General features: G+C 39.1%; 1 protein-coding gene and 1 long non-coding RNA gene across 2 annotated transcripts in view; both read left to right on the top strand.

Moving 5' to 3' along the window:
• The first annotated feature begins 1,461 nt into the window (after positions 1–1,461).
• Positions 1,462–54,730, top strand: LOC140598729 (rho GTPase-activating protein 20-like). Its single transcript, XM_072757257.1, has 17 exons — positions 1,462–1,843; positions 5,163–5,283; positions 12,687–12,793; positions 16,034–16,180; positions 18,286–18,400; positions 29,017–29,326; positions 30,264–30,431; positions 37,399–37,548; positions 39,307–39,348; positions 39,986–40,070; positions 43,724–43,801; positions 45,961–46,021; positions 48,658–48,846; positions 50,454–50,626; positions 51,942–52,103; positions 53,876–53,985; positions 54,502–54,730. The coding sequence occupies exons 6-17, from the start codon at positions 29,262–29,264 to the stop codon at positions 54,728–54,730; spliced, it is 1,512 nt and encodes a 503-aa protein (XP_072613358.1). The 5' UTR covers positions 1,462–1,843; positions 5,163–5,283; positions 12,687–12,793; positions 16,034–16,180; positions 18,286–18,400; positions 29,017–29,261.
• Positions 54,731–58,078: 3,348 nt separating this feature from the next.
• Positions 58,079–60,948, top strand: part of LOC140598548 (uncharacterized) — a 4,694-nt gene continuing 1,824 nt past the window's right edge. Inside the window, exons 1-2 of the long non-coding RNA XR_012000986.1 lie at positions 58,079–58,254; positions 59,586–60,948. The exon at positions 59,586–60,948 is cut by the window's right edge and continues 726 nt beyond it. This is a non-coding gene — a long non-coding RNA (uncharacterized lncRNA). The remainder of the gene's footprint in view (positions 58,255–59,585) is intronic.

Genomic DNA, 60,948 nt, shown 5'->3' with positions numbered 1-60,948 from the left:
GCGCCTCAACCGCTGGGCCACCCCGGCCGCCCCCAATTTCTTAAAAGCTGTGCCCGCATCCAGTCACCAGGACCTCTCAAGCTGCGGCTGGGCAGCCACGCAGGCGGGTTCTTCACTGACTCCGGAAGCATCTAAGCAGAAGTATGGGGAGGTGGCAGGGGTCCCTGGGGCACGTTAAGATGCAACCCGCGCGGTTCACATCACTTTGAAAATAGCTTTGAAAAAAAAAAAAAAAAAAGAGGGATGCCTGGGTGGTACAGCGGTTTAGAGCCTGTCTTTGGCCCAGGGCGCGATCCTGGAGACCCGGGATCGAATCCCACATCGGGCTCCCGGTGCATGGAGCCTGCTACTCCCTCTGCCTGTGTCTCTGCTTCTCTCTCTCTCTCTCTGTGACTGTCATAAATAAATAAAAATTAAAAAAAAAAGAAAAAAAAAAGAAACAATCGCTTTGGCACTGACGAGCTGGGATCCTGGGCCGCTCAGTCCGCAGGCCTCGGGAGCGGGCGTCAAAGCAGGTTTTGCAGTCCTCTCGCCTCAGCTGCTGCCCGCGACCACAATTACAGGGGCCCGCCAGGACCCTTCGGAGCCCCACAACCCGGAAGTGCCTGACCACGCCTACCCACTGCGCCTGCGCGAGGCGCCCCCTCCAGCGATCAGGGAGACTGGCGCTGGGCGGGCTGAGAGGCTCGTCGCGCCTGCGCGGAAGGCCCCGGGGAGCAGCGTCATTACTTTCCAAACGAGTGGCGGGAACCGTTGGAGGCTGTGCGGTCGCCGCCTGCCGGGTAGCAGCGCGCTCCCTCGTCCCTAGGCCTGGCCATGGCGCTGCAGCTGTCCCGCGAGCAAGGCATCGCCCTGCGCGGGAGCGCGGACATCGTGGCCGAGTTCTTCTGCAAGTGCCGCTCCCGCAGGCCAGAGGGCGGGGAGAGCTGAGGCCCGGCGGCCCTGGAGGCCCGGGGCCACGGGGGCGGGGGTGGCGGTGGGGCAGCTCTGCTCCAGCGCCCGCCTGGCTGGAGAATCTAATCTAGGCGCCTTGCTCCTGGGGCAGCGGGAAGCCCAGGTGCTGCCCAGGCCTGCCTCGCGCCGGCCCCTCCCAGCAGCCTTGCTTTAAACTGCGGATCCCACAGGCTTCCCAGCCTGGCTGGCCGGCACCGCCCTGAGCGGGTGGAGCCCCAGTACATTTTGCACAGCCCATCCACCAAGCTTTGATTCCGGCACTGAGGGCGATGGACTAGATTTAGGAAACTCTGTCCTGGACCAGGCCATGTTTGCACCCTCTGATAGACTCTGGCAGGAGAAGAGGAGGGAAAAGTGAGGGAGAGGCTTGCTCTGGAGCATTGGACCGGTTAATCAGTCAATTGCTAATCCAGACACAAAAGCCTATTTGGACACCCTGTGATCACATAACCTGAATTGGGGCTTGCATTACCGTGAGCTTGTAGTTCAACTTTGACGCTAGGTTAATGCAGTTTGGCATTTTTCTTTCCGCATAAAAGCACGTATCGTGTTCTTTTGATTTAGAAGCAACATTTGTAAGGATTTTCAGTGGCACTTTTCACCTACTCTGCTTTCAGCGAGACACCCACAAACGCACATTTAGGCTTTTTCAGTTTGATGCCATGAATGAAACCGAAGCCACATCTAAATAGGTTTTATTTTCCAGAGTTACAAAGTGGAAATAACTTTGACATTCCTTTTGTTTTCAGCATTTGGCATCAACAGCATTTTATATCAGCGTGGCCACCTGAAACCTCTACCAGAGTGCAGAAATACGGATTCACCTTGCTTATAACAACAGATCCTGAGCTCATAAAATAACTCAGTAATGTAGTGGAACAAGTGAAAGGTATTTAATTGTTGAAAACCAATTTGAGTTTCGCAGGCCTTCTTGGACCCTACTTTCTGGCATCTTGGTGTTCATTTTTCAGCTCTATACAAAGAGGTGTAAAACACTGCAATCTCAAATATAGCGATTCTCCTTCGGAAGGAAGGAAATAATAAAGTGAAAGAAACTCCACTCTTCCCTACCACATTTTGAGTGGGTTAAATACGTTGATGTTAGGAATCTGATCTGGCTTCACAAAACAATCTCTATCAACTCTTTTTGAAGTGATTTTTGCAGTTCGTGTAGCCAGGTGGAACAAGTTGGAATTTTACATAACTATGATGATGTTTATTATTGGAGAGAAATCCACTATATATTTTTACATGACATATTTTCTATAGCTGCCTAGAGTTTAAAACCGTCATTATTTTAAGATAAAAGAAAATGAAATTGGATCCAGCCTGGGAACTAAACTTAAAAAAATACTACTAATAGAGTACCCAATAAAGTATTTTAATGTCTTACTTTCTTCATTTGTCTTTGTTAAAATCCTGCCTGTAAGTTAGCCGTTTCTATCTGAACACTCCTTGTTTTTCCGTAGCTCAAGAAATTCCTGAATACTTGTTCTCCATCTATTCTGTCTCTTTTTCCCCCATGTTTTTCTCTACTTAGGATTCTCACTTCTAATTTTTCTGTGTTATAGGATGTTTCTCCCTGGCTCCTCATTTGACCTTCCAAAGCTAGTTCCAAAAAACAAAAACAAAAAAAACATTATAGTATTTTTTTATTCCTAAGTCATATATATATATATATATATATATATATATATATATATATATAGTTTCAAGAGGCTTTATTTTTAAAATTCTATTAATTATATTTTTATCATCTTCAGGGCTAAATCACCCAGGGCGATACTCAGATTACTTAGCCTGCAACATAGAAGTAACTAAGAATCTATGTCACCTTAATTTGATGAAGAAGCAAACCCTGCCTAAGTTACTGGCTTTTAGGTTGTCTCCTTTAAGACTACACTGATGACATTTCACCTCGGTTGTATGTACACCTTCCTATTTAATTTGTCCCTTTTATTTTAGTTAGAATGGAGGAATTGCTCTTCTTAGAGGCAAATTGTTCAATCTCTTTGAATCCCCATCCCTCTAGCCTTCTTAAGGACTCTACCCTAGTTCTTCTCTGGTATTTCTGACTTCTTTCTTTTGAGATATTTTCATTGGTTTCATTTGTCTTCAGTTTTAAAAGAAAAAAATGTCCACCCACCCCAGATCTTTAAGTGACTCCCCAATCTCTTCCTTTTCAGAGCAAAATTGAGAAAAGGTTGTTTTTTGTCGAGGGGTTGGCAAGCCTGAGGGCACATATCCAACAAGTGGCCTATTTTTGTACTACCTGCAAACTGAGTGTTTTCAGATTTTGAAAGGCTAGTTTTTAAAAGACTACGCAAGAGACCTAGGGGGCCCACAAGTCCTAAATATTACAAGATTGTTTGTGCCTCTTGAAAGAAAACAACAACTGTGTATTCTTGAGTATATTATCCCAAGTTCCAAGATTAATTCAGGGCTCATTATGAGGCCCCCTTATTATAATCTCTAAGATGACTTCTGACACACACATAACTTTACTAACAATCTTTGTGTAGTTGATTCACAAACATACATCCAACCCAAGTCTTCTCTTTGCTCATATAGTAAGTGGCTCCCTTGATATCCACATGTGGCTATCCTAGTGATACTTGAAAACTAAATTTAAGGGGGTCCTGGCTGGCTCAGTCAGTAGAGCATGCAACTCTTGATCTTGGGTTGTAAGTTCCAGCCCCACATTGGGTGTGGAGATTACTTAGAAATAAAACCTTAGGGCAGCCTGGATGGCTCAGCAGTTTAGCACTGCCTTCAGCCCAGGGCATGATCCTGGAGACCTGGGATCGAGTCCCACATCAGGCTCCCTGCATGGAGCCTGCTTCTCCCTCTGCCTGTGTCTCTGCCTCTCTCTCTATGCCTCTCTCTCTCTCTGTCATGAATAAATAAATAAAATCTTTAAAAAAGAAGAAAAATAGAACCTTATAAAATTGTAAGCATCATGTCTCATTCCCATTCTCTTTCTCTCAATGAATGGATCAACCTTCCAACCAGTGGTATAAACCAGAAAGTTGGGAACTATCCCTGAGTATTTCCTCTTCCTTAGTCTCATAAGTATCCAATAAATCTTAACAATTTTAACCACGAAATCTCTTCACTCTACCTATACTGATCCATCTCTCCCAATTTATCCTTCTATAAGCCTTCAGTACCTCTTGCTTGAATTACTAATCAATTAGCATCCCTAGATCCTCTCTTTACTTCCACTCTACTTTCCACACATCACAGCCAAAAGGATAGTTCTGAAATATAAGTTTAATCACATCACACCCTGCTTCAGACACAGTAATGACTTCCCTGGTTCTTGAAGTATAAGTTCTTTAATTTAGCCCATGTGACCTTGTGTGGTCTGACCCCTATGTATCTTGCACAAACCGACCTTGTTCATTCTCCCTTTCTTTTTTTTTTTTAAAGTTATTAATTTTGATGAAATCCAAATGATTTTTTTTCTGTTTTGGCTTTTTGTGGCATATCTAATAATTCTTAAATTTTTTATTTATTTATTTTTTATTTATGATAGTCACACAGAGAGAGAGAGGCAGAGACACAGGCAGAGGGAGAAGCAGGCTCCATGCACGGGGAGCCTGATGTGGGATCTGATCCCGGGTCTCCAGGATCGCGCCCCGGACCAAAGGCAGGCGCCAAACTGCTGCGCCACCCAGGGATCCCCCATTCTCCCTTTCTTAACTGTATCTGTATTACCCTTTCATTCCTCTGGTCAGATACTTTTTGCTTTCCAGTATTTTAGACCTGTACCCTTTTCTGTAACCTTTTGCATATTTAATGGTATTTACTAGTAGAACTGAAGTCAAGTGAGAATTCCCTGAGTCAAATTTTCCTATATTCTCTCATTGGATCACATACTGCACCTTCTTAGCACTTATTACAATTAAAAATTTACATTCATTGCTGTAATGATTAGATTAATGCTCATCTTCTGCAATTTACCTTGGATTACAGTATACTGCATGTTCACTACTCTGTGCTTAGCATTCAGTAATAACTACATCTGCTATGGATACTGAGAATTGGAAAACGGGAGCTAGGTTATCGTGAGGCAAGTTTTCTGTACAGGTTGGAGGAGTTCCAAAATACCAGTGGTAGGATTTGCTAAGGGTAGAAAGTGAGACCTGGGAAGAGTTACTTTGTAATGCAGTGAATCAAAACAGATGCCTTGTTCTATATTGCAGATTGGTTATACAAGTGTTCAGTTCAGAAACTGGTGGTATTCATCTCAAATAATGAAAGCAGTGAAGTCCTTGAAAGGTGGCAGGTTGATATTGAGTGCGACAAGACTGCAAAAGATGACAGGTAAGTATGAATTAAACTGCTTCCATTTTCATGATTTTTTTCCCAAAACTTGTTTTCTTGACTAAATGAGTTCTAACTATATTGAACTAGCTTCGTATAAGGTAGTTTGTTTCTAATTATGTTAGATCTCCTGTGGAGAAGAATAAGACTCACAAACTGTGCTCACAAAAGAGTCATGCCTATTATGGACTTGTATAGTGTACTTTTAACATAACTGCCCTTAGTCTAAAATCCATGAATTTCAACCGTTAGTATTTATGGTGCTATATGTAAGCTATGTATTAGGTGTATTAGGATGTATTAGGTGGCCCATTTAATGGATTGTGTCAAGGTACTTTTAACCATGAAGTATTATCCTAGACGTTCTCCTAGCTTGATATGCAGCTCTACTGTATTTCATTTAATGCTATGAACTTCCTAAGACACTCTGAACTGAAGTTCTTAGATCCTCTGGATGGGAAATGCCCCCTCATTATATGCTAATTCTTAGCATTGTCCAAGGCATGCTTACCTGTAAACTCAGAACTCTCTCTCATAATGAAATGTACTTTGTTCCTGAAGCCTTTGGTCTATTTTAGAAAATGTTTATTTTATTATTTTAAATAATTTATTTTTATTGGTGTTCAATTTACCAACATACAGAATAACACCCAGTGCTCATACCGTCAAGTGCCCCCCTCAGTGCCCACCACCCAGTCACGCCCCCCCGCCCTCCTCCCATTCCACCGCCCCTAGTTCGTTTCCCAGAGTTAGGAGTAGGTAAGTTCTGTCTCCCTTTCTGATATTTCCCACACATTTATTGACCCTTCCCTTATATTCCCTTTCACTCTTATCTATATTCCCCAAATGAATGAGAACATATAATGTTTGTCCTTCTCCGATTGACTTACTTCACTCAGCATAATACCCTCCACTTCAATCCACGTTGAAGCAAATGGTGGGTGTTTGTCATTTCTATTGGCGGAGTAATATTCCATTGTATACATAAACCACATCTTTATCCATTCATCTTTCGATGGACACCAAGGCTCCTTCCACAGATTAGCTATTGTGGATATCGCTGCTAGAAACATTGGGGTGCAGGTGTCCCGGCATTTCATTGCATCTGAATTTTTGGGGTAAATCCCCAGCAGTGCAATTGCTGGGTCATAGGGCAGCTCTATTTTTAACTCTTTGAGGAACCTCCACACAGTTTTCCAGAGTGGCTGCACCAGTTCACATTCCCACCAACAGTGTAAGAGGGTTCCCTTTTCTCCACATCCTCTCCAATATTTGTGGATTCCTGCCTTGTTAATTTTCCCCATTCTCACTGGTGTGAGGTGGTATCTCATTGTGGTTTTGATTTGTACTTCCCTGATGGCAAGTGATACGGAGCATTTTCTCATGTGCATGTTGGCCATGTCCAGGTCTTCCTCTGTGAGATTTCTGTTCATGTATTTTGCCCATTTCATGATTGGATTGTTTGTTTCTTTGGTGTTGAGTTTAAGAAGTTCTTTACAGATCTTGGATGCTAGCCCTTTATCTGATACGTCATTTGCAAATATCTTCTCCCATCTGTAGCTTGTCTTTTAGTTTTGTTGACTGTATCCTTTGCTGTGCAAAAGCTTCTTATCTTGATGAAGTCCCAATAGTTCACTTTTGCTTTTGTTTCTTTTGCCTTCGTGGATGTATCTTGCAAGGAGTTACCGTGGCTGAGTTAAAAAAAAGGGTGTTGCCTATGTTGTCCTCTAGGATTTTGAAGGAATCTTGCCTCACATTTAGATCTTTCATCCATTTTGAGTTTATCTTTGTGTGTGGTGCAAGAGAGTGGTCTAGTTTCATTCTTCTGCATGTGGATGTCCAATTTTCCCAACACCATTTATTGAAGAGACTGGCTTTCTTCCAATGGATAGTCTTTCCTCCTTTATCGAATATTAGTTGACCATAACGTTCAGGGTCCACTTCTGGGTTCTCTATTCTGTTCCATTGATCTATGTGTCTGTTTTTGTGCCGGGACCACACTGTCCTGATGACCACAGCTTTGTAGTACAAACTGAAATCTGGCATTGTGATGCCCCCCGCTATGGTTTTCTTTTTTAAAATTCCCCTGGCTATATGAGGTCTTTTCTGATTCCACACAAATCTTAATATAATTTATTCTAACTCTCTGAAGAACGTCCATGGTATTTTGATAGGGATTGCATTAAACGTGTAAATTGCCCTGGTACCATTGACATTTTCACAATATTAATTCTGCCAATCCATGAGCATGGACTATTTTTCCATCTCTTTGTGTCTTCCTCAATTTCTTTCAGAAGTGTTCTATAGTTTTTAGGGTATAGATCTTTTACCTCTTTGGTTAGGTTTCTTCCTAGGTATCTTATGCTTTTGGGTGCAATTGTAAATGGGATTGACTCCTTAATTTCTCCTTATTTAGTCTCATTGTTAGTGTATAGAAATGCCACTGAATTCTGGGCATTGATTTTGTATCCTGCCACACTACCAAATTGCTGTATGAGTTCTAGCAATCTTTGGGTGGAGGCTTTTGGTTTTTCTACGTAGGGTATCATGTCATTGGCGAAGAGGGAGAGTTTCACTTCTTCTTTGCCAATTTGAATGTCTTTAATGCCTTTTTTTTGTCTGACTGCTGAGGCTAGGACTTCCAGTACTATGTTGAATAGCAGTGGTGAGAGTGGACATCCCTGTCTTGTTCCTGATCTTAGGGGAAAGGCTCCCAGTGCTTCCCCATTGAGAATTATATTTGCCGTGGGCTTTTCATAGATGGCTTTTAAGATGTTGAGGACTGTTTCCTCTATTCCTACACTCTGAAGAGTTTTGATCAGGAATAGACGCTGTATTTTGTCAAATGCTTTCTCTGCATCTAATGAGAGTATCATATGGTTCTTGGTTTTTCTCTTGCTGATATGATGAAACACATTGATGGTTTTATGAATGTTGAATCAGCCTTCTGTCCCGGGGAAAAATCCTACTTGGTCATGGTGAATAATTTTCTTAATGTGCTGTTGGATCCTATTGGCTAGTATCTTGTTGAGAATTTTTGCTTCCATGTTCATCACGGATATTGGTCTGGAACTCTCCTTTTTGGTGGGATCTTTGTCTGCTTTTGGAATTAAGGTGATGCTGGCCACATAGAACGAATTTGGAAGTACTCCATCTCTTTCTATCAAACAGCTTTAGTAGAATAGGTATGGTTTCTTTTTTTTTTTTTTTTTTAATCTTTTTTATAATCTTTTTTTTAATTTTTTATTTATTTATGATAGTCACAGAGAGAGAGAGAGAGGCAGAGACACAGGCGGAGGGAGAAGCAGGCTCCATGCACCGGGAGCCTGATGTGGGATTCGATCCCGGGTCTCCAGGATCGCGCCCTGGGCCAAAGGCAGGCGCCAAACCGCTGCGCCACCCAGGGATCCCCGGTATGGTTTCTTCTTTAAACATTTGATAGAATTCCCCTGGGAAGCCATCTGGCCCTGGACTTTTGTGTCTTTGGAGGTTTTTGATGACTGCTTCAATTTCCTCCCTGGTTATTGGCCTGTTTAGGTTTTCTATTTCTTCCTGTTCCAGTTTTGGTAGTTTGTGGCTTCCCAGGAATGCGTCCATTTGTTCCAGTTTGCCTAATTTATTGGCGTATAGCTGTTCATAATATGTTTTTAAAATCGTTTCTAATTCCTTGGTTTTGGTAGTGATCTCTCCTTTCTCATTCATGATTTTATTAATTTGAGTCTTCTCTCTCTTCTTTTTAATAGGTCTGGCTAATAGTTTATCTATCTTAATTAATTCTTTCATAGAACCAACTCCTGGTTTTGTTGATCTGTTCCACAGTTCTTTTGTTCTCAATTTCATTGAGTTCTGCTCGAATCTTTATTAACTCTCTTCTGCTGGGTGTAGGATCTATTCGCTGTTTTTTCTCTAGCTCCTTTATGTGTAAGGTTAGCTTTTGTATTTGAATTCCTTCCAGTTTTTGAATGGATGCTTGTATTGTGATGTATTTCCCCCTCAGGACTGCTTTTGCTGCATCCCAAAGATTTTGAACGATTGTATCTTCATTCTCATTAGGTTCCATGAATCTTTTTAATTCTTCCTTAATTTCCTGGTTGACCTTTTCATCTTTTAGCAGGATGGTCCTTAACCTCCACGTGTTTGAGGTCCTTGCAAACTTCTTGTTGTGATTTAGTTCTAATTTCAAGGCATTATGGTCTGAGATTATACAGGGGACGATCCCAATCTTTTGGTATTGGTTCAGACCCGATTTGTGACCCAGTATGTGGTCTATTCTGGAGAAAGTTCCATGTGCACTTGAGAAGAATGTGTATTCAGTTGAGTTTGGATGTAAAGTTCTGTAGATATCTGTGAAATCCATCTGGTCCAGTGTATCATTTAAAGCTCTTGTTTCTTTGGAGATGTTGTGCTTAGATGACCTATCCAGTGGAGAAAGCCTTAAATCGAAGTCACCAAGTATATTATTATCTAAATATGTCTTAATTTATGTTATTAATTGATAGTTTTGTCAGCTCCCACATTCGGGGCATATATATTGAGGATTGTTAAGTCCTCTTCTTGGATAGATCCTTTAAGTATGATATAGTGTCCCTCTTCAACTCTCACTACCGTCTTTGGGAAAAACTTTAGTTTATCTGATATAAGGATGGCTACCCCTGCTTTCTTTTGAGGACCCTTTGAGTAGTACATGGTTCTCCAACCTTTTATTTTCAGGTTGTAGGTGTCTTTCTGTCTGAGTCTCTTGTAGACAGCAAATAGGTGGGTCCTGCTTTTTTATCCAGTCTGAAACCCTGTGCCTTTTGATGGGGTCATTAAGCCCATTCACGTTCAGAGTTACTATTGAAAGATAGGAGTTTAGTGTCATCATGATATCTATTCAGTCCTTGTTTTGTGGATTGTTCCACTGAACTTCTTCTTAAAGGGGAATTTTAAGAGTCCCCCTTAAAATTTCTTGCAGAGCTGGTTTGGAAGTCACATATTCTCTCAGTGCCTGCCTGTCTTGGAAGCTCTTTATCTCTCCTTCTATTCTGAATGAGATCCTTGCCGGATAAAGTATTCTTGGTTGCATGTTCTTCTCATTTAGGACCCTGAATATATCCTGCCAGCCGTTTCTGGCCTGCCAGGTCTCTGTAGAGAGGTCTGCTGTAACCCTAATACTCTTCCCCATAATAGTCAGGGATTTCTTGTCTCTTGCTGCTTTAAGGATCTTCTCTTTATCTTTGGAATTTGCAAGCTTAACTATTAAGTGTCGAGGTGTTGAACTGTTTTTATTGATTTTAGGGGGAGATCTCTCTATCTCTCTATCTCCTGGATTTGAATGCCTGTTTCCCTTCCCAGATTAGGAAAGTTTTCAGCTATGATTGGTTAAAATACATATTCTGGCCCTCTGTCCCTTTCGGCGCCCTCGGGAACCCCAATTATACGTAGGTTTTTCTTCCTCAGGCTGTCGTTTATTTCCGTTTATCTATCTTCATGGTCTTTTAATTGTTTGTCTCTTTTTTCCTCTGTTTCCCTCTTTGTTGTCTTCTATGTCACCCACTCGTTCTTCCAGCTCATGAATCCTCGTCGTGAGGACTTCTAGTTTGGATTGCATCTCATTCAATTGATTTTTAATTTCTCCCTGATTAGGTCTAAATTCTGCAGTCATGAAGTCTCTTGAGTCATTTATGCTTTTTTCTAGAGCCACCAGTAGCTGTATAATAGTGCTTCTGAATTGGCTTTCTGACATTGAATTCTAATCCAGATTTTGTAACTCTGTGGGAGAGAGGACTGTTTCTGATTCTTTCTTTTGAGGTGAGGTTTTCCTTCTAGTCATTTTGCTCAGTGCAGAGTGGCCAAAAACAAGGTGTATTGGGAAAAGGAGAAATTGAGAAGAGAGAAAGGAGGAAAGAAAAGAGAAAAAGAAAAACGAAAAAAGGAAGAAAAAAAGAGGAAAAAGAGAAAGAAAAAGAAGGGAAAAAAAAGCCAAGGGAAACAAATAAAATTCAAAAAGCAAAACAAAAACAAAAACAAAAACAAAAAAAAAACCAAAAAACAAAAACAAACAAACAAACAAACAAAAACACAGGGAAGTATCTTCTGATTCTGTATACTTTAAGTCCCTTGACTTCCCCTGGAACTTGTCCGTCTAGTTGGTCTCTGGGGGACGGGCTTGTTGTGCTGATTTTCAGGTGTTAGCGCTTGGGGGAGCTGCTCTACCCCCTGCCTGGTGCAGGGCTCAGAGGGGCTTGTTTACCCCTTGAGGCTCCAGAAGAAACACCTGCAGTGGCAGCAGCCTGCTCTGGAGCCCTGGAGTCAGCTCCTGAAGTAACTACGGAGCTCTCCATCTGCTGGGGCCTGGATGCTCCGGGGTCGGGGCCGCTGATCTGCTCAGCTTGGGGCAGGAGCGTCCTTCCCATCCTGGACCCTCCTGGCCTCTGCCTGTCCCGGGAGGAGGCCGGATCCTGGGCTGTGTCCCTGGCGCCCTGTGCTCCTGGGCCTGTGCTGTTGGATTTGTGCTCCCACCACACAGCCGCCTCTCTGCGGAACTGTGGCCCTAGCCCCTGTGAGCTGCTCCCGGGTCCAGCCGTGTCTGCGCTGCAGCCCTTTAGGGAGCTCAGCACACTCTCCCCGGGGTGCAGTTGCTCTGGTAGTGTCCCACGGAGCCTGCGGGCATCCCCGCCTTTCTGGGGTCCTGCTCCAACTCCCTGCGAGGCCTTTCTGCCCAGGAAGATTGGTGAAGCTCCTGCTTCTCTGGGCCTGGGCTCTCCTGTCCTGGGGACACTCGCCCTGGCCTTCGCCTGGCTCCTTGCGGGGCCCCTCCCCCTTGGATGCCTTTTGTTTCTTTATTTCTTTTTTCCCCGTCTTCCTACCTTGATAGAAGTGCGAACTCTTCTCACTGTAGCATTCCAGCTGTTCTCTCTTTAAATCTCAGGCCGAATTCATAGATTTTCAGGATGATTTCAAGATTATCTAGGTAATTGGTGGGGACAGGTGATTTGGGGACCCTACTCTTCCGCCATCTTGCCCCTCCCCTGGAAAATGTTTAATAATAAAAACAACTTGATATAACATCTTCTTTGAAGCACTACAGAATTAGACATTTATGTATTCCTAAAAATGCCAAAATGATTATGCCAATTAAAGATCTTAGATACTAATTGTTATCTTTATTTTACAATATGCTGAATGTTTCCTGACTTGAAGCACTTGGCAGGTTTTCTGGTCATCTGTTATTTAATGACCTGATACTAAGATCAGCCTTAATCACTGGAATAATAAGTGAAATTATAATTGTTTTTTAAAAACTCCTTTTGAATGCATTCCTTAATTTGAGTTTTGAAGCATTTAATCAAACAAATAATCTTACCAGTGTTTTAAATAACTTGTTAAAACTTAAAATGAATCAACTCATTTGGTTTCTTCAGTAGCACACCCAGAGGAAAGTCTCAGAAGGCCATCCAGGATGAGATCCTCTCCGTAATCCGACAGATCACAGCTACCGTGACGTTTCTGCCGCTGTTGGAAGTCTCTTGTAAGTATTATATGACTTCATGATGGTTCAGATTTGTTGTGGAAAGATTAAGCTATTACTTTAAGAATTAACAGTTTTGTTGAGTTTTTTCTTAATTATCCATGTCATGGTATATAAGTGAGAAAAACGTCATGAATCTAAAGCGATGCTGGTTGTGTTTTATTTACAAGTGCCGAATAGGGAAAGAATGAAAGTTTTCATTCAGTACTCCTGAATATTTTGACGTAATTTCTTCCATTACTTTTATTTTATACACATTTCCTTGTATATAATTAAGACTTAGACAGGTATAACTGTGTCTTTCTTTTCTGGCTTAGTTACTCCTTCATTCATCAGATATACCCTAAATGCCTACTGTATGCCTTCCATGGTTCTGGGCATTGGGATACAGCGGTCACAAAACCAAGATGTTCTTTTTCTCTGGCTTAGATTCATGCTGTCTCGTGATCAATTATATACTTTCTGCAAATATCTTTAATGGCTTTTCTCTTTGAAGAAAAAAAAAACAATCGAGTTTTTCATTAAGTAAAAAGGAGTACAGTATTTTCTGTACTAAAATTTCCATTGAAGAAAAGCAATTAGCTAATATAACTGATTAGAGATCAAGCCAAACTAGCTTTTCTGACATGATAGGTGGCTCACATGTGAGGGAGAGAGGAAGGATACTTGTACCTTTCAAAAAATAATTGTACTTTAATGATCTTATCCCCAATTTAGGTTCATTTGACCTACTGATTTATAGAAAGATTTGGTTGTCCTTGAATAATGGGAAGAGTCGGGACCACAGTTTATTACCAATTCTGAGGAAGTCTGTCTTCATTCATTTACTACTACTATCCACAAAGTAAATAGCATGGTGGCCTATAAAATTCCGACCAGTGACTGAGGATGAGATTAGGACAGTGATGTACTTGTAGTTCTCAGATGCGGTTTTCCTGAAACCAAGTCAACTATAGTTGATAAATTTTGTATCACTGGTTAATTTTTAGACTGGGGAAACTTAACATTATACATCTATTGAACTGTGCATAATTGTCCCATTTTTTGTTACCTGTATGACTTGATACAGGGTTGGCATAAATTATTGCACATTGTTCAAAAGGGAACTAGCAGATCACATCAGCATTGTTGTCAATTCCTTGAAAGTGGTAACTGTAGATGGATAACTTTTGCCATAAAACTAAATGCCTTCTTAAATCAGACCTTTTGGTCAAGGACTTTGCCTCTGGATTATAGGTAGGGAGATATTAAATGTAAAATACAGCAACAGAAGTATGAATATTGAGAGTCTTTGTTTAGATTCTGAAATTATCTAATGACAACCTGCAAGTAATGAAACATTGCTCATAATAGGTCTCTGCCATTTATTTCATTTGTATATTTTCCATATTGAAAACACTTCCAATTATTTGATTTTGATTTGTTGTAGAACTCGAACCTACAAAGCTATGTGTATTGCCACTGTTTAAATTCCTGTGATACAGAACTCTTAATTTTTTTGTTTTATAAAATCAAGCTTTAAATGATGATGAAATAAAGTTAAATATGTATGTTTAAAATTTGTCTTAAATATGTTTATATTGGTGTGGTATTAACACATATAATAGAATGGATTCAGTATAGCAAATAATATCTTGTGCCTACTGAGGCCTAAGGATACCAACTTGAATAAATCTGGAGGTACTTTCAATTTAACGAACAAGCTTTGATTATATCCCTTTAATCTTATAACCTTAGACTTAAAATAAGCATCATTCTCTGTATAAAATAATACATGTCATTTGGAATTAATTCATTTTAGCATATAGTGGACTGGAGAACTTTTCTATCCTCTTAGCTTTATTGCCAGCCTAGTTTTCCTTATTTTTTAAGGGTCAGTTTAAGGCAAACTTCTGACATCTTTTCTAATCTCTATTCTAAATGTTACCTTGTTTTGTAATTAAGTGCTTAGTATCAGACACCGTTCTAAGCTTTTTATATGAATTAACTCATTAACCTTCACTATAAAGTAAAAACACATAGCCTGTATCACTCATTCAGAAATGACAAAGTGAGCACCTGTTAAAGTTCCAAGTATTAGGATGAATGAAACAAAGTCTTGGTCTTTCTGAAGCTTGAGATATGGAGAGGAAAATAGATGGCAAGCTTCCAGGCAGTTACTACACAGGTTTATCTCATTATGTATTTGTTTTTTCACCTGAGTAATCTAATCTCTTTGATCCAGTTGCCTGCTTGTTAAGAATAAAAGGCAATTCTCTCATTGCAAGACAAATAAGTGCCAGTATTTGATGACAGGTATAGTGAATGCTATTGTGAAAGCCCATTGCCTGGAGAATTGTTGAAGCTATCTAATTGAGATCCACCCACATATGTCCTTTTCCTGAATAAGAAAAGCAGTTCTGCAGAAAGGAAAATGATGTTGAATTAAGGTGTGGTCAAGAGTCTGGTTTTCCAAACATGAGGTATGTTACAAAGTGGACACTAGTAAGATTAAAGCATTTAAATTCTGTGCTGTTTGTAACCTCTAAACATGAAACATTAGGTTGAGACGGAAAGCAGAACTGGAAGTTCAGTAAAAATATGAAGAGTTAAAAAATCTGGTCCTACTTTTGGGACAAAAGTTTGAAATTCTTTTTAGAAAGCAGTAACTGCTTTAGGAAACACTAAATGCCTCTGCTAAATAACCAGAAATAATGTGGTCATTCCCTGAAAAATATTCACCAGTAGCAACTTTCTTAATAGATCACGGACAATACTTAAATTTCTGTCAGTTGTTTTTATTCGCCAAATTAAAAAGTCCTAATATTACCACTTATACTTCGTGGCTTATACCACTACTGACTCCTACTAGTACATATATTAGAGTTGAGTGGGAGCCAAGCTACAAGCTTTATTGGCAAAGCTCAACCGGAAAAGCTTTAGCCTATGGCTCCATCTAAACTTGTCCTGCCCTCTTTTCCTATACCTTGAAGTCCACCTTAAGAGGAAGATATTTAAATCAACAGATGTAAGAATTGCAAATGACCTATGAACAGTGGGTATTATATGTAAGTGATGAATCACTAAATTATACTCCTGAAACCAATATTACACTATATGTTAATTAAAATTTAAATAAATGTTTGGAAGAAAAAAAAAAGCCCTACATGACTTCCACACCATGTTATACAGTGAACCCAAGATTCTAAGAGAACCTAATGGGCCTGCCCTGGACTCTTGACTCAGTTTTGCTTACCATAGGTAGAGGAATGGAAACATGTTCCGACTGGGCCTATCCGGGTCTGAAATAGAGCCCCAGAAGGGACTGAACCACACGTCTCCAGGAATCTTCTCCCAGTGTCATCAATTGGAGAGAGGAGTCAAGCTTCCATGGGAATTCACACAGAGGTGTGTAATAGTCTCATGTATTAATTGGCTTTTGCACAAACAACCATAGAATAACAATTTTTTCCCGTGTAGTCTGTGGGTTATCTGGAGTGCTTGTCTTCTTCTTTGCCCCTGCAAATCTGCAGGGCACGTGTCTCCTTCTATTATTGAAGGGGCAATGGCTCACCAGGACTCCTAAAGCTTATCTTCAGAACTTTCACACTGACATTTTTGCCCATATTCCACTGATGCAGGTAAGTCTTAAGGCTAAGCCAAACTTCAATGGGGCCAGAAAGTACACTCTTCCCATGGACGTGGGGAGAGGGCTGTGCGAAAATCTGATGAAAGTGATAGAAAGATCAGGATACCTAAATAATGCTACCCTGTAACTCGTTTTCCATCAGATGTCACTAATGCTACAATATTCAAATTAAGGTGAACTTTTAACTTTAGTATTCAGCCTTTCCTATTCGAAATTAACATTGGGATTTCTGGCTACAAAGATATAAAGACATCAGAGGAAGAAAACACAGCACGTGTATTGGCTAGGTAATTTTTCATTTAATTTTCCTGCTTTAGTGCACAAGTAGAATTGCAGGATCAATGGACACACAAACAGCTCTACATTTTTTAAACTTTAGGTGGTCTCTTCTGTCCATGATCAAGAAGCTCATTTGGCTCCTCAGCAAGCACATCAAGAGAAGTGTGTATTCACCTTTCCTAATGGCTCCTACCCTTTTACATCCTTTTAGCAATTGAATGTCCATAACACATTACTTTCCATTTACTGTATTTACAAAACTCCAGGTTTCTTTGGGAGCGTTGTAATTACACTGTCCTCGGATGACTTTAACCAATTAATGGCAGGAACCAAAAGACAGAGGACTGAATCCTGTAAGTTATCTATATCGTTCAAAGAATAAATCAAGTGTGAATTTGTGAACCGTTGTGCAACACTTTCCCAACCAGTCAAAAGAATTGTTCATTAAATAACCTTTTACTCTTTAGGGAATTAATTTTTGGCTAAAGTTGTAAATAATAATATCTTCATCTTTTTATTAAATATGTAAAGCTCTGTTTTAAGTTATTTTTGTACAATGTAACCATGATAAAAACTTGTGTGTTGGAATAACTATGGAATAGAAATGCTGCTAAATTTCAAATTTTATTAGTTACACCTTCTTAGAGCAGATCTTTGTTTTTTATTTATTTTTTATTTATTTTTTACTGGAGTTCAATTTGCCAACATAGAGCATAACACCCAGTCCTCATGCCTTCAAGTGTCCCCCTCAGTGCCCGTCCCCTAGTCACCCCATCCCCCCACCCACCTCCCCTTCCACTACCCCTTGTTCATTTCCCAGATTTAGGAGTCTCTAAGAGCAACTCTTTAAAGATCTTTCCATTCTTCATGAATATGGCTTTGAAAGCCAGCAGCATTAACTGATGTTTATTTTTAAAAAATCTCGTTGGGAAATCTACTTAATCTTCATTAGAGTTGACAGTCCTCTTCCAATCTGTCAAAAACATGGTAGCCTTAGCAACAAAACTATCAGAAAAAGCTTAGAGAGGAAAATGTCAAGAGTTGACCCTCTGATTACAAAAGTCAGTTTATGTTACCATTTCACCTATTTTTGTGCTCTTACCATTTGATCTATTTTTATACTAGAGAAACATAATTTTCATTTATTTGTATAAATTCCATTCATCTGTGTTTATCTGGACCATTTTGCTAGGCAAGCTTGTTTGCACAAAGGAACACATGACATCAAAATCTTTATTGTTTTGGCATTTTATCTGTGCTAACAAAAGCCTCTGATTATAGGCACGACCACACATACTCCACTATCCATGCAAGGGAAAGATCTCAAACCTCTTCCAAAACTATCTAGTTATGGACATACCCAGTGGATACCTAGACATGGATCTGAATTTCTTTCTGAACGGCAGTGTCACTGACTCACATGCATTATTACTTAATCCTCACAGCAAATCTAGAGGGGTTATTCCCATTTTACACGTATAAAACCTGAGACTCAGGAAGGCCAGGTAATTTGCTGAACTTCAGACATCCAGGATCTAGCCCCAGGCCTGACCCTAAACCAATATTCTTTCTCATTGTTTTTCAGAAACTCGGCAACAGCGGAAGGTGCCCTGCTCCAGCTGCAGGGACTCAGCCAGAAAGACTGGAATACTACATGACTGTACCTGCAAGTTGGGGAAGGAGAACTCAACACTATTTGAGTATTGAGTTGCATTCATTTTTTAAAAAACACTTTTTCAAAATAAGCTATCATTAAATGTTTATATATACATAGTATTTTTGCTGTATAATAGCAGCATGCATTTTCTTCCATCAATGTTTTCTTCTCTCATTCTTTCACTTGTTTATGTAACTACATGCTGTGTTGGAATTTGGGCTTCTTTACGGGTTGGAACCAGTTCGAGAAAGGGGACACAGCAGGCAATTGAAATGTATGTTATCATCCAAATTACAGGGTTCCCTAGTAAAGCTGGGTAGAGGCTTAGACGTCATGCAAAAACAGGGTTTGCTACTGCATCTCCATAAACAAGCCATGGGATGGCCAGACAACTGCAGTTGTCCTCACTCAAGCCCACTCCAATAGGGGACCAAGAAACTCTTTAAGTACAAAAGCTCTACACAGCTTCTATAGGTCTTAAAAAGGTCTGCTCTACGTTGCTTGGGATGGTGTGAGAAAGTGAAGAGAGCGACCCCAAATCTCTTCTCCAACACCATGTTGTGTCATCAGGATTGGAGTCGAATCCTGAAGAGGGGAATAACACGCATCCCTCCTAATGCTTGCCAGCTATTTAATTTTTTAAATATATTACATTGTGGATTCCACTGGCATCATGTGAGTTGTTTTAAGTAGGCATACTCCCAGGCATTTTTTTTTTCAGTTTTATTAATTATGTATGCATTTTCATCTGTAGTCAGAAAGATACCTGTTTTTTTTTTCCTAACATGTTTTAACACATATTACCCTGAGCAAAGATTGTAAAGTCCATGCTGAATACTTAAAAACATGTATTTGTAGAAAAGTCATGAAGGCGGTGTACGCATGATGGAAGGCTGAGAAACAATGTCATAACCCTTTGTACTCAGGCATCAGAAGGGGACCAGGCAGCTGTCCCTCTCAGCCGAGTGGTGCATGCTCACAGTGCTGCTGTGCTCACACAGACCCCATGTCTGCTTCTCCCTACACAGAGTCCTTCTGGGACTTCTTGAAGGGCATTTTGCTTTTTGCCCATAAAAGACTAGCACCATGAGTCAGATAGTACTAAGCTGAAAGTTCACTCTCTAATTCTATTTCTTATCACTAATTATGCCCAGTCATGTTGTCCAAAATAGCTCACCAGATTTTATGAAATGAATACAGAGAACTATATCAATATGAAAATGTCCCAAATTTGAACAATATGAAACTGATTTTTGTTACTCAACTTCCCCACAAACTAAATCCCCTTGCAAGGAAAAGCTCATGGAGCTTTTATTTAAAGTCCAAATGCTCTCACTCTCCATTTTATACAATTGGCTCAGTGTAAGCCAGAGGCTTTTACTTAGAGCCGAGGTTCCTATAGCTGCAGCTGTGTCCTGGGATTTCACAGGAATGAGTATAGCTTCTTCAGCCTCTTCAAAGTTGCTTCAAATCTCTAATTAGTTCTAGTCTCCAAGGGGTCAGCAGTCACAAAAGAAACTGTCCACTATAGAAGTTGTCACAAACAAAACTGTGGTACCCCAATTAAGTGACTATGTAATGTCATCTGATACTGCTATCGGAGCACAGCAGATAACTTAGTAGCACCTATGCTGGAGACAGCGAGGACCTGGTCTAGGTCCGGTGGCAAGCCAGCCAGCTGCACCAGCACTGAATCCATGGCCTGTGAATCTGTATGACTGAGCAGAAAGTGCCCATCAATAGTTGTGCTTCCCCATGTTTAATATAGGTATTCCTTTGCTTTTGCTGTTGTTTTGTTTTGGTGATGTGTGCAGTGGTCTCCCATATATATTACCTACTTTCTCTCAGAGAGTGACATTTGAGACATTATTGCCTTCTTCAAAAATGTAGATAGGTATTCTGGTTTCTTCATTTCCTTGTGTCTTGTGTCTCGTGTTTTGGCTACTTTGGTACAAGATTGTGAGACCACAAGTCTAGAGAGAATTTCTCCTGTCACATTCTCCCAAGTCTGTTCTCTCTAGGACAGGGAAGTACACTCTCCTCTTAAAATGCATGAGGAATGGGATAATGAACATCATCCTACTCCCTTAGTGCTATGTTTTACTAGTATATGAAGTTTTATTTTTTCTGAAAATGATAATTGTCATCTCTCTTCCATAGATGTTTCATTCCTACCTAGGCAGGTTGAGTTCGGCCAGGCAAAGCAGTAGTTGGATAGAATCAAGATTCTAAGAAAATAAAATACTGTGATCACAGTAAGAGGCAATGAGTCAAGATTAGTCTTTTGTCAAGAAGTAAAAGAAGGATAACAAAGTTTAGCAAAACTTTAAAGAGGATCTAGATATCACAGATTAAAGTAGTCAAAAGTTAGTATTCCAAAGAGTTGCACATTGAAAAGATAGAACCCAAGCACAAAACAAAAATATTCCAAAAAACTTAAATTCAGGACAGAAACTTTTTTTTAGAAGCTTTTTAAAAATTTTTATTTATTTATGAGAGAGAGGGAGAGAGAGAGAGAGAGAGAGAGAGAGGCAGACACAGGCAGAGGGAGAAGCAGGCTCCGTGCACTGGGAGCCCGACGTGGGACTCGATCCCAGGTCTCCAGGATCATGCCCAGGGCCAATGGCAGGCGCTAAACCGCTGCACCACCCAGGGATCCCCAGGACAGGAACTTTTCTAGTCTCTTATTCCTTCCTGCCTCCATAGGATTGGACTACTGGTGTGAGGAGAGAGATTGCAGATGGGAAGGAAGTGGTGCCAAGAGCTGCAGCTGCAAAAAGTCGAGTTGGTTTTGTTTCTTCTAACTTTTAAACTTAAATTTAATACATACACATGTTTTAAAAATCAAGCAGTAGAGAATGATACCAAGAGAAAAGTAAATTCTCAGCCTGAACTTGTTCCCCGACTTATTTCCAGCTCCCTGTTTTTAAGTACTTTCTGTTCTCCTGGTGGTTATCACAGTACCCCTGAAATATGTGTTAATACTTGATTTCTCCTTTTATCTTGTTTATCAACCTTAGATAGCATCTATTGGAAGATGAGAAACTTATTTCTTTGATCCATCCATGTCTACATTTTTCCAGTTACATTGCTTTGATATTTCTGGTGATTATCATTTTAAAGAGTATATTTAAACTCTATTTTGTTACATCAATTTTACACGGTATATAATTGATTTCTTGCTATATAAATAAATAGGTGAGAAAAATCTGTGACATTATCTTCCATATCTCTCTGCTGCTTTAATATTCAGACTTCCAGTATTTCATATTATCAGTGTTAATATTAGTCAGATTCTCTTTTACACTTGTTGTCTTCCAAGCTTTGTTTGTATGTTGATTCTACCAATTAAAATAGCTTTTCTGTTATTCCAATGATTAATTTTCTCCTTACTGAAGGACTAAATAGGTCTAGTTATTGAGGAAAAAAAAGGGTAACCTTAGGTCAGGAAAACTGAAAGATGAATGTTCCAAGTGTCAAGGTCAAATAGGATTCCTTGAACTCAATCTTCAAGACTTTCTATTCAATTTGGTCGATGATACCTTTAATATACAAGAAATATTTATCTGCCTTTGTTCTTATTTTGTAGCCACCTCTTTTTTGGCTTCTTGACTCTAAAGATGTTTGTTGGTTTTGTTTTCTTAATTTTTTTTTCCGTTCTCTTGTTTTTCTCAGGAGTCTACTGTTATAATATCTGTTCCACTTGCACCTTTTTTTTTTTTTTTTGGTTTATTCTAAATTTTCTGGGTCTTTTTCCCAAATATGCGAGTGATGAAAAAGGTTCATCAGCGCTGGTAGCATGATTTTCCACTGTGGTATTAGACCTTTTTCTTGAATGAAAAATGGATGGCAGGGTCTTTGTACATATAAGCTAGTAGTACTGTTTTAGGGTACATTTCGGTATTTTGTTCATCATGTATTTTTTGAAAATTGACTTCTAAAAATATTACATTAAAATATCATATCTTCTTTACTTAGTTTTTTGGTGCATCTCAAATTTTGTGTGCCTGGTTTCACTCACTGCAGTATCTCTATCTGCTTTGGGACAAGGACCTGGAAGGTTAAAAGTAATTTCCAGATATGGTCAGTAGAGGGCAGCAAAGGGTAGTGGCGTGAACACTCAACTGCCAAGGCCTGGGCTTCCCTTTTTTCCCTCTTTATAGAGATCAATTAGTGGTAGTAGAAAATCCAGAGTGCCAGAATCAGGATAGAAATTACTCATAATACTGATCCAGGATGGGTATCAAGCTTAGAAGGCAGTGGAAATGTTTAGCCACAAATTCATAGCCTGGTATCTATCAAAGAGATGTGAACCACTGGACATTAGGAGGGGAATCATTAGACTTTCACAGTCCTGACTCTTACTCCCAGCCTGTCTAAAACCTAAGATCTGGTTCTGTAAAGTATCAGGAGTCTCCTACCCACATTGAGAGCTGATGCAAATTTCCTGTCATTATCTGATACGTCATTTGCAAATATCTTTTCCCACTCTGTAGGTTGTCTTTTAGTTTTGTTGACTGTATCCTTTGCTGTGCAAAAGCTTCTTATCTTGATGAAGTCCCAACAGTTCATTTCTGCTTTTGTTTCTTTTGCCTTCGTGGATGTATCTTGCAAGAAGCCACTGTGGCCGAGTTCAAAAAGGGTGTTGCCTGTGTTCTCCTCTAGGATTTTGATGGAATCTTGTCTCACATTTAGATCTTTCATTCATTTTGAGTTTATCTTTGTGTATGGTACAAGAGATTGGTCTAGTTTCATTCTTCTGCTTGTGGATGTCCAATTTTCCCAGCACCATTAATTGAAGAGACTGTCTTTCTTCCAGTGGATAGTCTTTCCTCCTTTATCAAATATTAGTTGAACATAAAGTTGAGGGTCCACTTCTAGATTCTCTATTCTGTTCCATTGATCTATGTGTCTGTTTTTGTGCCAGTACCACACTGTCTTGATGACCACAGCTTTGTAGTATAACCTGAGAATTCTCACAGAGGAAGACATAGACATGGCCAACAAGCACATGAGAAAATGCTCTGCATCACTCGCCATCAGGGAAATACAATCAAAACCACAGTGAGATACCACCTCACACCAGTGAGAATGGGGAAAATTAACAAGGCAGGAAACCACAAATGTTGGAGAGGATGAGGAGAAAGGGGAACCCTCTTACACTGTTGGTGGGAATGTGAAATGGTGAAGCCACTCTGGAAAACTGTGTGGAGGTTCCTCAAAGAGTTAAAAATAGACCTGCCCTACGACCCAGCAATTGCGCTGCTGGGATTTACCTCAAAGATGCAGATGGAATGAAATGCCGGGACACCTGCACCCCGATGTTTCTAGCAGCAATGTCCACAATAGCCAAACTGTGGAAGGAGCCTCGGTGTCCATCGAAAGATGAATGGATAAAGAAGATGTGGTTTATATATACAATGGAATACTACTCAGCCATTAGAAATGACAGATACCCACCATTTGCTTCGACGTGGATGGAACTGGAGGGTATTATGCTGAGTGAAATAAGTCAATTGGAGAAGGACAAACATTGTATGGTCTCATTCATTTGGGGAATATAAATAACAGTGAAAGGGACTAGGATGGAACGGAGTAGAAATGGGTAGGAAATATCAGAAAGGGAGGCAGAACATGAAGACTCCTAACCCTGGGAAATGAATAGGGGTGGTGGAAGGGGAGGTGGTCGGGGGGTGGGGGTGACTCGGTGGTGGGCACTGAGGGGGGCACTTGACAGGATGAGCACTGGGTGTTATTCTGTATGTTGGCAAATTGAACACCAATAAAAATAAATTTATTTAAAAAAAGAAATGAAAGAGGAGAAATAACAATACCACAAAAATATAAAGGATTTTAAGAGAATATTATGAAAAAATTATATGCAAAGTCATTGGGCAACCTAGAAGAAATGGATAAATTCCTAGAAACATATAACATCTCAATGCTGAGTTGGGAAAAAATACAAAATTTGAAAGACTGATTATCAGCAGTGAAATCAAATCAGTAATAAAAAAACTCCCAAGAAAACAAAAGTACAGGACCAGATGGCTTCATAGGTAAATTTCAGCAAACATGTAGGGACGCCTGGGTGGTTCAACAGTTGATCATCTGCCTTTAGGTTGTGATCCTAGAGTCCTGGGATTGAGGCCTACATCGGGCTCCTTGAGTAGATCTTGCTTCTCCTTCTGCCTCTGTCTCTGCCTCTGTCTTTTTCTGTCATGGATAAATAAATAAAATACTTAAAATTTTTTTTTACCAAACATATAAAGAAGAGTTAACACCTACTTTTCTCAAACTACTTCAAAAAACAAAGAATGAAAGCTTCTATGTATTCTGTGAAGGCAGCATTACCCTGATATCAAAACCAGATGAAGACACTACAGAGAGAGAGAGAGAGAGAAAGAGAGAGAGAGAGAGAGAGAACTACAGGCCAATATCTCTGATTAACATACATGCAAAAATCCTCAACAAAGTATTAGCCAACCAAATCCACCAATACATTAAAAAAGTCATTTACCATGATCAAGTGGGATTTATTCTTAGTATGCAAATGTGATTCAATATTCACAAATCCATTAACATAATACATCTCATCAACAAGAGAAGGGTAAAAACGATGATCATTTTAATAGGTGCAGAAAAGCATTTAAAAGTACAACATCCATTCATGATACAAACTCAACAAAGTAGGTTTAGAGGGAACATACCTCAACAGAATGAAGACCATATGTGAAAAAACTACAGCTAATGTCATACTCAATGGTGAAAAAGTGAGAGCTTTTCCCCAAGGTCAAGAACAAAACAAGGATTTCCACTCTCACTACTTTTATTTAGCATAGTACTGGAAGTCCTAGCCCCAGCAATCAGACAAGAAAAAGCAATAAATGGCATCCAAATGGGTAAGGAAGATGTAAAACTTTCACTATTTGCAAGTGCCATGATACTATATGTAGAAAACCCTCAGGATTCTACCAGAAACGGACTAGAACTGATAAATGAGTTCAGGAAAGTCACAGGATACAAACCAATATACAGAAATCCACTGCATTTCTATACACTAATAATGAAGAGCAAAAAAAGAAATTAAGAAACAGTCCCATTAACAATTGTACCAAAAATAATAAGATACCTAGAAATAAGCTTAAACAAGGAAGTGAAAGACCTATATATATATATACACACTGAAAAACTATAAAACATTGGTGAAAAAAATTGAAGACAACACAAATGGAAAAATATTCCATGCTTATTGATGAGAGAACAAGTATTAATAAAATGTTCCATACTCAAAATGATCTACAGATTTGATGGAATCCCTATCAAAGTACTAATAGTATTTTTCGCAGAACTAAAACAAGTAATTCGTAAGGATGTATGGAACCACAAAAGACCCCAAATAGCCAAAGCAATCTTGAAAAAGAAAAAAACTGGAGGTATCACAGTCCCAGATTACAAGATATATTACAAAGCTGTAATAATCAAAACAGTATGGTATTGACAAAAATGGACAATAGATCAATAATACGGTATTATGGGCATAAAGATCACCTTACAGTATCTCTTCTATTTGATATTTAGGGTGAAAACATAGGTGTTCGGTGAAATAGATGAAAACAGACCCGGGCAGCCCAGGTGGCTCAGTGGTTTAGCGCTGCCTTCAGCCCAGGGCATGATCCTGGAGACCCAGGATGGAGTCCCACGTCAGGCTCCCTGCATGGAGCCTGCTTCTCCCTCTGCCTGTGTCTCTGCCTCTCTCTCTCTCTCTCTCATTCTGTGTCTCTCATGAATAAATACATAAATAAAGTCTTGAAAAAAGAAAACAGACCCCATCATTATTATTCTCTTTAGAGCTCATTCATCAAATTAAAATAAATCACAATGGTATTATGGAAGAAATTAAGCTTTATTACTGCAAAGGTAACTGTGACATGGTAAAAGAAAGCTCCCTTTAGCTTTCTCAGGCAAACTTTTCTCTCCTTTGCTTTACTACAAGGAGAAGATGCTATCAAAAACTGTATCTTTCTCAATTAATTCCTTAAAACCAGTGACTCACCATCCTGGTTACATGTAAGAATCACTCAAAGAGCTTTTTCCAGATCTGATGAATCAGAAGCTCTGGGGGAGGCAGTTTCAGAATGAGTGCCTGAAAAGCCTCCCAAGTGAGTCTGATGCATATCAGAATTGATCAACAGGACGAGATTCTAAAAGGAGAGAAGTTTTCCTGGCCTCTAAATCTCTAACCTCTCTGAAGGGAGACGCAGAGAATGGGACATATTCTGAGAATTGGGGAAGGTGCAGAGAGAAATCTGCCTATATTTTTTTACCTGAAATAGATTATTTTTTACCTGAAATAGATTTTGACAGGTGCTTGATGGGAGGCCAGAAAGTGTTGCCCAATGAGCCTCCATGGTTCTGAATACAGTCAAGCATGGCCAGACTAGCACTTGTCCTTTAAAAGTGGTGAGAAGGGGCGCCTGGTGGCTTACTTGGTTAAGTTTCTGACTCTTGATTTCCGCTCAGGGTTATGATCTCAGGATCATGAGAGAGAGCCCCAGGTCAGACTCCATACTCAGCACCATTTGTGCTTCTCTCTCTCTCTCTCTCTCTCTCTCTCTTTCTTTCTCTGCTCCCCCTCTTGTGCCCATGCACTGTCTCTTTCTCTCTCTCTCTCTCTCAAATACATAAAATAGTTATTCTGTATGTTGGTAAATTGAACACCAATAAAAAATCAACTTATTTAAAAAAATAAATAATAAAAATTTAATAAAAGTGGTTTGAAGCCTGGAGGCCACTATCTACATGCCACTTCTGTGTTAGTTTGGTTTTAAGATGAGAAGCCTTAATAAAGTCTAAAAGGACTACCAGGACTTGTGCTCTCACCTCTACCTAATTTACAGGCCGATTTCACTCTCCTGTACCTTCTGCCTGTGTCTCCAATCCAGCAAAGTCTTCCATGTTTCTGAAACATCAGTTAGTCACATTCTGTCCCTTCAACTGACAAATGTATCTTCCCTCCCTTGCCCCTTTCTTCCTCTTTCTCTCTTCTGTGTAGTCCCAAGTCATTCTTTAAAGGTCATTTCAAATGAGCTCGTCAAAGAAGTCTTCCTCTCCATAATTGAAATCAGGTGTCAAGTCCCTCTCTAAATTTCTCATCTCACTCTTTAATTTTCCTCTGCAGTACTTCCCAGAGGCTGTGTTAGGCAGTTCTTGATGGCATTCTCTGTTTAATATCTGTCTTCCCCCCTCCTCACTTAAATCCTGGTTTTGTGAGACTTGGGCCTGGCTCCCTGTTGCCCAGACCTATCAAGTGCCTTTCTCCTAGTACAGGTTCAAACACTATCCGTTGAATGAATAAAGTAAATAAGACAAAGACTATTTTATGTCATGCCTTTTCCCCTGTCCATCCCTGCCAGAAAACTATTTCATTCACTTGTTCAATACAGAATTTTTTGATTCCTCTGATGCGTCAATGTTTGTGAGAATTTAATGATAAATCAGACATAGACTCCTTCCTTGAGGTCCCTAGAGTCTAGTGGGGCATAAAAGATAGGTTTTCACATGCCTGTTACAGGAGCCTGTAAGAGAAACCACAAACTTTGTCTGTAGGATCAAATTTCAGTCCTCCACAGTTGTCAAAGAAAGACACTGTCCATGTGGGAAGAGTGGGGGTGGGGGGTCCTCACAGGAAGCTGCGTGACCTCCTGAGTCAGCTGGATTTGAATCCTTCATGTTACGTCACGGCTGCTTGGATTCAGAGCCCAACCTGTATGCGCAGGAGCCTCATCATCTGTAAAATCATCAGTTTCCTAGTGGAAAGGGAACACTGTCTTCATGTAACATGTTTTTAACAGGCTCCTGTAGGTGCTTGGACACTGAAGGAGATGTCCAGGTGGCAAATCAATGGTTAGTATCACTAACCATTTGGGAAATGCAAGTGAAATCCACAGTGAGATATCACACTACACAGCTATCAAAATAGCTAAAATAAAAAATGACAACACCAAATGCTCGTGTGGATGGGGGGAAACTGAACGACTCATACAGTACTGGGGAGAATGTGAAATGGCACAGCCATTCTGGAAACCAGTTGGACAGTTCCTAAGAAAAAAATATAAAAACAACAACAACAACAACAACAACAACAAAATAGCTAGCATATGACCTGGCTCTTCCCGTCCTGGGCATTTAGCCCAGAGAAGTGAAGACTTCACACTGACACAAAAACCTGTACACAGATGTTTATAGTAGCTTTATTAGTGACAGCCAAAACCTGCAGACACTTCGAACTCCTTCAACAGGTAGTTACACAAACTGTGATACATCCATATCATGATGTACTACTAAGGGACACCAAGAAATGAACTGTGAATCCTTGCAGCCATCTAGATGAATCTCCAGTTACACCAAATGGGAAAAAGCAAATCCCCAAATGTCATAAACTATGTGATCCCATCTGTATAACATTCTTGACATGGCAACCTTTTACACATGGAGAACAGATTTTGTGATTGCCCGGGATTAAGGAGGTGGTGGAGGGGGAAAGAAATTTGTGTGGTTGTAAATGGGGAATAGGAAGGACCCTTGTGGTGATGGAAGTGTCTCTGGAAGACTCCATCTGTAAAACAAACTGATGTCATCTCCCTGTGTTATTTCTTATAGCTGCAAACGAATCTACAGTTATCTCAAAATAAAATGATTACTTTTAAAAAATCAAAACTTGGAGGCCAAGAAAAGGAAACCAGTATGTCAGTTTGGCAGTTACAGCATGAGCTTTGAATCTGTGACATCATAATGGCAGTGACCGCGGACCGCTGCGGAATCTTGAGGCTTCAAGCAGTTGACAGTACTCTGCCAAGTGCTGTAGACTCCCTTGATTTCCCGTCCCACGAATTGAAGAGAAAAGGATGTTCCCGTCAATCAGAAAGCATGCTGAGCTTACAGGTGGTCATTCAAGGCTTCAGCGCATGAGGTAGTCTTCTGATACACTATTTCTGATCATCCAAACAGACCGGCAATAACAGGAACTGTTGTTTTCTTTTGTTTCCTCTAATACATAGAAACTAAGTAGTCACTTCAGCACCAGCTTCCTGAAAAGCTGCTCCTGTTCTTAAGATTCAGTGCTGCTGAGCAGAAGGGAGCAGGCTTTATACATCCTTGGGGGAGGCGGAGACACTTTCTTGGCTCCACGAGAGAGCCAACTCTCTCTCTCCATGAGACAGAATTTTCAGTGGGTCTATGAAAATACCTGTCCTAGTTATGAAAGAATTTTTACATTCTGTTCAATTGTGTTGTTTTAGTACCTATTTTGACCAGGAATTCCTGTCAGAGCTCAGCCAAGGAATAGCTAAACTCTTGTGTTCAGAAACTTTCTGAGGTTTCCAATATTTTTGCTGATCTTTGAGAATTTTTACCCCAATTTTGAATATTGAATTAGATAAGATGGGGGTCAACTTCCAGGATCTTCAGTTATCTTCATTTTATCTTAACATAAAAGCAATTTGTAATTGATTCTTCACACGTTGTTTTATTTTATATTAGGCCACAAGTTGTCCTGTTTATTGTTGTTGTTCATTCACCTTCTTGTAATGTGCTCTACCTTTGGCTTCTTGGCTTTTGCCTACCTAATGGCTCACAATGAGCTTTGCTTCTTTCTCCACCACACCTCTAAGTATTGGCAGGCCCAAGGGCTTTGTCCTTGAAACTGTCCTCCCTCTGCATCAGTTTCCCAAGTGACCTCACCACTTTCTATAGCTTTCGGTAACTCAGGAATCCCTGATTCTGAGCTCTGGAGCTCTGCTTTGGGGGTTGAGACTACATTTTAGTGTTGTGTGAACCTTGAAACTTGGCATTAAACTATATTGTGTATTTGACCAGTAACTAGCTGCTCTGTGTTTGATGTGTTGTAGGAAGAGCTCGTCTGTGGAGGTGGACACCCACAGCGAAAGCACTACATCATCTGAGGGTGCCACTCGTACCCTGCTCATCCATGGTCCCGTTGAGCTCAAGAAAGGCTGGAGGAGGAAGAAGTGGCAGCTTTTCTTGTACAGCGATTTATTACTGATGTCTAATACCAAGTAGGTGTACCATGTTTGGTGCTCTTGTGATTCTCCAAAAAATTGCATTCCCATTAACCCTTACTATACGAAAACATTACATTTTTTCCCTTTTGTGTTTGCCAATGCTTGAATCCTTCATTCCATGAGTACTTCTGGAGGTCTTGTTTTGTGTCATGTCCCTGCAGCAAATACAATTGCCAATGTGACAGGCCAATGTCTCTCCTGCCTGGGACTTACAAATGGCAAAATAAGAGGGGGAATGATAATGATTAGTGCTGCTGATAGAAGGTGGATAGGGGGCTGTGCGGAGAGGGTGGGAACGTGTTAGAGAGGAATAGTCTAGGAGGGCTTCTCTGAGGTGGAGCATTAAAACCAAATCTATGAGAAGAGAAGCAGCCACATTCCCAGACAATGTGCCTGAGCCGTCGAGGCTGAGGGACTTGCAGGCCTACGTGGGTACAATCTGACCCCTCAGAGGGGCTCAGGGAAGCCTGATTTGACTAGAGCCCAGAGCATAGGCCATGCTATCAGATATGATACTATGCTCAGGGGTCTAGTCACACAGGGTCTTCACAGGCCATGGTAAAAAAGTGGAAATATTTTGCCAAAGGATTTTTAACTAGGGGACTGACCAAATCTGATTTATATTTCTAGCAAATTTTTCTGACTGTTGCTAGATAATAGATGGATGGGTAAGCAAGAGTGGAAGCAGGGAGAGTAGTTAGGGGAGGCCATAGTCCTGATGGATGGTATCAGGGCTCTATCTTAGCAGTTTAGTAAAAAGGAAAGATGGAGCAGGTTAACCCGGGTGGCTCAGGGGTTTATCTTTGCCTTTAGCTCAGGGCGTGATCCTGGAGACCCAGGATTGAGTCCCACATCAGGCTCTCTGCAGGGAGCCTGCTTCTCTCTCTGCCTGTGTCTCTACTTCTCTCTCTCCTCTCTGTGTTTCTCATGAATAAATACATAAATCTTTAAAAAAAAAAAGATGGAGCAGATAGATGGAATCTAGGAGAAAGAATCGACTGTGTGCACTTTCCTCTCAACCCTGAACACAAATGCATCGAATATCCAGTCTAGAACATGATGATTGCTCAATAAACATCTGGGAGCAATTCATGGAAGGTCACATGTTTACTTACTCCATCTCTGTTTGCATTATTCACAAAACATGGAAGACAAAGAACACTCCCACAAACAAAATATCAAGAAGCTATGGTCTTGCGAAAAAACTAACTCCCTCTTTTTTTTACTGCTTTCACCCTAGATCCCAGTTATGCCATGTCATAGGTAAGACATGCTAGTAATAATTTGGCAAAATGCTATACTCATCTGAGTTACATTAATAGTAATTTATCAGGGGCTTACTACATGTCAGATACTATGCTAAAAAACTTTATGTACCTAATTTTGTCCAACCTTACAACGACCCTGTGAGATGGGAGTATTTTTATATTGGAGAACCTTGATGCTCAGAGGTCTAATGGATCTGCCCAGGTTACCATATTAGTAATGGACAGAGTCTACATTTGAAATCAGGTCTATTTATTTCAAAGCACAGGCTTTTATTCACTATGTGGTGCTACCATTTCTATTCTCTCTTTTTTCCTGAATTTCATACAACATTCCATGAACACCTAGATTCTTTCACTATTGAAAGCAACCCTTCCTTTACATTGAGTGAACAACTAACTCCAGTCTGCTTGGTAACAAATAGATCAGAACACTTAGCGAATTGAAAAATGAAGGAAATATAGCTATCAAAAAATCAGAGGCAAAGATAGTAGTAAAATATATTTGAGACTAGGGAAATTGCCCATAGATGTAACTTCGAGGGTGGTGATGTCATAAGAAGGCCAAAGAGAAAAAGGATGTCCAGGCCTTGGCATGAGGTCCATATGAAAGACTCTCTTCCTCTTGATAGAGGCCCATGTCATTATTTTAAAAATGCAGACTAGTTACCATTCTCTTTATTTAACCAAAGTGAGTATGGGAGACCAAAATATGCGGGATGCATGCTGGGAACCACACTAGGAACATCACAGATGCCTCACCCACCTGGGTTTCTCAGTGATTGAGCATCTGCCTTTGGCTCAGGTCGTGATCCCTGGGTCCTGGGATCGTGTCCCACATCAGGTTCCCCACAGGGAGCCTGCTTCACCCTCTGCCTATGTCTCTGCCTTTCTCTGTGTATCTCTCATGCATAAAGAAAATTTTTCTCACAGCACTCCAAGGCCCATATTTTTTATCATCAACAGGCTGCAGAGATGAAAATGGGGACAGAGGAAGTCTCAGAAATGGTCCAGTCATACATAGGGAAACCATGCAAGAGATTCCTACCCAGGCCTGCCTTCATCACAAGGCCATGTTCTTCCTCACATACCATGTTGTACCCTTCCATCCTTAGCCCAAGAGACATGCTAACAAATAGCAAACTCATTTCCTGGTTGTTAGGACCTTGCAGACCACTCATATTCAATTTGTAAGGGGAATATGTTCTTTTTTTTTTTTCATCTTTGTAAGTATTATAGCCTTTAGGGAGAGGAGAAGACTTTCCTTTTCTTACCAGAGCTATTTCTTCTCCTGGGTGCTGCCTACCTCTCAGCGGGTTTTACAGAGCCTACGATATTCTGCTAAAAAGATTTTTATATAAAGATAGTGTTGTTTTTCCACTAGAGAGTTGCCTCTATTGAAGGGCTGAATTTTTATTTCGAATAGTTCATTAAGACAAAACAAGTTGAACATTTTTCATCTTTCACATATTGCTTTTGAGATATGTCCTTATGTCTACTCAAGGGTTTTTATATGACAAAATCTTTATCAATTTATTTGTTAATGTTCTTTGAAAGGGACTCGGTTCCCAAAAGTTTATCTTATATACTTTATATTATACATTGGTAATATTAGAAAATGTAAGTGATCACAGGCATTTGAGTTTCATATTTAAGCCAAGGTCTTTGATATAGAGAGAACACAGATTTTAGAATTCCGAGTTCGAGATATCATCATGGTCAGGTTCTGGTGAGAGCTCTTTTTCTGCTTGCACGTGGCTGCCTTCTCACTGTGTGCCCCAAGGCATTACCTCAATGCATGTATGTACACACATACAGATCTCTCCCACTTCTCACAAGACCATCCATCTTACTGGATTAGGACCTTACCTTGATGATCCCATTTAAACTTAATTACCTTCAAAAGCTCTATCTCCAAACATGATATTGGCAGAGAGGGCTTTATGGTAAGAAGGCAGGAAAGCAGTGGGAGGGAGACACCATTTCATCCATAGCAGTAGCAGGCAGCACTTAATGCCTGCCACAATCTTTAGAAAACTACTATGAGATCATTCCCATAGTAAATATTTGGGTATATTTATGATCACTGTTAACATGAAAAAATTTACCTTTTTTTCTAGAAGGAAAAACTAAAAAGAAATAGCCCCTGAAATAACCAACATATTTAATCCCTGTCCTGCCTTGGTCTTACATGGAGAAATCAATACCCTCAATCAATCTATTCAAATGAATAATCTGAGTTTAGTGCCTAATTTTTCCAATTAGCAATAAAAAGGGGGTAGGGTGACCCAGGTTCCATTTTACCTCAGCTCACCCTCAGGCTTCAGCTGGAGACTCTCTCATCTTTAGGTTGACACTACAGAATTTAACAGAAATTGAATAAATACTTGATTAATTTCTACCAATTTTTCGGTCAGAATTAGTGAATTTTGGCTTGTGTGTAACAATGAGGGGAATTAAATGTTTGTTTCTTCACAAAGAAATTCTATTTCTCTAGTTGTACAAGATGTTAATAATAGTGAAAATTGTTTGGGGATTTTTGTCACTTCTTTCATACACTAGAAAGTTGTGTTTGCAAGAATTGAAGTCAAATGGAACCTTCCTTATCACTTTTGATATTCATTAGAATGCTAAATAAGTTATTTTTCAAATAAAAATTACTTTAAAAATTAAAGTACTTTAAAGTACTTTAAAAATTGAAATAAAAATTATTTTATTTTTAAGAACAGTATCTACTTGGGGCCCTTGGGTGACTCAGTGGTTGAGTGTCTGCCTTTGGCTTAGGTCATGATCCCGGGGTCCTGGGATCAAGTCCCCCACCAGGCTCCCCAGAGGGAGCCTGCTTTTCCCACTGCCTATGTCTTTGCCTTCTCTCTCTGTGTGTGTCTCTCATGAATAAATAAATGAAATCTTTAAGAAAGAGAGAATAGTATCTATTTGATAAAATATTAAGATATTTGTACTAGTAGAGACCCGTGAATAATTTAGAAAAAGGGACTGAACTTAGATCACACCCTTTTTATACATCACATTCCTCATCATTAGTTATTAAGGAATGTAGAAATGAAATAAAAAATGAATTTAATTTGGTCAAAAGATGAAGATGACTATTAACTCACTGTCGGTGAAATGACGAATAGTTACAGAATAGACTATGACCCCTTCTCCCAACATTTGTAAGAGAATGCCTCTATCTTGGAACAGAGGAAATCTCCCTAGAATACTGCAAAACTCCACAGTTCACTGGGGCTTACCTTCTGGCATAAAGATTAAGGTAGTGGAAAGCAAGAAGGACATCATGTTAATACAACTATAATAAATGACTATTTTTAGAAATAAAAACTGCAGTTCTCCTCCTCTTCTTCTTGAGTCAGTTTACAGTAGATTAACACTTTCTAATTTCTGCTGAGATAATCCAATTGGGTCAGTGATTGAGAGTAAAGAAACACAGTAAGACCTTAGAAGAATCTATTGAAGTATAAAGCTTAGTTGTACACGTTGTAAATATTTCCAAGCTAGCAACTGGTTTTATTGATATAATGCCTTGAGATTTATCCTCTCACTCCCAGTGTAAATCCCACGAGAAAACCTGATGGCTCTGGGGACAGAAATGAGGATGAGGGTAGGAAAGATGAAAAGGTTACTTCACGGTCAAGTGGTTACAAACATGGGCTTAGGAGTTAGGCTGTCTGGGTTCAAACCCTGTCTCCTGCATTTGACAATTTATTTAAACTTTCTGTGAGTTTCCTTATTTGTAAAATGGAGCTAATAGAGACCATCTAGTGTAGTTGCTTGAGGATTAAATTTTTTATATTTATATTTATAAAATATTTAGAACAGAGCTTGGCATATGATAAGTGTTCAAAACGTTGTAGGAGAGTAGAAACCACACACTGGGCTCTAGGAAAATTCCTTGGTTCAACTAATCCTGGTGCCTTATTGAACTAAAGTTATTGGATGGATTTTTCCAGGTCAATGTATTTGGAAGTTTCCACACAGGATCTTAGGGGTCTGTATATACACAGATACCTATATTAGAAAGAAAAAAATGTGTAAGAACAAGCAGATACCTGTCTATCATTCCCCTTGGCCATATATTTTTGACGTGACAATGCCTTTGGAATTACTATCTAGAAAAATGATTTTATCTGTTAATTGACTATGTTCCATAAAAATCTCCAAGCACAGAGATACAGGCACTTGGGTGTAATGTTGAAATAAAAAAAATGTGGAAAGATGTTGTTATCCATCATATTTATATTCATTGTGTCCTAAGTTTGAATCTAGATTATCCTTCAAGTGGGCTTCCTAAAAGATTTTTTTTATTTTATAAATCCCACTGAAGAGTTTAGCTCTAATTGTTCCATGAATCAGTGGAGCCATAGGGATTTTTGCACATGAGGTGGCTTTCATCTCAGTTTAGTTCAGTGTTTTCCACATGTGTTTCTGAATAGTAAGGAGTTCCAGAGTGGAGGATCCACGTTCCCCAGGCATTCCTTATAGGACTTGTAACTATTTAAATCTCAAGCCCACCTGCGAGTCAAAGTTATGAATTAACCAAATTAATCAATTAATCAACCAAAATAAATCAATGGTGGTTTTCATCTTTGAGGTCAAAGAGGATTAGGCAGAAATTATCAAAAACCCATTTCACCCCTTCTTACTCCTCAGAGAAACGGGAAGTATCCATGACTTACATATAAGACCTCCGGACCACTGATCTTGGATTGATGGATGGACAGATGGATGGATGGATGGATGGATGGATGGATGGATGATTTTTCAGTTGGGCTCAGTCTGTAGGCTAACAATTTTTTTGTTTTAGCCAGAATCTAAGGGAAAATGGTATGGACAAAATTTTAAGAAGGGAAATTGAAAATAACCTATGCTTCAAAGGCTAGAAAATATTTTGTAAATTAACGTTGAAAGTAACTTTTAAATCTTTCTGATCCAAGCTTATGTTTTTGTTTCGATTTCATCTGTCTTCCTCACACTCTTGAAAAGATTATTTATTTATTTATTTATCTATTTATTTATTTATTTATTTATTTTAGAGAGAGAGTAAACATGAGTGGGGGGCAGGGCAGAGGGAGCGAGGAATCCGACTCATTGAATGGGGAGCCCTACACAGGGGCATGATCTCAAGAGCCTGAGGTCGTGGCCCAAGCCAAAACCAAGAGTTGGATGCTTAACTGACAGAGCCACCCAGGTGCCCCTGGTTTGTCTCTCTTAAGAAAAAAAAAAAGCATATAACTGTTTTTATAAGTCATGTATCAGGTACCTTTCTTCAGCCCCTCAAACACTTTTTGAAGTATGCAAGTCATAAATGAATAATTAACTGCAATATTAGCCATAAAAATTATCTGTAATAAGTAACAAATCCAGCAATAGAAAATGAATTAATGGTTTTCCTACAAAGCTCTAAAATATACAGTGGTTACTCAATACTCACCATTCAAAAATATGGCTATTTGCTGCCTTTAGAGGAAGTGTTTTCAGGTTTCCAAGCCAGAGTTTGCTCAACACACACATTGCAAAGGCCCATCTAACCATTTTCTGTGTGTGCACAGAGGGTAATAGAGATGCGGGAGACATGATTTGCCCTGGAGCAGTGAGAACTGGTCTCTAAAGAGCACAGCTGCTCCCATAACATTTTTGAAATGAACTAACAGAGGTCTTGTTTGGGATCTTTCTAGGTATAAGAAAAACTTTAAGATAAAAAAGAAAATACCACTGAACACCATGTGGATTGCCAACTGCATGGATACAGTGGGAGATGCCAACATCCGTTCTGGGAGGTCCTTTGTGTTGGGCTGGCCCACGGTGAACTTCGTGGCCACCTTCAGGTAAGACCAATGCCTTGGTGTCCTGTATCTACATGGCTTGAAAAGGATAACATTGTAATCTATTGTCTACCAAGCTGGTGACTCACTTCTTGACCTCCCATGACACTTGTTTTGCCTTGTACTCTGCGTAAGAAGGTGCTTATATCCACAAGGAAACAAGTAGATAATGTATAGTGGGAACTACTGGAGTAATTTCCTTCGGTTTTGATCAATGGTTTTTCAAATTTTGTTGTCTTACCTTTATGATGACCTGCGAGATTTTGGTGGAGTGGGGTGAGGAGAAGAAAGCAGTGTGTTAAGTGCAACTGCGTAAAACAGGAATGAGGCTTGGGGTGTGGATGTTTCAAACAGAGATGCAAGTGTGGCATGATCCCTGTAAACTCAGAGGTGTCTGCTCAGGATATCCAGGGTCGAGAGCCACATTCCCATCCTCATGTCAGCCTAAGAATGTGTCTTACACAACTAAACTCTACTCAATGGAATCAAATGAATAATCTGAGTTTAGTGCCTCAATGGAATCATATTTTGTTTCAGATCGTTACCAACTAAGATAATCTGTACACAGCAATTCAGGCAACCTAGTATTCAATGGCATGATCAATTTATTTGTATAATTACATACTGTTGTTAAGGGAATTAACTTGGGAGTGTAAAAGCAATTTCTCAAATTTAATGGGACCCTTTAATAGTACTTGCTCAAGAAATCTATTCCGGTGATTTAAACATGCAGATACCTCCTGGGAATCAGAGGGCAGGATCTTGGAGAGGAGACCTTGAACCTCACTCTGTTGTAGTTGTCCCAAAAGAAAGAAAGAAAGAAAGAAAGAAAGAAAGAAAGAAAGAAAGAAAGAAAGAAGAAACCAAGTTTTTATCAACAATATACAAAATGTGGTACAGGAGCTAGGGACAGGAGGGAAGGGAGAGTGACTGCTTAATAGACACATGTTTGCTTTGGGGTGATAAACATGTTCAGTCACGATCGTTGCACAGAACGATGAATATAGTAAAGGTCACTAATGGTCAATTTTCTTTTATGTGTAATTTACCACAATAAAAAAGAATGCTGGTAAGTGATAAGTCCACGTGTGAATGAGCCTTAAGACATTTGCAACTTTGGATATTAAATGCTGTGAAAATTTTAGCAGAGAAAATATTAATCTTTAGTAATTTTGCATCAGGGGATTGATCTTTCTCAGAAGATCACAGTGATGAAGAATAAGGTTTTTAGGAACTAATTTAACATATTACAATCTGCCATATGCATAAGGAAATAAAACTATTACAGGTGTTTTTTTCCAAAAAAGATATTCTTGTTTCTGAGCCAAGACAGTTCCATCAAATTGCTAAATTTCTTAAATGTGATTTAATTTGAATGGTAATATTCTTTATATCTGAATAGCCCTTGCAGCTGCAGGAACACTCTGAGCTATAATTTAACCCCTTTCCAGTTCTGGAAACTAAATATCAGAGTGGTTAACAACGTGCCCGTGATCTCATAGCTTGCATCACATAGTCACAATTAAGTTTTCAGATTTGAAATCAACTTTTCTCCCTCTTTAGGATCTACTTCCCATTGCTTTAATACCACTCACAGAAGAGTGGAGTCCATCAAAACCACTCTAAGGGGAGTACAATTTACACATCCACATCCCTTAACAACGGGCTGCTCATATTTTTAGTCTGGAGTGGTGATCTTAATATGTTAGTAGGAGTATCGTACGTTCCTCAATTTTTTTCTTCTCATTTTTTAAATTGCAGCTCTTCAGAACAAAAGGAAAAATGGCGTTCTTACCTTCAAAGGTATTTTGTCAGTGTAATATTATAAGTCTTTAACCCATGATGAAAAAAATGTAGATCTCTTCAAAGCAGTGCCCCCAAACTATGTTCCCTCCCCTTAGTACGAATTGTTACACTATCCTCCAATGATTTCTTATTTAATTGTACCCTGCCCATTACTACAAATAACCTGCTCTCCTTTACATCCATATATTGCTTATTTTTTTTTATGAAATTCTGGTTATTACTCTCATCTTCCCCCACTTTCCAACCTCATGATTATAGCTAACATTATTCTCAAAACATATATTAAATTTCCATAAGTGCAGTTTACCCTACCAAGTAATGCTCAAAGCAACTTCTCATTCCTACATTTGAAGGTGCTAGTATGACCTCCGGTCTAGGCAGGAAAGCTTTGGTGCCTGGATCTGCTGGTCAAATCTCACATGACAAGAGTGATCTATTGTTTTCCTAGTCACAGCTTATTTTCCTGAAATATTTTTGCATGTTTCCTTCCAACCCCCAATTTTTTTTTTTTGCTGAGCTTATTTATATGCATTTAAAAATAACGAAGTATGTTGAAAATATGATCAACATAAATTGATTTGAAAGTAAGGTAATTTATCCTACTCTCTTTTGGGTTACTATCGAATTGGATTAGGTACATCATGCTAGCCAAAGAGAAGGAGCAGCCAAAAAGCATTCCCCTCAAAATCTTCACTGAGAACATCAAGAACTGTGCCTGTGTAAGTATTTTTAAGACCAACAATTAAATTCTGAGTTCCTAATTCTGACTGAATGAAAAAATGGGATAGAGGTGGAGACACAGAGAGGGAGGAAGCAGTGAGTTGGGGAGAGAGGAAGGAGAGAGCAAAAGGTAGGAAGAGAGAGAGAATATTTAGAAAAGTGCCATGAGGAAAAATGTATTTTCCCCCTCTCCATGTACTTCTTTATAGACCTAAAAACTGTGTCCTAGGTAACATGAAGCAAGAGGAATACATACTACAGTGCTTAAGCAAGGAAAGAGTATTGGATGTTATGTGTCTATGACATTTCTCTGGATCCTTCTAATTGCTTATAGTGGCTTATAATACAGTGATTTAGAAGGAACCATCATTTTTTCCAAGGGCCACCACTTACATACAGAATGGTCTGGATTGTCTCCACAGTCCTTTTTCCCCTCCAGATATTTTATTTAGTATAACTATAAACTCAGAGAAAAGTTGTAAATATAAAAGTAATACAAAAAACACCCCGTATACTCTTTATCCAGATTCATCTATTGGTAACACTTTATTCCATTTGCTTTATCATTTATTTTCTTTCTCTGTGTCTATTACATGTATGTGTATACATACGTTTGAGGGTCATACATATACTATAGCTCTTTTTCCTTAAACCTAAGCATTTCTTAAGAATAAAGATATTCTACAGTTATCACCTTTAGTGAATTTAACCTTGGCGTAATACTTTACTCTGCCATTCCCATTCTCATTTTGTCAGTTGACCTCAATAATGTCTCCTTTCTAGTACAGGATCCACTTAAGGATCAGGTGTTTTATTGAGTAGTTATGTCAAATGCAGAGGAGTTTCAAAAAGTCTTTTGTTCCAAGGAATATCAGGATTGAATTGAACTAAGAGGGATGACACTTTTAAGGGATCAGCATATTTCTATTTCAATTTCTTTATACTGTGGGGAGGAAAAAATCAAACCAATTGGCCCAGTTTTGTGTGTAAAATTTGATTTCTGAAATTGTAGTACAGTAACCAAGACATTTACAGTGATGAACAAGATACTTTGGGTATCTTTAAATGGTATTTTTTGTGGTTGTTGTTATAGTTCGAAGTAGCTCTAGATCACACAAAACAGCATTTGAAGGTGGAACAAAAAAGGTATTCCTGGCTAAAGCAAAAGCCATGCAAATAGTTTGATCTGTTGTTAAGTGCCAGCTAGATGCACTGCATGAAGGAGAGAATTCTCTAGCAGCAGAGCACATTCTTGTCTCTGCCTTTGATATCAATTGTGGCAGTGGTTTACATTCAGAACTTTCCTTGGAAAATTACCTTGAGATTTTTAAAAATCAACTTTATTGAGGTATAGTTTTGGTGAAATAAACATTTCTGATGTTCTTCACCCATTCTTAAAGATCCAAGTTTCCCACTGCACTGTTTCACTTCATCCTAGAAAGATGATTCTTAGCATTCCTTGTGCAGAACTGCTGCAAACAGATTTACTTAATTTCTTTTATCTGAATATGGCTTTATTTCACACTGACTCTTGAAGGATATTTTTGGGGGTGTAGAATTTTGTTTGCAAATTTTTTTCCTTTTAGTCCTTTAGAGATGTTCCAGTCTTTTGGTCTTGATGCTTTCTGATGAGTAGTCTGTGATTAAACATTAATCCTCAGTAGGTGATTTGTCATTTTTTCTCTAGCTGCTTTCAAGTTTTCTCTTTATTTTTGGTTTTTAGCAGAGTGGCTATGAAGTTCCTAAGCATGGTTGTCTTTGAATCTGTCCTATTTGACATATTCTGAATTTCTTGAATTTGTAAATTTATGTCTTCACCAAATTTGGGAAATTTTAATCATTATTTCATCAAATATTTCCTTCCTCATTATTTCTCTTTCTCTCCTCCTGACAGTTCCATTCTTTGCATATCAGACACTTTCACATTGTTCAGAGATCCCTCAGGCTCTGTAATTTTTTTTCAATCTTTTCCCCCCTTTTCTTCTTCACACTGGATAATTTCTAGTATCTATTTTCAAATCACTGACTTCTTTTCATCATCTCCATTATGCAATGTAGCCTAGTCAATAAATTTTTTAAAAATATTTTTCAAAAAAAATAAATAAATAAAAATATTTTTCCGATAAAAATTTCTATGTTAAATATTTTTCCTCTCAAATAAGGAAAAGTCATTAATACTTCTTATTTCTATACTATGATGCCTCTATTTTTGTTTAATGTGAACATATTTTCATTTGTATCATTGAGCATTATTGTAATAGCTGTGTTTGGCTAATAGTCTAAGCATCGAGATCATCTCAGGTGTGGCTTCAGCTCTTGAAAATTGATCTCATTTTCCTGGTTCTTCATATATTAAGTAACAGTTTTGACTCATGAACATAACCTAAGTTTTCTTTTTCTTTTGAATTATTTCAAAAAATAGTTTATTTTTCTGAAGTTATTTGTTTAGAGAGAGTTCTATCTAATGGAATTTGTCTGTTGGGAGAACCTACAACATGCAGGAAAATATACATACATCCCTTAAATTACTATTTGAATTGCTATTTGAATGATTATTGAATTACTTTGGGACCATCTGTGATATCAAGCAATTGCATTCAATTCATAAGAAGAAAAATACAATGAAAGGACAAGGAGTGATTTATGAAAGAGTTTCTTTTAACTTTGCTTTTAATATTTTCAAGGCCTGTGGGTGTCCACTTGTGCTGTTTCTTCTTTATGCACTGTTTCCCGAAGGACACAGGCCCCATTGCCTAAACATGTTATAAAAACTGTATGCATAGTAAATGTTCTGGTTACATATTCTCTTATATGACTTTCGTAATTTTTGTAATTCAGATAGTTTGTAATTCAGATAGTCTTATAGATCCATCTCAGATTGCTATTAACCCCTTTCAGAAAATTTTCTTTAAACTTTTCCTAGCTGTATGGAGCAGTTTCTCAATGTATGGTCTGATAGAGAGGTATTAGAAGTACCTACTTGCTGGCAGAGTTGTGAATGGAACATCAACTTCTAACATTTCCAGTCTCATTTCCTAGATTCATCAGTCTTAAGAGATTGCAACAATGGAAGTCTTAGTTAACCATGATGCCTGACAAAGAAAATATGGACTAAATAGTAGTTTTTAAAAAGTGTCTTTCATAGCCAGTTCTTATCTGATTTTACTGAAACCGACTATGTAATTACAAAGGAACTAAGCCAAAAAAAAAAAAAAAACCCAGAAACAAACAAACAAAGGAACTAAGCCATACTATACAAACACAACTCAGTAAGAGAGGAAAGTATCTAGTGCCTTCCTTTAATACTATCCCCCTCCCACCATTTTGGAAATAGCCTTATGGAGCTGAGGGTCACCCCATGTGCCCTCTTAGAATTCTCAATTTTTCTCTTCCTTGCTTCAGCTGCTGTATTTTGTATGCCACAAATTCTTGGAGGGAAATATATGTTTTACTGACATGTTTCCTACTAGCTTCATGTTATATAAAAAAATGAAAATATAATTAAGGGTTCGTGTTCTACACGTGCTTTACTTTGTCATTACCTGGAAACAAGCTTTACTTTTGGAGTATGGATAATAATTTGACAATTATTTGGTCACATGCTTTAAATTTTAAAAAAATTGTAGCAATTTTTCTTATTTATTTTTTACAGTCCGTAACTGTAACAGTGACAAATTCCGACACAGCAAATGACACTATCAACATGTTACTAACAATGCTGGGAATAACCGTAAGTTGCCTACTATCTATTTTTAGTTTACGAACCAACTTTGACTTTTGAGTTTTGTGAGTGTGTGTGTGTGTGTGTGTGTGTGTGTGTGTGTGTAGGTGTTGTGCACCTCCCATCATAAGACAGCTGATTATTGTGGATAACATACTCATATTTTTCCTTCCAACTTTAGAAATTGAAGGCAGCGAAGCTATAGTATTAGCTTATACATGAGTGCTATTCTTATATTCCCATTTGAAATTTTCTGCAAATTCAAAGTTATAGCCTAAAATTGGACTATAATTTTAGAGTGCTAATAACAATATGCAGTTTACTGTATATATTTTAAATACAGACAATAAAGATGTTTCTAAGTTTCTTTTTTATTGTTGTTTCTAAATTTCTAAATATTTCCTCCTCTATTGGACTCTTCTTTCTGTGTTTTCAATTCTGATACGTCTCCATCCCTATTGACCCTAGTTATCACACAAGGAAGGACTCAATCCGTTTAATGAATCCTAAATTACATGTTCTGTTGTACATTTTGACATAAAGACTACATGGCTACAAGCTACCTCCTTTTGATGCAGATCCTGAGGATGAAGCAGCTCATACCCTTTAGCAACTGGTCAAGACAAAGACAAGTTCTGAATAAGACCATGGATCTGGGGCTGATCTCTTTTTATGAAAGAGAAAGATATTTGAGGATGAGGTTTTATAAGGGAAAAAAGAGGGACAGTGATAGATGGAGAGAACCAAAGGGAGCACTTGGAAAGCACAGCTTCTTATCCAAAATCCTCTGTAAATGTGATGTGACATAATCATAAGATTGTTTGTAAATTCTATCTGAGCCAATGGTATAATAAAGGCCTTTAAAATTTCAGAGCAACGAGAATTTGGCAGAAGAAATCAATGATTTCTGTACAAACAACATTTAATAATACATCCAAAATAAAATTGAATTTATATGTACTGACTAAAGCACATCTTTACATACGTTTCTAACCTGTATGATATAGAAACCCTAAGTAAGAATTAAATCCTGGAAAAGAGAGTGAGTGGTTTGAGGGATGAAGGTGGGGAGATTGACTAATGATTTAACTCATTTTATTTCATGTTTGTGATTTTCTTTACTTAAAGCGATCAATGTCACTAGGCAAAGAATTTCTATTTTAATGAAGAACTGGGCTTATTTGGCTTTATGTATACCTGATTTAAAGGATTCCAGCATGGCATTTCCAAACCCTACCCTACCTTATTAGCTCTTACTTCTTATTTGCAACACAATCTTGAGCAGATTTAGCTGTGTGTGTGTGTGTGTGTGTGTGTGTGTGTGTATCTGTGTCTGTGCCCATACCTATGACATTCCTTCATAAGGTGAAGGCCATGATTTTTAATCAGGAGTCAAGGGCACATGATAACTATTACCAATAATTCCATTTCAAACGTTTTTTTGCTTTAGTCTCCAGGAAGACTCTTTAAAATAGTTCAGCAATCTTTATAATTTAGAATTGTTTGTTTCAAACAATTGGGATTTTCAGTATTACTGGGCAATAATTGTGCTGGGAGTAATCATTTTCTGCATCTGACATGCTGCCTAGAGTCCTCATCCTTTCTCTCCCTAAAGTGGAGTTTGCCTGCCCCAAAGCCAGTGGCAGACTTCCGTCCACTATCTCCTCAATGTCTCTTGGGCATTTGTCTCCTTTGGCTCAGGGCTGCTGAGCTATTGATGCCTCTCAAGTTACTTTGCTCAGGATTAGTCATAGCAGAGTATATGGCTCTCTGGACAACATGCATCTCTGGGCAGGGACATTTGGAGACAAAGGCCAACGCTATCCAAGGAGTCTAGAGACAGCAGAAGAGAGGACTCTGAGATGAGACTTTTACTCCATAGTAAAGGGACACAAATCTCATTTCTTACACCATGGGCCACCCACAAAGTGAGGGGCTGGCTGTACTGTGGTTTCCCGGTCTTTATCAAAAATTGCAAGAATCTGGGACAGTCTATTGGAAGCTGTGAGGGGAACTAGTTAACAAGTACTATAGCTACCTCCATGGACCAAATACCATTTATCCTGGCCCCAATTCTTTCTTTTTGGAAACACAGATATGCTAAGGAAATGTGTTCTTCAAGTACTGTGAAAGATATGTTTTGACACCTAGTTCTTTTTGTTTCCAAGGGCTCTGAGAACGACTTCCAGCTGTGGGCGAGTTCTGGCAAGGAAAAACTTCCACTAATTGGTAAGTGTCAGGGAAAATCTAAGATGGGATTGATTAGGTTCAAAATTGTAACTCTAAGTTTCAAAGTAATGGTTGTTCTTTCTTAAGCTTCAAAATCCTTAAAAGTGAAAATCACATGCAATATTCACTCACATGTTTAATAAAGAATTACCAGGTACTGTTGCCCAGGCATTGATAACATCTCTTCATTCAGCAGCTATGATTTAGTGAGGGAGAGAAATGTAAATTTTTGTTTCTACTTCTTTTTACCTGACAAACAGAGCTGTCTTGAAAAAGTGTGATTATTTACTATTTACTTACTTATTTACTCATTAGGTATGAAAGCAAAATGGATTGGAATTTTTCCCATACATTTATTTTTCATATGTCAATTTTGAATTCTAGTTCCTAACTGCTAAGAAGCCTCTATTTGTGAGAATTCTCTAAAATCCAGTTATGTCTCTGAATCCAGGTACAGATATGTATTTAACACCCCTGCCCTGTGCCCAGTTTTCTCTGCATCATAAGGAAAATGAGATAATCACATTTAAACTCCTCTCATCTTCACTGATGAAATCGCCTGCACTTTGCTGTTTCTCAGGTTTTTTCCATCACTGTTCTTAAGGTTATTGATAAACAGATTGCACCTCTTCTAAAATAGTTATTAGCACAAGTTCTCTGAAAAAAAAAATCTTTGGATTAGCAAAATTGTTTAGTGTTTCCAGTAATGGAAGGGTTTAAAGAAAAAGAAAAAGAAGACAGGATTGGTAGCAGGCCTTGAAGTATAGTAATGGATGGTAATGGTGACAATAATCTCTTCTAGAAATCTTAAAGCATTCCTTCTTACATGAAATTTTTTATCCTTTTAATAAACCTGTGAAGCTATAACTCTTTTTCAAATAATCTGGAAATCTAAACAACCAATTTCCTTTTTTTAAAAAACAACCAATTTCTTTCTGCAAAATATATATTCCCAGTCTTAGACTATAGAGTCACAAAGCTCATCACTGAGAACAAAACCCCTCAGTACCACTTCCTGTTTTGAATTAATGTTGACATCTTTGTAAAAGTTGGACAGGGGCAGCCCTGGCGGCTCAGTGGTTCAGCGCTGCCTTCAGCCCAGGGTGTGATCCTGGAGAGCTGGGATCGACTCCCACGTTGGGCTCCCTGCATGGAGCCTGCTTCTTCCTCTGCCTGTGTCTCTGCCTCTTTCTCTCTCTCTGTTTCTCATGAATAAATAAATAAAATCTAAAAAAATAGTTGCTTAGCAGTAAAAAGGAAAAAAGTTAAATACTTATATATGTTTTAATAAAGTGCATTAATTTAGATAAAATGATGTAGATGGTAACTTTTGAGACTTTGAATAGCTTCACACACGAACGCAGCTCTAAGGAATCTGAAGAGCCTGTCGTTCATGATGATCCATTAGAGCATTCAAAAATGCATTTTTTAAAACATACTCTCAATTCTCAATTGTGGATTAACTCCTGGTTATCTTGGTTTGGTTGTATTGCTGTCATAGAAGCTTCTTTTTCCTTAATGGAGCGAAGTCCCTGTGATTCTTGTGAACATTGCATTCATGACGGATGAAAAGAACAGCAAAAGCTCCTTTAGGTACATTCAGTAATAAATCTGGAATGACAGAATGAGAATTTTCATTCTATTCTTAAAAAATGAAATCCATATCATTTCATAGGGTCTTTGAGAATTCTCTAGAGAGGAAAAACAATTTAAAGCATAAAAGAGCAAAACAAATCACTTGGCAGGCAATTCTGGATAGCTCTGGGTGTGGTTTTCTATTCTCTAACCATCGTTTTACAGTTTGCTTCTGGGTTTCCCACTCTGCACACCCTTCCTTCTGATCATTGCCTGGCAGGACACCCCATAGAGGGAGGGCAGCAGTGGAAGGGAACCATAAAGCATAAGGGCAACCCATCCCACTACTCTAGAGTAGCTCTGGCTGGAGAATTGACAAAAGGAAATGAACAAAAAATCTGTTCGACTGACATTCTGTTGGAGAGAATAGTGAAGATAGCAATTCTATATATATATATACTCCAAATATTTAAAAATTTATTAACCAAAAAATAAAAATAAAAAATAAGAATATTAACCACCAATGCTTATTAATATATTCACTCTGATAAGTTTGTGTGTGGACAAGCATTTCAAAGAATTAGTGTAAGGCTCGACGGGGTCAAGTAATTTGCCTAAGATGTATAGATGGAGTTAGTGTCAAGGCACAAACTAGAAAACCTTCAACATTCTCAGATAGTTACCCAGCAAAAGTCAGCATTGTTTATTGCACTCATGAATATATGTATTTCAAGCAAAGTAACATGCTTTCAATTGTTTTCTCTTCTTAAAATCTTTCCCTTGGGCACACGCTTTCTGTAAGGTGTTCCCACAAGGGTGCATATGATGCTCACTGAGGAGGCACAGCCTTCTTTATCTAGAAGTCCCAGAAAAATACCAACATATACAAATAGGGTGATGCTTACACTCAGGTTTGGTTTGATGACAAAAATACCAACATATACAAATTTTTTCTTGATGACAAGAATACCAACATATACAAATAGGGTGATGCTTACACTCAGGTAGTTTGATGACAGCCATCACCATCATCCTAAATATTCAGGTTTCTTTCCATACAGGACATGAACATCCCTATGGAATTAAAATGAGCCATCTTCCATCTACTAAAGCACTGCCAAAGGAAGCAGAGGACTCCATCTCTCCTTCCCCAACTCAGGAGGCCCTCCTTCTGGAGCAGAAGATCACAGAGATGCAAATCCATTTCATACTGAAGCCCAGGCACCCAGCCCAGAACAAGCAAGGGAGAGGTGAGCCGCTTGCTTTTCTTCAAGTGCCTTCCCTTGGCTCATGTCTCCATGCTTAAACACAATTCAGACACACAGTTTATTCTTTCTGGGTGAGCTTATTGTCATCAATGAGGAGGAACAGTATAGGAAAGAATGCAAAAACTACCCAAAATCAAGCTTAGAAAAATTCAAAAGTCTGACATCAAGACCCAACTCATTTCTATGAAGGTTGTTTCCTTGTTTTAAATCTTTTGGGAAGACCTTTAACTCCTGTCTTTCTCTATACCCTCAGAGCACTTTCAAGGCTGCCCTGAGCCATGCCTTGTGCTGAGTAGTATATCATATATTTAGTTTAACGAGTTGTAGGTAGCATCATTTATGTTAAAGTTGAGCAAACCGAAGCTTTAAAATGCTGAGCTTCATAAGTGGCAGGACCAGGATGCTTCTGGTGCAGTGCTGGCACCCACATGAGTGGAGGTGGTGATGCACTCACTACATCCCAGAAAAGCCAAGTGGCCGGGTGTTCAAGGTTATTTGGTGAAATGTTCCTCATGTGCTTATCCTTCGAAACCTTGGCTCATCTCTGGACTCTTCAAAAATCAGTTATTTAAGCAATGTTAAGGAATCTTCAAAGGAAAACATTCACAGCTGAGCACTAGAAACTTTGAACTCAGCTTTTCACTGCTGGTCACCTTTTCTTTGGAAAGCTCTTCCTTCATAGGGAATGTTGAGTAATTAAAAATCATCTCTGGAAACTGGTGCCTTCGTATATATATATAATATATATATGCATTCATAACCTCTATAAGTGCATTCATAACCTCTCATTGTTTTTTTCGCTTCTATGATTTCTTTCAAGCCTGGGACTTGTGTGTAGATGTATATTTACATATATGTTTGAGTGTGTGTGTGAGGAAGTAGGTTTCCACACTTCATTGTGGTTTAGGCTCCTTTCAGTAAATGTTAAACCTATTTAACCAAAAACATCATCTCTGGGTGGGTTAGTGGGATATGACAAGAAAACACAGCCACCACATAGCCAGCATGTAATGACAACATCCCAAGGACCCTGACTGCAGCAAGTCATCCTTGAAGATGGCCCAGAGCAGAGGAACATAGAAGTAGGGCTCAGGCAGATTGTGTCCTGAGAAGCAGATCCTTTGGATGGTAGAAACTTGAGCACTCAGAAACCAAAGAGGAAATCTGGGGCTGAGGGGAGACTGGCTGTGAAAGCAGAGGATTACCAAACTCAGCCTGATTTGCATACCAAATCCTTCTAGCTTTTAAAATCAGATCTGACACCTGAACCCACTGATCACTCCAGTAGAAAACACATCTACAGGTTCAGTGCCTCCTGATGCCTTGTAACTGGCAGTAACTGATGACACAGGGAGTACTCACCTTGAGTCTGATCGAGTCTCTAGGTTTAACCATCAGTCTGAAGGATATGACCAAGAACTTATCAATGCCATGAGGATGCTGTTAGCCAACATCAGGACGTGGAGAGTTCTACACAACAAATGACTCAGTTTCACTCTTCTAGCCACTACAACGAACACGCTGCAAAATGGCAATGGTGAAAATAATGCTAAGTGAATTAAAATACACTAATCTCCCTTCTTCCTTAGATTCAGGCCAGACCATGAAAAGCACTGCTTTCAGAGACTGGGCCTTTTGGCGGCGCTCTGGCACTTGCCAGAAAAACCAGTGCAGAGTTGCACCATCGGCAATACCACAACAGCTCTTTGGGGTTTCACTCACAAATATATGTGATAAGGACAACTTGCCCTTCCCAATACTGGTAGGTCTCAGTTTGGTCTTTTTTTTACCTTCCTGAGGAGAGGGACCTTGGAGAGGCAAAGTGTTCTCATGCAAACCTACCCTCAAATGGAGAAATCATTAGACAGTCCCTGGATTTGGCTGAGAAGCTTTGCTAGTGTCATTTGATTTACCTACTGAAGAGTCATTTGGCCAATACAGCAGAACAACGTTTTGCCTATTCCACTTGTTTCCACCGAGACCCATGTAGGCCTGTTCAGATCAGTCAAAATGGACTCTGTGTGCATGAATCATCTTCACATTCTGCTGTTGTCTTCCTGAACTCACAGTAGTCTCAGGTCTCCTTCAACGGAGTCTACTTAATCTAACAACTGAAAACATCTTACCTAAGCATAAAGACTCATCCTGAGGCATATATGAATCTGCTAATTCTAAAAGAGGATGTTAAATGACAGCCACAGAGTTTGCCCTTGTTATCTCAAATCGGTGTACTGAATTGTCAGTGTGGAAATTTCCTGAGTACCCAGGACCTCTGCAACCCTACACTACATTTGGGAATGTTATCCTAGGTGTGAAGAAATTAACCACGTTAGTTCCATGCTTGCTACTACCCCGTCCTTGCATCACATCAATTTTAGGGGGTAGCTAGAACTATTATCCTCCATACTTTACAAATGAATTAGCTTTCAGTACAGTTCACATTTGCCCCAGGTCACACAAATGATCAGAAGCATAATAGGTTTCCGATCCCTTGGTCTATCAGACTCCAGCCCTTATTATCTTTCTACACTGCAGGGAGGGGACATGAAGATAGAGCAAAGGACAGTGAAAGACTCATGAAGGAAATGTAATCAGATAATAAGAAGAGAGCTTTTGAGCTTTTTTTTTTTTTTAAGGAAGAAGGGAAATAGAGATAGTTGGAATGGAGGATACAATCACTTAAAGAGGAATCAACAAATGGGAAATGAGTATGGCAAAAAGATTTCCATACTGGGGGAAGAGCATCTATGTAAGAGAATAAGGAGCCAAGACTGGTAAAGTAGGAGACAGGCGAGGATTCCACAAAGGCCTTGAAACACAGAAGTTTGATTTAAAAGGGCAAATTCAATGAAAAAGCTGATTAAAATAAGTGATTACAATGTTTCAGTGTATGACTGTACGGTGGATTTTTGGGTAGAAACTATAGAGAGACATTGACTAAAGAATCTAAATTGACTTTAGTCCTTCCAGCTCTAAAACCGTATACCATCCAATAGCCTAGCTCTTTCTAAAAGGAAACAAGCTTCTGCTCTGGGCTTGGGATACAAAATGTATATGCTCTTCTTTTTTTCCTACAGGATATGCTTTCCGTGATCAATCGGAAAGGACCACTCCTGGAAGGCATCTTCAGAAAATCAGCCTGTATAAAATCCTGCAGAATCCTAAAAGAGAAACTAAATTCTGGGGACAGAGTTAACTGTTACAGCAAATCTGTTCATGTGGTAGCATGTGTTTTAAAGGTGGGGAAAGGTCTAGCTTTACCACACATGGGTAACTGAAGCTGTGATGGTGTCTTTCATTATGATTGCCCAGGAACCAACATAGGCATAACTGATTAAGAACTTGTCAAACTGGAAAACACTTCATGAAATCAAATTTAAGGAAGCTACTGTAGGAGTTAAAAGCCCCATACATTAGAAATACTTTCTGTTTTCACCACAAACAGCCTACCTGAGGACTCCATGCAAAATACTAATACTAATATGATACTATTAATACTAAGAAATTTCAAAATATACACTCACACATACATAATATTTACCAAAGCAAACATCCTGCTTTGGATGACATCCTCACCACGATCCTAATGAAGGCAGTTTCCAAAAGAAAAATCATACGAAAAATTTGAGAATAGGTAGGGAATTTCACAATAGTAAGCAAATGTTTACTTTATGAGGAATCCAAAAAGGCTCAGTGAGGTGACCAAATCATTCTTAACCATCATTGTCGCATTGTCTCCTGTTTCTTGATGCCTTTTACTTTATAAGTCATGGAGGAATGATTTTGCCATTTGTGTCTCCTTTCACCACATCCTAGGCATCCTTTAGTTAATATTTGTGATGTCTAGCCCACCATCCAAGGTTATAACGACATGTTAGCCAGCTCTTGCTACATGCCAGTTTTGATAAACCTAACTTTTGGAGTAGGTGCAACAGACAAAAGTAGATTGGAATTCTGAAAATTCAATAGATCAACTCAAGAACTATATTAATTTGGAAATTATACAGCTACATCACAGATATCCCATTCTATTGCTAAAATGGGAATGGAGAAAGAAGTGAGAACTAGAATAGAGAATTTAATCCATCTACCTTGGCACTTGCTATCAGCTCTCAACAAAACTAAGTTAAGGCAGTAATGATGACACTCTTACAATCAAGGTCCTATGTGGTCCTTCCTTGTCACATTTGGTCTTTTCTTGTCCCTCATTTTCGTTCAACTATATGAAAGATACCAATAGTCCCTGACCACTACTACACTGAGGTCCAGTAAAACACACCACTAAATATATATATAGGCATCAAGAGACAGGGGAAAGAATGATGATACATTAGGTACTCGAATAGCATGATAAGTGTTGCCCTCTTGAAGGTGCACACATGGAATTGATGTTTCTAGCAAGGTTTAATAGGGTCTTTTCTATTCCCGTGTTATAGGCACAGACTAGGAAGATGGTGACCACGTGTGCATAGAGTTCTTAGACATTCCTGAAGCTTTCCCTACTTAAAGTTGACTAATCTTTGTGGAGAATCAGACTCTGCAACCTTGGCCTGAATAGTATCATGCCAAACTATCTGGAGAATTGGCCTACACTAGAAATGAATACATCCTCAGGACCATCACGAGTTTGCCATTAGACTCTCTACTTTTGTATAGTTCAGGAAAGGAAGAATGATACAATTATGAGAGTAGCTTATGTAGTAGTTTGCAGAAAAGCACACAAAAGAGTAAGTGCTATATGATACAAGGGAGCTTTGTCCTCATTTACACTGAAGCCTAGGCTCTGCTTTGATGCTTTCATGTTTGTTGGAGAAAATCCACACACCTGCTTTTGCACGTACAAGTCAATGGAGAATCAGAGCAGAGTTCCATGTGGGTCACAGTTTGGGTATCTATGACGGAAGTAAGACTGAACTGAAGTTTGCAACTAAGTGTTTTCTCTGTAATATTTCCAATATATATTTTGTATATGTGAGTGTGTCTGTGTGTATTTTTCTTTTATCCACATAAGGATTTTCTTGAAAATATTGAAGGCAGTTTACTTTCATCGGACCTCTATGAAAAATGGCTTCGTGTTCTTGACGAAGTGACAGAGAAGAAAAAAATAAATGCAGCCCAGAGGTAATGATGCAATAATTACTCTACTCTGGTCATGGCTCAGAAATACAGCCAATATACTATTAGGAATATATTGGTTTACTTCTTGCCACTTTGACCACTAAAATAACATTCAATGCCACATAGTTTCAATTCTTGTCACCCATGGAGGGCAGTTTCAGAATACAGACATGCCTTATGGCTATTATTGTACTTCTCCTGACCTTATTAACATTGACTCATTAGTCATTGTATAACTTCTGAATATATGAAACTGGTAGACAAAAGTCAGTGGCCAAAGAGATGCCAGTGCATCAACAGCCAGTGGCATAACCTAAAGTTTGTCAAACATTTAAACGGAGTGGGTTAGCTCAGAAATTGAATTCGGTAAAACATTTTTGTATACGTTCATGCCTGGAACTCTGCTACAGCAGGCTGTATACTAGATCTAGAAAGATGTTCTCTGCTCTCCATCTCTATACTTCCAGCTGCTAAGTGCAGTGACTTGCCTTATTTAAAAGTGCATCTTTCTGACTTCAGGCTTCTAGCCCAGCTGCCAAAAGTGAACGTTGTTCTCTTGCGATACCTTTTCGGAGTGCTCTACAACATTGAGCAACAATCCTCATCCAATCAGATGACAGCTTATGAATTATCAGTGTGTATAGCCCCAAGCCTTCTTTGTCCACCTAATTCCTGCAGGTTGGAATTGGAAGAGAACTTCAAAAAAAAGGTAGGGAGAGCTCTCATATGTGTCCCCTCGGGTTTATAATCCAGGCTTTGAATCTGAAATGTGTAGTAGTAAATTGGATGGATCAGTTCTGAAAAGTGCACATCTTCCTAGGCTTTCTTGGAATGGCAGGTTTGTTATGCTTCTCTGGTGGAATATGGGAAGGGGTCTTAACGTGGGAAACGCAGAGCAGTTCAGTCACTTCTTTCCCATCCAGGAGATTCAATACTAGACTGACTAAACAAAAGAGAGAGGAGTGATGTAATATGGTAGAAAAGACCTGGGCTCCAGAGTTTGACAAGCCAAGGTTCAAATCTCAGCCTGATCCTTGAGGGAGAGCTTGTAACCTTGCGCAAAGACATGGTTTCCTCATGACACAATGGTAACAACCCCCAGTTCCTGTGGTCGTTACTGGCACATCCTAGGTGGCTTGGGCACTAAGAGCACCCATGGCTCCAAACACATAGCTTTGCTCTGCAAGTTGTGGCTCATTTAGAAAAACACTTGACTACTCTTTTGCCTCCGCTACATCAGACAGAAACTAGTGAGATATTCCAAAACATCCTGATGAAGCCACACATACCTAATAAGATGACAGCTTCCCCAAGCTCATGCCAAGAGCCAGCATTATTCAAAGTAAGACATGAGAAGGGACTGCGGCTAGACAAACATGTTTTCTCCCCAGCCCTGTGAGTTTTTACTCAAAAACAAAACAAAAGAAAACTTCAAAAAAAAATCCACAGGAATATCCACTTTCCAAAAAATATTTGTCCATATTTAAGAAATGGATATCATAGGATTTTGTCACTGCTTTATACATCTAAATCAGATATTTTCCTAAGTTACAACCCAATATTTTCTGGAAGCAAAATTTTAGAAAATAAGTAAACTTTTAGAAAGTGGGTTACTTTGAAAACTATCCTAGTTTTAAAGATGTAACCTTTGGTATCACAATGTTAGGTATTAAATTAGGCCACAAAGTAGGAGTTTAGCCCTCTGTCTAGTAGTATTTTAAAATCTGTACTCAAAGTACAATGGAAAGCATCACTCTATGTTATTTATTAGAGAACTTGGGTTTCTATATATTTTTATCAACTCTGAATTTTTCATAGAAGTCTTTCACAGTTTTGATTAGATCCAAGGTTTATAAACAAAATGTGACCTATAACTCTTCCATATGAAAAAGAGCACCCCACTGTGTTCTTTTTGCATTACAGGCTTCTCTCATACAGTTTTTGATCGAAAATTGCCTGAAGATATTTGGCGAAGACATCACTTCTCTCTTGGGAGAGAATTCAAAGAGTTGTCATAACAATGGGAAGGCTGCAGGTACTGTGGATAATTTAATAGGCTTTAGGGAGACACAGGCAGCAAGGTTGCCAGGGGTCATGGCAGATACTTAGCCCTGTTCTGGAGCCCAGAGCATGCCCAGGGCAATGATTCCCAGCTGCTCCTACTTCTGAAGGCTGGCTAGCAGGTCAAGGGAGGTTTCACACTGTTGGAGACCCACGAAAGCATAGAAACTTCAAGACGTTTTGGCAGTATTAGGAGATAGCATGGATCCCTGGGTGGCGCAGCGGTTTGGCGCCTGCCTTTGGCCCAGGGCGCGATCCTGGAGACCCGGGATCGAGTCCCACATCGGGCTCCCGGTGAATGGAGCCTGCTTCTCCCTCCGCCCTTGTCTCTGCCTCTCTCTCTCTCTCTGTGACTATCATAAATAAATAAAAAATTAAAAAAAAAATTTTAAAAGGAGATAGCATGGTATGATACAGTGTTTGGGGATATTTTTAAACACAATTTTAAATGGATCCCGCATCTATATTATATTTTGTATGTGGGTAAGCATATAATGCATAATTATTTATTTCTACTTATAATATATAAATGTGCTCTGGTTGAAACCATAGCACGGGGCTTTAATTCCTGCTCCATTCTCTTTTTGATCAATGGCTCTTGAGGCACCACAGGATTCCAGTGCTCTTTAAAATGAGTTGAAAATAACCAGCGTCATTGAGAGAAAAGGACTTGACTTGATGTCAAACAACCTCTCCAGAGTACAAACTCCAGTGCCCCCGTTGATCATCTACATGACCTTTGACCAATTACTCTAGCTCGGTATCACTTTATTCATGCCTAAAATGTGGATAAAAATAATGCCTAAATCTTAGAAGTGTTGTCAAGATTCAATAACATAAAGGATGTAAAAACGTTTCTAAAACACAATTAATAGAACTAGGAGAAATTCCCCTGAGCCTAGTGCGAGTATTATTGGAGCCTAGCAAATCACAGCTCCCTGGCAACACCCCATTTTTTGTAAATTGGAGTTTAGATCCAAAACCTGGAGACACATATCATCAATCCCTCCATACTTTTGACATGTCTTCGTTTTACGACATATACCTCATTGTGTTGAGGGAAGCTTTTGGATAATCCGTGTCATCAGGAATTAAGATGAGTCTAGTACCATGTCTGAGAATATGCTGGTGCAAGACAAGTGTTTGTTTTTCATGTCGTCAGTGACAGAAAATCAAACTGTTGAATCCAAGCCAGTGAGAGTGATAGTGATTTCCAGAAGAGCACAACTGCAGAATGCTACCAAGTCCCCATGTGGTCCATCCACCTACATGTCTACAGTTTAGTAAGGCACTGAAGACTGGAATCTCCATAATGACCCTTGACACTTCTTTTTCTGTTTTTCCAATGAATGAGGAATGAACCCCTTCCAAGACCCAGCTATTTCCATTTAAAGTTTTCTTTGGTCCCATATATTCATATTGAGGAATCTTCCACAAATTATCTCCCCTTTTCACTGCCTACCATATCCTATGAACTACTTTTTGAATTGTATTGTACTGTGTTGTGTTGTATACTTTTATATGGATAATAAAAATCATTCCATAGCTCAGTACGTTAGACAACCATTTCTTTGGTTACGATTCACATAACACTTCAGTGGAGACTCATCTGAGCAGTTCTGGTCTCAGACTGGATTTGAAACCAGAGGATTACTAATCTCAGCCTGATTTGCATACAAATCCTTCTGGCTTTTAAAATCATATCTGACAGCTGAACCCACTGATCACTCCAGTAGAAAAGAAACGTCTACAGGTTCAGTGTCTCCTGTTGCATTGCAAAGACAGTAACTGATGGCAGGAAATTCTGACCTTCAATCTGATCAAGTCCCAAGGTTGAACCATCAGTCTGAACGATAGGAGCAAGAACTCATCAATGCCATGAGGACCCTCTTAGCCACATTAGAACATGGAGAGTTTTACACAATAAATGACTCAGTTTCCCTCTTCTAGCCCCTACAATGAACATGCTGTATAATGGCAATGGTGAAAATAAGGCTAAGTGAATTAAAACACACTAATCTCCCTTCTTCCTTAGATTCAGACCGGAAGACGATGAAAAGCACTGCTTTCAGAGACTCGGCCGCTTGCCAGCGCATTGGCCCGTCCCAGAACAACCAGTGCACAGCTGTGCTGTCTGAAGAACCAGGAGAGCTCTTTGGAGTTTCCCTTACGGATATCTTTGATAAGGACATCTTGCCCTTACCCATACTGGTAGGTCTCAGTTTGGTCTTTTTTTTTTTTTTTTTTACCTTCCTGAGGAGAAGGACCTCGGAGGGGCCAAGTGTTCTCATGCAAACCAACCCTCAAATGGATAAATCATTAGACAGTCCTTCGCTTTGGCTGAGAAGCTTTGCTAGTGTCATTTGATTTACCTACTGCAGAGTCATTTGGCCAATACAGCAGAACAACGTTTTGTCCCTTCCACTTGTTTCCACTGAGACCCATGTAGGCCTGTTCAGATCAGTCAAAATGGACTCTGTGTGCATGAATCATCTTCACATTCTGCTGTTGTCTTCCTGAACTCACAGTAATCTCAGGTCTCCTTCAACGGAGTCTACTTAATCTAACAACTGAAAACATCTTACCTAAGCATAAAGACTCATCCTGAGGCATATATGAATCTGCTAATTCTAAAAGAGGATGTTAAATGACAGCCACAGAGTTTGCCCTTGTTATCTCAAATCGGTGTACTGAATTGTCAGTGTGGAAATTTCCTGAGTACCCAGGACCTCTGCAACCCTGCACTAGATTTGGGAATGTTATCCAAGGTGTGAAGAAATTGACCACGTTAGTTCCATGCTTGCTACTACCCCAGTCCTTGCATCACATCAATTTTAGGGGGTAGCTAGAACTATCATCCTCCACACTTTACAAATGAATTTGAAAGCTTTCAGTACAGTTCACATTTGCCCCAGGTCACACAAATGATCAGAAGCATAATAGGTTTCCAATCCCTTGGTCTATCAGACTCTAGCCCTTATTATCTTTCTACACTGCAGGGAGAGGACATGAAGATAGAGCAAAGGACAGTGAAAGACTCATGAAGGAAATGTAATCAGTTAATAAGAAGAGAGCATTTGAGCTTTTTTTTTTTAAGGAAGAAGGGAAATAGAGATAGTTGCAATGGAGGATACAATCACTTAAAGAAGAATCAACAAATGGGAAATGAGTATGGCAAAAAGATTTCCATACTTGGGGAAGTGCATCTATGTAAGGGAATAAGGAATCAAGACTGATTCCACAAGGAATCAGGCGAGGATTCCACAAGGCCTTGAAACACGGGAGTTCGATTTAAAAGGGTAAATTCAATGAGAAAAAAATCTGATTAAAATAAGTGATTACAATGTTTCAGCGTATGACTGTCAGGTGGATTTTGGGTAGAAACTATAGGGAGACATTGATTAAAGAATCTAAATTGACTTTAGTCCTTCCAGCTCTAACACCGTATACCATCACATCGCCTAGCTCTTTCAAAAAGGTAGCAAGCTTTTACTCTGGGCTTGGGATATGAAATGCCATATACTCTTCTTTTTTTCTCTCAGGATATGCTGTCCTTTATCAATGAGAAAGGACCACTCACGGAAGGCATATTCAGAAAACCAGGTAGTATAAAGGCATGCAGAATCCTAAGGAAGAAACTAAATTCTGGAGACAGAGTGAGGCATTACAGCAAATCTGTTCATGTGGTAGCATTTGTTTTAAAGGTGGGGAAAGTTCTAACTTTATCCGCACATGAGTAAGTCAAGCTGTGATTGGTGTCTTTCATTATGATTGCCCAAGGAGCGACATGGGCAGAACTGATTGAGAACTTCTCAATTCGGAAAACACTTCATGAATTCAAAATTTAAGGAATCTACTGTAGGAGTTAAAAGCCCAATACATTAGAAATACTTTCTGTTTTCACCACACACCACGCCCCTGAAGACTCCATGCAAAATACTAATACTAATATGATTACTAGTAATAATAAGAAATTTCAAAATATACACTGATACATACATAATGTTTACCAAAGCAAACATCCTGCTTTTGATGGCTTCTTCACCACACTCCTAATGAAGGCAGTTTCCAAAAGAAAAATCATATTAAACATTTGAAGATAGGTATGGAAGTTCACAATAGTAAGCAAATGTTTATTTTATGAGGAATCTAAAAAAGGCTCAGTGAGGCAACCAATCATTCTTAACTATCATTGTCGCATTGTCTCCTGTTTCTTAGTGCCTTTTACTTTATAAGTCATGGAGGAAGGATTTCGCCATTTGTGTCTCCTTTCACCACATCCTAGGCATCCTTTAGTTAATGTTTGAGATGTCTATCCCACCATCCAAGGTTATAACGACATGGTAACCAGCTCTAGATACATGCCTGTTTTGATAAATCTAACTTTTGGAGTAGGTGCAAGAGACAAAAGTACTTTTGTATTCTGAAAATTCAGTAGAAGGACTCAAGAACTAGATTAATTTGGAAATTATACAGCTACATCACAGATATCCCATTCTATTGCTAAAATGGGAATGGAGAAAGAAGTGAGAACTAGAACAAAGAATTTAATCCATCTAGCTTGGCACTTGCTAACAGCTCTGAACAAAACTACGTGAAGGCAGTAATGATGACACTCTTAGAATCAAGGTCATATGTGGTCCTTCCTTGCCACATTTGGTCTTTCCTTGTCCCCCATTACTGTTTAACTACACAAAAGATACCAAAAGTCTCTGACCACTACTACACTGGGCTAGAGTAAAACACACAGCAAATATATATATAGGCTTCAAGACACAAGGAAAAGAATGATCATCCATTAGGTACTTGAATACCATGGTAAGTGTTGCCCTCTTGAAGGTGCACACATGGAATTGATGTTTCTAGCAAGACTTAGTAGGGTCTTTTCTATTCCCGTGTTATAGG

The sequence above is a fragment of the Vulpes vulpes genome, chromosome 4 (genome assembly GCF_048418805.1).
Source record: "Vulpes vulpes isolate BD-2025 chromosome 4, VulVul3, whole genome shotgun sequence".
Classification (NCBI taxonomy): Eukaryota; Metazoa; Chordata; class Mammalia; order Carnivora; family Canidae; genus Vulpes; species Vulpes vulpes.
Note: the sequence above shows the minus strand (reverse complement) of the source record. Positions and strands in the feature narration are given on the sequence as shown.

What these genes read in the sequence shown, in the direction of transcription:
- LOC140598729 (XM_072757257.1), top strand. Translation starts at nt 29,262, where the DNA reads ATGTTCCCGTCAATCAGAAAGCATGCTGAGCTTACAGGTGGTCATTCA. An exon ending in GGAAAAACTTCCACTAATTG is followed by an intron (nt 46,022 to 48,657) that starts GTAAGTGTCAGG and finishes CTTTCCATACAG; the next exon opens with GACATGAACATCCCTATGGA. An exon ending in ACTTGCCCTTCCCAATACTG is followed by an intron (nt 50,627 to 51,941) that starts GTAGGTCTCAGT and finishes TTTTTCCTACAG; the next exon opens with GATATGCTTTCCGTGATCAA.